The 57500-nt window shown below is 36.0% G+C and overlaps 5 protein-coding genes across 6 annotated transcripts; 2 read left to right on the top strand and 3 right to left on the bottom strand.

Moving 5' to 3' along the window:
- Positions 1 to 4484: 4484 nt before the first annotated feature.
- Positions 4485 to 7188, bottom strand: si:ch211-202f5.3 (uncharacterized). Its single transcript, XM_053485703.1, has 2 exons — positions 6969 to 7188; positions 4485 to 6533 (listed from the first exon to the last, which is right to left on the bottom strand). The coding sequence occupies exon 2, from the start codon at positions 6367 to 6369 to the stop codon at positions 6067 to 6069; it is 303 nt and encodes a 100-aa protein (XP_053341678.1). The 5' UTR covers positions 6370 to 6533; positions 6969 to 7188; the 3' UTR covers positions 4485 to 6066.
- Positions 7189 to 13844: 6656 nt separating this feature from the next.
- rnf224 (ring finger protein 224) lies at positions 13845 to 16976 on the top strand. The gene is made up of 3 exons (XM_053484815.1): positions 13845 to 13920; positions 16010 to 16220; positions 16695 to 16976. Exons 2-3 carry the CDS (start codon positions 16011 to 16013, stop codon positions 16974 to 16976), a joined length of 492 nt encoding a protein of 163 aa, XP_053340790.1. The 5' UTR covers positions 13845 to 13920; position 16010.
- A 460-nt stretch (positions 16977 to 17436) lies between these two features.
- Positions 17437 to 25021, bottom strand: prpf4 (PRP4 pre-mRNA processing factor 4 homolog (yeast)). Of its 2 annotated transcripts, none has more exons than XM_053485558.1 (14): positions 24858 to 25021; positions 24471 to 24678; positions 23411 to 23597; positions 23227 to 23314; positions 23048 to 23127; positions 22772 to 22865; positions 22542 to 22636; positions 22400 to 22458; positions 22156 to 22279; positions 21064 to 21153; positions 20855 to 20977; positions 20025 to 20132; positions 19816 to 19934; positions 17437 to 17920 (listed from the first exon to the last, which is right to left on the bottom strand). In XM_053485558.1, the coding sequence occupies exons 2-14, from the start codon at positions 24631 to 24633 to the stop codon at positions 17727 to 17729; spliced, it is 1524 nt and encodes a 507-aa protein (XP_053341533.1). In that variant the 5' UTR covers positions 24634 to 24678; positions 24858 to 25021; the 3' UTR covers positions 17437 to 17726. The 2 variants fall into 2 exon arrangements, with proteins under 2 accessions (XP_053341533.1, XP_053341532.1); XM_053485557.1 differs by having other exon boundaries at positions 24471 to 24657.
- A 13171-nt stretch (positions 25022 to 38192) lies between these two features.
- Positions 38193 to 39640, top strand: cdc26 (cell division cycle 26 homolog). Its single transcript, XM_053485780.1, has 3 exons — positions 38193 to 38266; positions 38585 to 38723; positions 39254 to 39640. Exons 2-3 carry the CDS (start codon positions 38643 to 38645, stop codon positions 39431 to 39433), a joined length of 261 nt encoding a protein of 86 aa, XP_053341755.1. The 5' UTR covers positions 38193 to 38266; positions 38585 to 38642; the 3' UTR covers positions 39434 to 39640.
- A 2096-nt stretch (positions 39641 to 41736) lies between these two features.
- On the bottom strand, positions 41737 to 57125 carry slc31a1 (solute carrier family 31 member 1). Its single transcript, XM_053485996.1, has 5 exons — positions 56990 to 57125; positions 46104 to 46227; positions 43587 to 43659; positions 43052 to 43220; positions 41737 to 42674 (listed from the first exon to the last, which is right to left on the bottom strand). Exons 2-5 carry the CDS (start codon positions 46221 to 46223, stop codon positions 42473 to 42475), a joined length of 564 nt encoding a protein of 187 aa, XP_053341971.1. The 5' UTR covers positions 46224 to 46227; positions 56990 to 57125; the 3' UTR covers positions 41737 to 42472.
- Positions 57126 to 57500: the final 375 nt, after the last annotated feature.

The following is a 57500-nucleotide window of genomic DNA, read 5'->3' as shown; positions in this document are numbered from 1 at the left end:
TTACATTTTATAATAGCGTAATATCTAAGACCATACCTTTTTCACAGAATCTCTCCAGATCATTCTAGACCTAGTTTTTTCACTATGATCGTTCTTTTTTTTACACCAAAACCGTCTCGAGATTTTATTGGGAAATAATAAGTGCTTCATTACACCATAGAACACAGTTGCAGTCAAAGTTGTGATAGCGTTTGCAGTTAACTGTCAGAACGGGTTTTTTTCTGTTATACAGTACTGTGCACAAGTCTTAGAGACCTCTCATTTCTTCATATTTTGCCTTCAAAGAGCTTCCTGAAGGACTTTATTTTTTGCGGACTCGTTCACAGTCTAGTTCCTGTACCTGACCAGTTTCAGAGAAATGTTTTTTGTTTGTTAAGCCACACAGTGAAGAATAAATCATCGAAGCATGAAAACAATCTAAACTTTCGCATGATTCTTGTTCAAGATAGAGCCACTTAGATGGAACAATATGTGAGATGGAGCTAATGGGTGATGGGGGCCAATAACTAATGATTACTCTATACATTTACTAGGAAACATGACGCGTTAAGCAATGTTTTTTATATAAATTGGCACAAAAGTGCAGAGTGTATATAAATGTCTATGTATACTTTTTTGTTTCTATCTGAATTGGAATCTCGTACATTTCTACAGAAAGCCTGAAATACTTGTACAGTTTCAGGGGAATGTTTTTCTTTGTTTATGCCACGCAGTGATGTATGAATCATTCAAGTATAACAAAAGCATTTCATTTAAGACATGAACCAATGAGAAATAGCTGCAGATGACGACAGATGATCATGCCAGTGATTAGTATCCAGGTGAACATGCAAACTCCATGCACACAGCTAACCATTAAGCCTCCGTGCTGCCTTGCACAGTATTGTATCTTCCAAATAATCTTTTTGGTATGGTGGTGGTTTATAATGGTGGTTTTGGAGACCTGGTAACAGCAGAATTTTCTTCGTGTTGTTGTAGTACAAACTTTTTGATGCATTTACTGTATATTGTATGAATTCATTATTAAGTCACTACATACTGTATAATAATATTTATAATAATATTTGAAGATATTATCTGTAGGCCGGAAAAGTAAGCAGTATATTAATAATAATAAAAAAAGACCACTTTTCAGACATAAAAACAAAAAGAAAGCGTCCGGGTGTGAAGCAGGTGTAATAAAGGTCTCAGAAGGATTGTAGAATGTTCTGCAGAATGTTCAGTAAAACTAAGCGGTTAATATCCTTATGCACAAAATGTAACCAAAACTATAACAATCATCACACCCACCATGACTATTATTGCGCTAATGGTAAAAATGAGCATTTTCAGATTTTTTTTATAACCTTTCCCTGAATTATGAAACATCTAAGTAGTTAAGTAGTACGTCATGGATAACAGTCTTAATGGTTCTTAGACACTCAACTAAAAAATGTACAATATACAGTAATGTGACGTGTGCTCCAGGTAAATCTAATCTCCTAATCGTCTTTAGGAGTATGATACAGTAAATATGGCATGCTTTTTTTGGGGGGGGATACATTATTTGTTTTTCTCTGAATAAATAATTTTATTTAATTTAAAAATTTTAGTTCGAGATTTAACAAAGCTTTATTTTTTAAACACAGTGACATACAAATCATTCAAGCATAAATATATCTAACTTAACACATGAACCTTGTATAAGATGGAGTCACCTTAACAAAAGGCGGATTTTCCCTAACTCTCAGTACTCATTTTTTCTCAGCGTTTTTCTTTTGTTTTGTTTCTGTCTGAACTGTAATCTGGTACATTTCTACAGAAAGTCTGAGTGATACCATCAAATACAATATGTCCTACAAACAGTAAAGCTGTGTCTGTGATGTCATCATCTACTGTTATCAGTAAACAAAGAAACTGGAATTTATGTGAAAAGTTGTAAAACACCTTTCAGATGCCTTTTAAACAAGCAAATGCTGGTAATGTACAAAGGATTGTTGCATATATATATATATACCTAAATAAAAAGTCAATCGAGATACATACTAGAACATTTAAGGAAGAACAGTTGTTCTCAACCCTGGTTGTGGAGGACACCCTGCCCTGCAGACTTTAGTGTTTTCAATACTCTATCACACCCACTTCAATTCAGGAACATGTGTTAATTAGATCAGTAGTTAAATCAGGTACGAGTGCTGGGAAAACACAAAATTTCTGGTGATCATTTGTTGGTCATTGTTGTATTTTTGTTAACCTTTTCAAAAGTTGTGTCACTTTCTGACACAATCACAGTGGTATTATAATAGAAGAAAAATCGTCAATGATCTTAATCACATTTTGCAGTTGGCTCTTAAAACAAAAGGGCACTGATGTCTTTACTCACATTCCATTTCCAAGAGATGATGTCATATCAGTGAGAAATCTGACCTAGAAACTAGAAAAGACATTGCAGAGATCCAGCAAATTCTTGGGTAGTTAACCTGAAAGTTGAAACTTTGTAAGCTGATCTGAAAGATGATGAGGCTAAAGAGCTGGACAGAATAAAGAACTAAAGCACTGCCACATCTCGAGGGAGATGTGTAAGAACTGAAATCTGCCTGGCTCCATGACATTTTGGGTAATCTAGGAAACTGTTAACTAGAGGTTAAACAGACTAACATGTTCATGAAAGAATTAGATTAAAAGTGAATATTGAATGATGTCTATGATATATGATATAAATGCAACATTAATCAATGGCTAATTAAAAAAAAGTCTCCTAAAAAAAAGTCTATTTTAGATTAATTGCATAAAGTGAAATATTTAAAGATTTTTTTTTTTGTTTAATTTTAATGATTATGGCTTACAGTTTGTGAAAATCAAAAATTCACTATCTCAAAATGTTAGAATATTTTATTTTGAGTTTAAGTAAATTACTATTCATACAGAATAAAAAACAGACCGCTGACTTAGCAGTTGTCTAGAGTAAAATCATCAGCACTGTACCCAAAAAGGGTAAGCTACAGAAGGTCATAGCTGAAAGGGCTGGCTGTTCTCAGATTGCTGTATTGAAGCATATTCTTCGAAAGTTGACTGTAAGGGAAATCTAAGGGAGTAAAAGATGCACAACAGGGATGACCGCAGCCTTAAGAAGATTGTCAACCAAAGCTGATTCAAGACCTTGGGAAAGCTCACAAGAAGTAGAGTGGGGCTGGAGTTAGTGTATCAAGAGCCAAGATTTTCAGGAAATTAACTTTAAGAAAAACAACTGTTGCATTCCTACTATCAAACCACTCCTAAACCAGACACAACATCTGAAGTGTCTTGCCTGGGCTAAGGAGGAAAAGAACTGAACCATTGCTCAGTGGTCTAAAGTCTTCTTTTTTTTAAGTCATTTTGGAATTTAATTTGAAAAGCAAGGTCCCAGAGTTTCGGACAAGGTTTTTGGAAAAGCTCATTTCCTTTTCTGGGAGGACTTAGCACCTGCCCACAGAGCCAAAACTACCAGAAACTGGTTTGCTGACCATGATACTAGGGTGGCCAACTCACCCCACCTGAACCCTATAGAGAATCTGTGAGCAACTGTCAAGAAGAAGAGGAGAAACACTTAACTCTACAATACAGACCAGCTGAAGGTTGCTATGAAAGCAATCTGGTCGTTACTAATGCCTCAGCAGGGCCACAGACTGATCGCTTCCATACCACATTAAGCAGTAACTAAAGAAGCTAAAGCTAAAGCTTGAGCTAAAGAAGCCCCAACCAAGTATTAAGTGCAGTCAACTTTAAGAAGTTGAAATTTTTTTTTTATTGATCTTGGAAAATATTTAACTTATTAAGAGATGCTGGATTTTTTTATGATCTGTAAGTCATAATCATTGCAAAATTTAGTTTATGTGTAATGAATCTATTGTAGAATTGACAAAAATTTGACTTTGAGTCAAATAAACTTTCAAATATACTTAACTTTTTGGAGATGCATTAGGAGTTAAAATGAAATAAATAATGAGTAATAAAATAAAATTTACATCATATAAGACAAATCATATATAACACTATATTGCACAATCCTGAAGCCAGTTTATATTTGTTAAAACATAGTAATGCAGAAAGAAAAAAAACACACAACATGCTAAAAATGCTTAAAATGCTCTGGGTTTTAAGGGTTTAAGATTGATATACAAGTCATTCAGAGTGGCTTTTTTCTTTAATGCTCATGCTTAGTTGAGGACAAAGCATGCATGGTTCACCAGTATAGAATCAAAACCAGTCAGTCTGGTATTCATGCACGATGATCAGCATTTCATTCCAGAAAACACAGCCACTCCCTCATCTGTTTCAAACCAGTTCCGTCACTGCCAGTTTGTTATTTTTCAGGTTTTATCTCTGTCAGCAATGCTAAAGCCGAGTTTCTTCATTTAAAATGATATACTGTATGTACTGTATACCGAAATGCTTACAGTAGTTGCGGTGTAAGCACCAGGTAGCCAGCAACCATGCTCATCAAAGAATGGAAATAAAAAACGGCCCAGGTTCATCAATCGTCCCTTTAATACATGTGGATCAGCAGGCTTTAAAAATATTTTTTTTATGTAACATGATATTTACAGCATGATATGAAGATATTTAGGAAGTTTGAAAAATTATATATTATTGTCAAATTATAAACTATATGAAATATGTATTATTTAAAAAAGCATTTTTAGAGAGAATTGGGTTAGCTAGCCCACCAATGTAATGGACTAACAATTAAATATAAGGACTTTACCCAAGATTATATGCACATTCACTCTGAAAATCCTTCATTCAAGCTACAGTATATTTAAAATAATAATGTTGTTGGTGTACAGTGCTAGTAACTTAATTAATAGCACTGTAATTAGGTGCTGACAATAAACATGGTTGGAACTAAGATATTATCAAATTAATAGGAATTTAAAAATTGTTTTGTTCCTTTTACATATTTATAGTTCTGGTGTACCTGTTATTGGTTATTTCCTCTTACTGCTGAGAAGTTGCCTTCCTTCTTCCGTGTCACAGTACCTTAATAATGTTTCACTTTAACATACAGGGTGGTCTAGAAGTTTGAGAGCACTAGTGCAAATGTTTTTCTTTCCTCATTTTAAAATTCCATTAAAATTTTAATAAGATCGTTGGTAAAAAAATTTGAACGGAAAGTAGAATCTTTTAGAATTTCACACTTTTACATTAAATCTGATGATTAAATCCATTGCAGCATTGACTGAAGGCATGCTTCGAAGGACGGGACTAAAAAATATATTTTTTACACAAAGTATTTATCATGTTCAATTTCATGAATTTGCTTAAATTTTTAACTTAGTTATCTAAAACAGAATCTTCAGTCCTGAATATTTATCAGGATTCCAGACACTGACTTACTCTATATGAACATTTTCAAAAAAGGAAAAAAACTGGATGCTCACAGTTTTGGTACACAACTTTAAACGCTTATGTGTGAGGAAGTGTCTATTCCCAATCTTTATCCTTAACCAGAAATGCATTGTTGGATCTCCACTTGTCTGTAATCCATCATGTGGGTGAGACTCTGTGGAAAAAATGCGCTCTCTACCAAGGTGTGGTTCACCTGAAACTTGGGCTTCCTCGTTTGCCAGTATACAAAGAAGCTTAAAGATCAAGACAAGTGGTCTCAGTGTCGAGCCCTGAGGGATCCCTAAGCACTGTCATGAATAGTGTAGCAAAGCCTATGAATTTAAATACTGCTTGTCATCAAGCACTTTGGAATTGATCCAAGAGGCAGAATGACTTTACTAATTGGGGATGAAAATAACTTATTCTAGAGATGACATCATACTTGTTCGTTACACAGCAAAAGCATCAGATCCAGCAAAAACTTCAATGCTAAGACCGCTGGAATATACATAATATAGTGTTAACACTGCTCTGTTTCCAACCCTAAACCATCTTTTAATAATGCAGTCTTTATCAAATATCCACTTTTCCACAGGCTCTTGGGAAAATACACGTTCCTGGTTGTCAGTAGTTCAACTAGCAGCTCCAGTTTAGAAGGCAATTTGTACTCTGTTATACTTTCAAATGCAAATCAAAGTCTTTGGCTTCCTCCACATGTTCTCACTTCTTCCTGCGACAGCGGCAGCAGCAAGCGTAGCAGCGGCTCACTTGCTCCTCATCCTCCTTTACGGTGTAGGTGCCGTTCCGGTTGGTGTCTTTAGACTGTCCATAAACAGGCACACCGGACACGCCGTCTCCTCCCGGGACTTTGAAACTGCCATACGGGTTATGGGAAACGCTCCCATTGTACGAGCTCTCCAGCGCCATGGGGTTAATGATGATCGTGCTAGAGTCGTCATATGAGCGCAGCTTGGCTCTGGGAATGCTGACATCGCCATAAGGGTTGTTCAACGAGAGATTCATGGTTTTCAGAATAAGGGTTACAATGTACGAAAAAAGTCACGTGACAGAAGACACGCTCGAATTCTGCGATCACTAGTCAGAATGAAGATCTTTCCGTTAGTTAGCCATGGAGATGTGCAATTGTTGGATGCTGAACTTTATGATGATCCTGAGTGATTCAAGACCTTGTGGAGGGAAAAAATAGTAAACGCACAATAGTTACCGGTCCTTACTATTGTGTGTCATTGAATTTAAAGTTGAGTGCAAATGTTAGTACAAAATGGTTGAATTTCATGCCATTCTAACTTTTTTATTTGTCGAATGTTTTTTTTACATAAAACTTTATTTCCTCTTTAAAAACAATGCTGTGTGCAAACATTTGCACTGTACTGTAGCAGTTACAAGCTTATCTACTGCTAGGTGTCCCAGTGTTCCATATCAGAATAAATATTTACCTTTTCTTCTCAGTACATTTTTTCCTGGTAAATACAAGTACTTCTTTAACTAAAACTATAAAATTAACCTTTACGCACATTTGTACTTGACATTGATTTACAGACATGCTGGTAAAATAAACTGACCTCTAAAGCAGCACACAAATCAGAACAAAAAGTTCGTACCTGTTAAGACCTGCTGATGTGCCGATGTGTGTAGAGAGGAACGACTAACGGGGTTAAAGGGGTTATCCGATCCCCCGAGCAGATTTCCTCTCGATCCAGTGAGCAGAATATGAGCTGTTCTTGTTCCTTAAGCTTAATGTAACATACCTGAAGAGCCAGTTGTGTAGAGGTCGGTGTTTAAGTGAATATCGCCTTCTGCCTTGGAGGCGTGTGTCTGTAACCCCACCCCTGGGTGTCCAAGCAGAGCCGCAGAACTATGTGTGTGTGTGTGTGTGTGTGTGTGAGAGTGAGACTGACAAAGGGTGGGGTCGGCTCAGGAATGTCCCTTCCGCCTTTCCCAGATACAGGTGCATTTCTCATGACATGAATGCAACGTCTATTGTCTGAGTATCAGCAGGTGCCTCTGGAAACAATCAGCATTACTCAAACATGATATAAATACATTGGATTTGGATATTTGTAACACTACAGTTAGAGTTATGCAACGTATGTACACGTTAGAAGAGATTTGCTGTGGGATCTGACTCTCATCTCTGATTCGACAAGCTGGAGAACTTATCTCAAATTTCTGTTTAAACAGCGTGTATGTTTAACTACCTGCCTTGCAGCATTAAATGGAAAATAATTCCATATGAAAGGCTGTTGAGAAAGAGAGAGAGAGAGAGAGATAGAGAGTGCCCATGTTGTCATGTTGTCACTGAAACTACTCCACCTACTAAACTTGACTTTTCCACGCCACACCATTGGAATGTTTATTTGCAGTTGAAACAAACGTCGTAATCCTCTCTCAGACACATACAGTATGTATCAAGCTGAAAGTGCAGTTGCGGTACCATTAGGAGTAGGTTTTTGAAATCTTCCTGCCTAATTTGCCAGCAAAAGTTCACGTGGTGTACATTCTCAAACTTTAAATGTACCTATACATCAGTGACTCTTTAACTTCAATCTTCTCCTTTAAATCACTCATAAGCTACAAAATGTGCACCTTTAATTACACCGCTCCGGCAAGAACTACAGCTGCAGTTTGCTACCTTTATTTTAACCTATAATTGTATAAATCTTACCTGCATAGTATCCATACTTATAAATTCAGTTTTTATCAATTTAAAGATTAAAAAAATATATATACTGTATAAGCATATTTATAAGAATTACAGTAATATAATTATATTAATGGATAATAATAACTTGGAGTTCTGTTGCTTTCTTAAGTGTGTGATTGTGATTTTAAAACAATGCAGTATATGTACAGTATATGAGACGTCAAAATTTTAATAAAGTAGGAAAAATATTTGTTATTCTTGACCCTTTTTTTTTTATTTCTGCATCATTTAACAATCCATAAGATTATAAGTCATTTTTGTTTATGAACACATTGAAATAATATATTTTATTATTATTATTATTATTATTTATAATAATAATAATAATAATAATAATAATAATACATTTATTTATTTATTTATTTATTATTTTTATTATTATTTTATTATTATTATTATTATTGTTGTTGTTGTTGTTGTTGTTGTTTTGATTTTAAAATTATCATTTCAGGTATAGTATTTTATCCTTTCTCAACTTCTGGCATTCCCATACATACAGTATGCAAACCTTTTTTTTTCTTAAATGTAAGTGATATTTAAAGACATTGTCAATTTACATTGATGTATTTTAAAGAAAAAAATGTAAAAATATATTTCCAACCTGTTTTAAATCATGTATGCATAAAATACATAATAACAGTTATATCCTCTTTGTCTTACGTATTCACTGTTCAATGTTTTCTCAACAGTCTGACATAATTATGGTTTGACATAAAAAATCTTGTAAGGGTATGATGAAATGCAATCTCATATCCAAAACACTCATCTATTTTGACAGATGTTTTAATTAACAATTCGGTTAAACATCCAGCATGTTGAATTGGGAAGTGAGGAATGGCTTTGATGCAACAGCATCATCTTAAAGCATGCCACTGGCGAAGCATGCCATCAATGCACACATACTGGTTCTAACACATTCCTGTAAAAAAATCCCCAGGGCTGTAAACAAAGATAACAATAGTGGGAAATCAAAGCGTGCTAGTAACTCTGTTTTATCTATTTGTGGCCTATCATGATCAGTTGTAGTCGTAGACATACTGTAAGCATTACAATTTAAAATAAAAGACATTTTCAAAATGTATTTACTTAAATGCTCTGTGTAATAATCGACAATGAGATACTGGGATACAGGCCACTACCTTGCAGTCTTTCTATTAACATTCATATTTTCATAACAAAGTTCACCTTACAAGTGTTCCTCCAGAAAATAAAGATACACTAATTTGCAAAGGTACCTAAACCTACTTTCTGGGAGTGATCAAATTTGTCTGTATAACAATTTTTTTAAAAACAGGCTCATTGTTAGTTATTTAAAGCAGATCAAAAGGTGAAAAATGTTGCTTGATTAAGATGCCTAATTTAGTCAAATTCAGACCAATTCCAATGGGCATGCGTTCATCAAGGTGACAATTACCAAGCAGAGAGGGTAACATCTCATATGTTTTACTGTAAATCCCTTCTTGCAGTTTTAAGGGAAAAAAGGAGCAACATAGATAATATTTGGGCATGGTTTATTTGTGCAAAAAGGGTTTAAAAATCTCAATTGTCAAAATATTACGTCATAATTGTGTGATCATATCAGTGTGATTTTTTGTATTATTTACCAAAAAGCTATAAATCCACCTACAACAATTTTGTCAAAATTGATAAATCAGCCTGTAATTGGGTTTCTGGCTGGTGGTGTGATACTGGCAGCAAATTGGAACAAAGATGATTTGTTGTACAACACATTACTACATTAGGTGTGATCAGCACACTGTTCTAGATGTGCATGTCCATGACTGCTGGGGGAAACTGCAATGGCAGAAACAGACTATAAATGTCCTTTTTAGTGCCATCAACTTTCTCCAAAAGGCCACAGGATGCTGATCACTACAGATGAAAGAAGTGATATGGTTGCTTCATTATGGGGTCATTGTCTTTTGTTATGAAATACAGTCATTCACTGTAAAAAGACCTGTCATTTCAAAGCTTATAAAATGTGGACATACAGTGATTTGCAAAAAAATAAACAAAAAAAACAACATAAAAAAATAGTTTGTTGGAAGAAATTTTTTTTGTGAAAGTCTGAAAATGTGTTTATCTTGTTTCACAGCCAAACAATCATATTAGTGCTGGAGGAAGTATAAAAGAGAAGTTGAATACATGACGTAGGGGCAATAATACTCATGTGCCTGATTCACTCTCAGCATTGCAAATCATCCTTTATTATTTTTTCAGTCAATTATTAGAAATATTTATTTCCTGGTTTGATCACGAAAGACAAATTCTTTAATTAGCAATGGCATTATTATATTCCACACTATTTATTTCACATTTCGAAAATGATACCTCTATTAATGGATGTTATGATTACTATTAATATATTTAACAATAGTCCTATAAACTATAAGAATTCTCCCAGGGAGGCAACCAAATAAGAGTTTAAACGTTTCCGATCAATTGTCCTAAGGTTGTGTGAACCTTGGAAACAGCATGTGTCTTATTGCGTACTCTCATGTTATATTAATTAGAATGATTAAATTGAGACATTTTGGCAAATATGCATTCCATGACATTTCACAGTTGGATTGATTTTCTGTTGAGGTAAGCTGGGGTTACAAACCTTTGATGAAAGAAGTACTGGCTTTACCTCGGCTCTTGTTGATTATTACAGTATTGCACAGGGACAGATGCAGGGTTCCGGGTGCACGCTGTGTGTTTTTGATAGAAAGACTTGAAAGAGCTGGAGGTGCTCTTTAAAGCAAAAAGGTAGTCATGGCGATGACCAAACCAACAAACAGGCAAAGGACAATGAAAGGTTAAGTGCAACAGCTCAGTGGTTACTGTGTGTGTGTGTGTGAGAGAGAGAGAGACTGTAAGTATGTGCATGTGCTTAAATGCAGATTTCCATTCACAGATGTGTTTCCCATGAGAACAAAAAAACAGTAGCATCTGGAAAATGAAGGCAAATGTAATGAGCAGTGAAAATCTATTATTGTGTGGATGCATGGAAACACTCAGGTGTCACTGTGAGTCATGTCCTGCTTGCTGAGGGAGGGATCATAATCACAAATTGTGTGGTGGTGCTTTGACTGCGGTGGGCATTTGCACTCCTCTACCAAGCTTCTAAGAAATATTTGAGCTGCTTTTACCTACATGAAACTGATATACTGTACATTCCCGGAAGTGCTGTCTTGTTTTCTTGTCAATAAAAATGAGGAACAGGTTTATTCGATTGTTGTCTTAATGGGAAAGCTATTTAAAACCAAAGCATGTTACTAATCAGAGCATGTTACATATTAATAATGCGTTTATACACCTTAAGAATACAATACATGAATAGATGAGGGAAGGAACTAAAATGTATTGTGCATGATGCATCATATCAACTAAGCAATTAACATTTACCTGCTCTACCTGTGCTGTGTATAAAGACTTTATACAGATCCAGCTGACCTCCATTCCAGTTCCAGTTCATATAAATAGATATTTGTATTTTTTGTCTTGTTATCATAAGCAGGTTCAAGGATTAAAAAGAAAAGGGTATGTTATTCTGTCATTACATCATTTTCCACCAAACAATTGGTCATTAGTGACTATTAGTGACTGGAAACCGAGGTCAAACATACACACTCCGGACCAGTGATGTTTGTGGATTTGTATGATTATATTTAAAGAAAAAAAAGGACAAGAATGATGAAAGATTGTGTGGTGAGAGGACCTGCTTTTTTTCTTTTTTTTTCTTTTTTAATAATGGAGATATTTTCAACAAAATGATTCAAAACATGTATTTGAGAAATCTAAACAAATTGATAACAGTTTTTCAAATTTTGGCCAAATTACACTTTAATTTTTGAGGTTTTACAAACAATAATGTTACAAAACAAACTTTTTGTTGTAATTTCTAATCATAAACACAGGCCCATACAGCGCCTCTCTGCTTCCATCTAGTGGTTGGAAATAATATTGCGCCACAAGAACAGATCATTACAAACGCTACACTTGTGGCTCGCTTTTCCTACCATTAGAGTAAACCTTTATGGCACGTTGTATAAATTTACTGTAATCAACTGCTAATTTTTTTTTCAGCATATCTATATTTTCATATGGAACTACGACGGATAACCAGCTTTACGGCTTGCTCGCGCACCACATTCCCGCCCCTTAAATACGTCACCATTTCGGCCGCCATTTTGGACAGGGATGTTCAATCCAACATGGCGGAACGTTTGGTTTCAGCACAGAATTACACTTACAATATGTAAATAGAGTACAGGTAAAGGTACAGTGCTGTGAAAAAAAGTATTTGCCCCCTTCCTTGGATTATCTTTTGCATATTTGTCACACCTGAACGAACGAGATCATCAAGCAAATTTGAATATTACACAAAGATAACCTGAGTAAACACAAAATGTAGGTTTTAAATGGTTAATTTATTAAGGGTGAAGGAACTGTTCAAACCTACCTGGCCCTATGTAAAAACCCCCTCTGCTAAATCATGAATGAACTATTTGGCCACACCCAGGCCTGATTACTGCCAGACCTGTTGAATCAAGAAATCACTTATAAATAAAATGATTCTGACAAAGTAAAGCACGCTAAAAGATCTAAAAAATATATATATAAGAATTGAAGAACACATGAGAAACAAAGTCACTAACATATATTAGTCTGGAGGGTCACAAGGCCATTTTGACATCTTTGGAACTTCTGCGAAACACGTGAGATCCATTATTCACAAACCGAGAAAACTTGGAACAATAGTGAACCTTTCCTACCAAAATTACTCCAAGAGCACACCAACGTCTCATCCAGGAGCTCATAAAAGAACCCAGAGCAACATCTAAAGAACTGCCTTATTCTACAGTAATGTGACGCTTAATTCCAGTAACAAGAACACAACCTAGAGCAGAAGTCAAACCGTGTTATGGCATAAAAATTTGCATACTGCTCCCACTGGAAAAGATGTAGACTTTGTAGGGAGTAGGGTATATTCACAGGTTCTTCACAATGTAGCACAGCCCAGCTGTCCATATCAAATAAAGCTCACATTTCTGGGCCTCTATTGAGGTAGATGTAAAGTGATAGACCTTCAGCCTTCCATTTTATTTCCAACAAAACTGATCTCCAGTCAGATATCCACACCTGTGCTTTATTTCTAAAGAGGATTAAGTGAGCATTAAACCTGATCTTAGAGCAGAGCGACTAACAGAGAGAACAGTACTTGCAGGCTTGGCGTTGCTGTAACATGAGCTGGCTTTTTACCTACTTTAGAAAGCTGATACATAAGACAGCAGACATGTGTTACTCTCCTGCCAGCTGATATTGGATCAGGTTTTATGGGTCTCTTCGTAATCATAGTGATTACAAGCAGAATAGTGGGTCTGTTTCTGTTCTAGTTTAATACTAAATTTACATACCCATCCTGCAGCTAATGGAAATGTTAAAAAGAAGGAATAAAGCCTTACCCTGCTTTCCAACCAAACCGAACATTAAGACTCAAATCTGTGTTTGTGTGTACGTAAGTGTGTACGCGCTCATGTGTGTAAGGTGCACAATGACAGGTGGGCTTTAAATATTCAAGAGTGAGGAAGCACACAGTTTGTCCTCTGGGCTAAAGACACTAAAGTGGTTCGAACAGGCAACAAAGACACAGCCAGGCAAAATACTGACTTCAGTGAGGGTGTTTGCAAGCATTCGTATACATGCAGATTATTGTAATCCAGCTGTAAAAACAATGTGATGTGAACCCAAGTGGAACACAAGATAAGATGGTTAAAAGTGGAGACTAGACCCGCGTCCATGCTGAAATGCACGGCTCTGTGACACCGGCACTGGAACTGAAAACAGTCTTTACATCCTGACAGGTAGGACCAAACCTGTTATTTTTTTTAAGTAAGTTTAATAATGTCAGGAAGCACTGCATGATGAGCTTTGACAAAGAGTAACGCTATAATTCATAATGCAGATCCTGGCACCTACTGTATTATTATGCACCATAACTTATATATTAATATCCAGTGCTGAGTGAATTTTATAAAGATCATTTAATGCTTTTAATGCATCACTAGTAAAATAGGTGAATATAGGTAATGGTAAGTATTTTTGCCAAGGTTTATTAAAACTATGAGTGGATTTTTTTTATTATTATTATTTTTTTTTTTTTAAATCTAAAAAATTTGGTGGACAATCAATTTTAATTTTCAGTTATTTAATTACCAGTAATTAATGACCAAAACTGAATTTTATAAATCTTTATATAATTAAATAAAACACAGAGTTATAAGCATAAAAAATTAAGGCTTGTGATCAGTGTTATGATTGTAAAAAATAAAAAAAATAATTATTTCCATGCCCAATTAAGCCTTTTGTACCCCTTTGGATTTTATTCTGTTTTTTTTTTTGTGTTTTTTTTTTTTTTTGTTTTGTTTTTTTGATAGTATTTTGGACTAGGATTTAGAAAATGTTTTTTTCCATCTTCCAAGTAGAGTGAAATTTGCTATATTCTGAGTAGTGTAGAAATCCCACACTAGAAAATGTGTAGTATAGTGTAGAAATCCTAAAAACAAAAGTAGGGATATGTATAGTACAGCAACTGATGAATAGACAGGTGAAATTACAGTAGTGCAGGACATTAAATAAATAGTAATAGCAGCACAATGATATCTGAGTGTGGTCAGGTTCGAACATATCACCTGCCATACAGTAGCTTCAAAATCAAAAAGTGCTAAAAAATCATGAATGAAAACTATATACCGTACTGTGCAAAGGTCTTGAGCACCCCCCTCCCCTCCTCCCCATTTCTTCATGTTAAATGAAATTAAATTACGTAGATTAAATTAAAGAAATGGGAACAAACATTTTACTGCATTGGGCTGAAAAGTGCCCAAAGATACAATAAAAAAATTATTTATGTAACATCAGCCATCTATCCATCCATCTAGGAACCTGTGTAGTCCAAATATGGACCGTTGAGGCCAATGGCGTCCACTGTATTTGTTTTTATTTGTACGATTGTGATAGGACACGCTACGGGCAATATGGAGCCTAAACTGCATGTTTTTGGACTGTGGGAGGAAACTGGAGAAACCGGAGGAAACATTTACATTTAGGCATTTGGCAGACGCTCTTAGATTGCAAGAATAACATGCAAACAAGCCACCGTGCCGCCAACAACTTCAGCAGCAACCTCATTTCCCCTCTCCACTATTCCAACCACTCAGCATTCAGCATCACCAGTATTCTAATCACTGGCCTATTCATCTGTCATCATCTGCACCTGCTTCCCACTGGTTCATGCCTTAAGTTAGGTGGTTTCTTTATGCATGAATGTTTAATTGATCACTGTGAAACTGGAATCAAGTACGGGGACTGGACTGAAAATGAGAAACAAATACTTACCAAAATGAGAGCTAAAAACATCAGGACTACATAAAAAAAAAACATTATCTGTATCGCTTTGTCCTGTATACAGGATTGTAGGGAGCCTAAAGCCTCTCCCAGGAGACTTAGGGCACGAGGCGGGGTACATCCAGGACAGGGTGCCAATCCACTCACTTTGGCAAATTGGATTGTGGGAGAAAACCAGAGTACCCAGAGGAAACCCACCAAGCACAGGGAGAACATGCTAACTCCAACCACTAAGCCACCGTGCCATGAAAATTTGGATCTTTTGCACCGTACTGTATATATTATATAGAAAAGGGTCTAAGATTCAGTATTCTTCCAAGTTTCTTCAGTTTTTTTGGAGGGATTAGTATCTTCGCATTGGCCTCTGTAGGTATACTTATTATATCTACACTAACTGTAGTAATTACTGACTTTTGTTTATATCCTGCTATACGTGTGTGTGGAAAAGTGGTGGTCCTTAAATGCATGAAATAGAAAAGATCTTATTATCCTTAGTAAGAGCTCATAAATGGAAGACTCAGGTTTTAGTTACTTTTTCTTCGGCAGGATGATGGAGGATGTAGTCGCCGTGTCCGACGCTCCAGCTGAGGAGAATGAGGTCTCAGCTGCCCAGTCCTCTAGAGACAGTCGGAAGCTTGACTGCATCATCTGTTACAGCGCCTATAACCTGGTCGAAAGGCTTCCACGCAAGCTCTACTGCGGCCACACATTCTGTCAGGACTGCCTGAGACGACTGGATACGGTCATTAACGAGCAGGTGGGCATCAGACCGTTCATTTGCAAGGGCAGGACACATTTTTCTGCTTGGAGAAGAAACAGGCGGGAGATGGAAAGGTGATGGGTTCAGAAGCGTTATCATTCAGTGGAGGAAAACACAAACTGAAATTTAACCAGGAATTAATTGAACAGTGTATGAAAGTTTTAACAAATATAAATTTGGGAATTATAGTGAAAATAGGAATAATGCCACTGGAAAAATATAAAAGCAGCTCTGAGAGCTTGTATTGTATTTAATTATTTGCAATATTTATTATATTTAATAAGAAAATGGGGTATTAACCTATTAACACTTCAATACCTAAATGTGCAGTAAAATGATGTCTAACAGAAATCCGTCCTTGATTTAAATAGGAGCCAGAACGCTAAAATACTACCACCACCACAAGCTTAATGTAATAATCGGTGATCTATTCATCACATGTTTAATTCACTTTGTCTTCCCCCTACATAGTTGTGGATCCCTTGTCCTCAATGTCGTCAAAACACTCCTGTACCTCGAGGAGGTGCCGTCGGTCTGGACCTGGACCTGGCTGCGTTCTTGGGTGTAAAAGCTGAGGTGGAGAACCAGCGAAGCAGCCCACAGAAAACCCCCCTGGAGACCAAGCTGTCATTTATTAAGCAGCCGATCACAGATCAGCCTCCATCCGCTTGGCCCAACATGGCGCTGACTGAGCCACGCTTCCACACCAGCCCCTGCTGTAGACATTGCCGGTTCTGCTGCTGGTGGTGTTAGAACCATGAGAACATACTGTATGTGAATTTATGACAAGGCATCCCAAAAGGAACCTGGGTTCCTCATGACTGAAATGTCTTAAAAAATGACATTTATGTGTATCCTTAGTAATGTCAAGAGAGGGCAAAGAAGAAGTCAGATCAGACTGGATTTTATGTTACAATTGTTTTTCAAGGTGTTTGAGGAAAGAAAAATGTACAAAGAAGCAAAAGAGAAAGGTAATGTATTTAAATGATTATTTTTAAAATATTAATTTTGAATACTGGGCCAGAAAATATTAGTTTTTTTGTTTGTGCTTATGGTTTACTGTAGAAACCTTTCAGGGAGCTAAGAACTCTTAATTATCCACATAACTGCTTTGGGAAATGTTTTACTCAGAGTCTAATTAGCAGTTCATTGCGTGGCATCAAATAGCTCTAAAACTTAACACCTCCACAAGCATGAGGCAAAGACACGACACTGTATTAATGTTTTTATTAAAAACGGATGGTCAATGGAAGAACATAAAAGCCTGAATATATCTTGCAAAGTAAAAATTCCTCAGGCTGTGTTATAAGGACCAAAAAGAAATGAAAAAAAAAAAAACAAGAAAAATAATCTAAACCTCAGACTTAAAAACAAAAAAACCCCAATGATTTAAGGATTCAGAAACTTGAGCTGCAAGCAGAAGTTTGTCAGGTGAACGGTGATCAAGAACAGCCTAAACTACACTTCTGAGTCCTGAAACACACACAGATCATTTTGTCTCCTTCAGTCGGCCACCCAGAGTTTAAAGGTGCGATCAAACGAGCAGGTGGCAATGAGCTGGCCGTCCGGAGACAGGTCGAGTCCCATCACTTTGCCTTCATGTCCTGCCAGGGTCTTCAGAGGAGACCATCCAGGGTGGGTCCACACTTTAGCCAAGTTGTCGTAAGCACCCGTTAGCAAGTAATGACCGTCTGTAGCTGAAAAACAAAGAGGTAAAGATATAAATCCTCCTTGATACTATAATTGATAGACTTCAAACATATAAGAAGCTAAAGTTGTTTAAAGAATGAGGTCTTCATGAAATCTAAATAAAGAATGAAGACATTAGACCCTCACCCTGCTTAAATCAGGATCCAAAATCTATTCAGGTCATCTGCAAGTTACATTTTCTACGTTTCTATGGACAATTTTTTTTTCACTTTTAATTAGGAATCTTTAATCAGAATTGAAAAAAACATTGTCCATGATAACGTACATACTGTAACCCATGGATGCTGAAATTATAAGATATGCTTTTACATGCTCAAAACATTTATTCAGAATTCAACTGTTTTTGACATTAGCAAAGTGGTTCTGTCCCTGTGAAGTGTCTAATCTGATGTTAGGAAGTGTGTTTTCTCCAACTTAAAGTTTAGATTAGACTTCACATTTTTTTCAATAAACCCCACCACATATGTTATGGTTGGTTAAACAAATTTGATCCTATCTATAATTGGTTAGATGCTTTACAATGTGTGTACCGCCATGCCAGTGACCAAGTGGAAGAAAGTAAACACAGATGGGAGAGAATTTTTTGGTCTGAGTTTACTGATCAGAAAAAGAAGGTGAAATCAAATCACGAAAACTTAAGCGAACTGGAGGTGATGGTGGCAATAAACAAACTCTGAGACATCAAAGGAAAGAAATGATAAGCGTAACCAGACCTAAAAGGGAATCCATTTTCATGTGCCACCGGATTAAAATCCCTTCCATAGTGTTATATTGTCGAAAGAGAAATTGTATAACATGAGATGTTTTGGTTTTAGTTATAAAATGGAGTTTACTTTGTTGAGGTTACCAACTGTTCACTGGTCTAGAACTGGGTACAAGACTGCTTGTAGCAATTAAATGTCTATAACACAGCAGCTCATGTATATGGAGAGTTTGTTTTTATGTAAAGACATTTATTAAGCAGTATTTTTAAAGAAAACTCCAGCATCAGTGCTTTGCCATAGTAAGGCACGAGACACAGGAAATTCTTTAGAACAAAGATTTTTGTGGTTTCTTGTAGCACAGACAAGCAGCATTCTAACATCCTACGAAAACAAATGAATAACACTCTCCAGGAAGCTGACTTTACAGCTTGTACACTTTGTAATAAATAGGGACAGTACACTTTGTAATAAATAGGGACAGAGAAACACATTTTGAACACAGACACCGTCTTAAAATTCGAACCGTCAGCACGATTCTAAAAAACAGGATCGTGCACCATGATGGTTTTATAATGTGTATAGCCAATTGTGTTAGTATCCTTGTATCTAGACAATGTTTGTTTGACTTACGAACAAATTGGACTTACGAACGAGCTTACAGAATAGAACTTGTTTGTATGTTGGGTAGGGATACACCGAAATTTCGGCCGCCGAAAATTTTCGGCCGAAATAGCATTATCGGTTTCGGCCGAAACGTAAGAAGGCGCCGAAAATAAAAGCCGAAATCGTCGCCACGCCTCTCCCATCCTCCCGTCTCGTTCGCGCTGTCATTACGCATCAAACACGGAGTATGTCGGCGGTTTGAAAGCACTTCAAAGTTTCAGATGAGGACAGCAAAGTTGCAATATGCAACATTTTTTTAATACAGACAAAAAGAAAATATTTTAAACATGTTTTTTAATGAAGCCATTTTCGGTTTCGGTATCGGTTTTCGGCCAAGTTCATCCAAAAATTTTGGTTTCGTTTTCGGCCCAGAATTTTCATTTCGGTGCATCCCTAATGTTGGGAACATACTGTACTTAAAATTAATAACACTTTTACTCTTTAGTAGATATAAATACACGAAATAACTATATAGAAGATACTAATATTCTACTATCTACTTTACAAACACTTACGCTGGAACTTGACGGAGGACAGCAGGTTCTGATGAGCAGGGATGGTGTAGATACACCTCCTCCTCCGCAGGTCCCACACTTTACATGTGTGGTCACCGCTCCCAGTAGCCACGTGAAAACTGCATCATACACATTAACATTATTCTTTCTCAAATGTTTCAAGATCAGAATTTTTGGACAAGACTGAAATCTGTTTTTGTTTTTCTTACCCATTTGGGGAGAAATTGATGGCGTAAACTTCTTTAAGATGACCCTCCAGGAACATGACACAGCGACCGGTCCTCAGGTCCCACACGCGGCCGAATGAATCCAGACCACTAAAAGAGCCGTGTTTAAAGGAATAAAATGAAGAATCAAAGTTACAGCTGTTCTACTTTTAAGCCTGACACGATATTTACACAAACAGAACTGAAGTAGCTCTGTACATGTGGCAGGAAAATATAGAGAAATATGGCGTATACATAATATTACGTCACAATCATATTCGAGGGTGAATCAAAAATTATCCTCTTTCTGGTTATATTAAAACTCCTGTTTTCCCGCACTGTCTTGTCAGCGCTTTCCATTCAAGACTACGGTCTCCCCAGTCAGTCACTGCTGTGCTGGTGTGATTGTGTTACATGTGTTACATTGTAATTGCGGGTGTGAGCAAAAAATAGATGCCCCACTTGTGATTTGCAGAAAAGAAGCACAGCGTGCTGTGATTGGTTTTTATGTGGTTTGAGCGTGTAAGATTTTGTGCGTAGCATGAAAAAGAATTTTAGATATGCGCAAATAGAATTTGGATTGATACTCTAAGAAAGGTAAAAGTTTCTTAAAGAGAATCATTACTAGAGAAGAGACACGGATTCATCACTACGAGCCTGAGAGTAAACGGCTCTTTAATGTAGAAGAAATGTATTTAATAACATTTTACTCTGTTTTCCACATTCATAATTATTAATTTGCTATAATATCCTTTTTTTCAGTAGAAACTGACACCTGAATGTTTTTTCCAATAAAGAAGTACATCTGTGATCAGCACCATTAAAAATCTCACCCAGTTCCTGCTAAGGATCCATCGGGATGGAAATCCAAGTCATGTACGCCTTTACTGTGGCCTTCCTGGTGAAGAATCTCCTCCTGGGCCTCCAGATCCCACAGACGCCATGAGTTATCATAGCTGGAGTTGGAAGAGAGATACAGGTTTAACAATAACTATAGGACTTTATTCATCTAAAACTGGCATAGAAAGTAGGATTTTCTCACCAGGTTGTGCCCAGAAAGCGACCGGAAGGATGCCATGATACGCGAGCCACCCTCATGAAATGACCCTCGATGTCTGCAACAGGCTCATCACTGTACAGGAAAACGTTTGGGGAGATCTTTAGAATCTTTAGATCTTTATTTGAAGAATACAATAAATTTGTGGTTGGCAGCAGGCAAAAGTGGCCCTAATCCAATTTACTAACTAACTCAGAATGATTCATTCTACGACCTGTCTTCCTGTAAGTAAGATAAGACGATGACGAGACGTCATGGATATCAATGAACAGTGACAGTGATAAAATCAGCATGCAACATTGTTGATGGAAAAAGGTGAGACTAAAATGTGGTTTTAAAAAATAAAAACTAATAAAACATCTGGCTTTATTTTCGTCAACATATAATTTTCTTCACAATCCGCTGCGATGCGGTGTTCATTCATTATGGCACGAGCAGCTGTGTTTCCCGGGTCACAGTATGACAGGCAGTGACGAAGCTTAATTAATAAGTGTTAATTAATAATAATCTGATTGCTAAAACGTTACATTTTCATTGACTAAAATACTTAAAGGTTCCTTTGACTAAAACTAGACTAAAATGTCCAGACTTGTAGTCGACAAAAACTTGACTAAACAAAAAGATGATAAGATTGACTAAATATAATAAAAAATAACAACAGGGACATTTATCACGGGACTAAGACTCAAATTTAAAATAGCTGACAAAATTACCCCAGTTACAGCATCATCCCGCTATTTGAATCAGTCGCTTTTTATATCATAAAATAACAATGAATGTGTAGTCGGCTTGCAGTAAAAGTTGCATGATTTCTAATTTGACATTGCAAAAAATAAATTAATTAATTAATTAATAATAACTAGACCTGGATCTGATTTAGGACCATATAAGGGAGGAGGACAAATGAGAATTAAAAAATTATTAGATTCCAAGGCATTTGCTCGGTTTCAAAAAATGTGTGGAGAAAAATAAAAAATATTAATAAAAAAAGGCCCCTTTTGCCTTCGAAATTTATTATAGATGTTTGTCATAATTCAGCTACATTGTGATTCGGTTTTCCCACAAAGTCTCACACACCTGTCGAGACTCCACAGCTTAACAGATCCGTCTGCAGCACAGGAGGCCAGATTGACGTCTGACTCGTCTAGAGTGAGTGTGGCTTGTGGATGGAAGCTGACTGCTCCAACGTTGGTGTTGTGACCTACGAGCAAATATTCAGGAAATGTCTCAACTCAATCATTATAAATAAATAAATGAATGACTAAATAAATCGGCATGCTGATGCAATAAAAAAAAAGAAAAAAAAGGACCACTTACTTACCTCTTAATGTGCGAACGAGACTACAGTCTGGAACGTTCCAGAGTTTGCACAGACCGCTCCTAATCCAGACACAGGACAATTAATGAAATTGAAACTGATATCAATTACAGTGTTAAAACAATTACAACAAAGGAAAGCTTACCATGATGCAGTGACTAACAGTTTGGAGTTCGGGCTGAACTGGCAGTAGGAGATCGGACGATCGTCTCCGATCTGACTACAGAAGTTATTCAGGTTCTGATTGGAAATGTGGAGAATTTAATGACAATGTAATTTAATGACAATGTAATTTAATAGAGAAAAAAAAAAGAAGAAAAAAAAGAGATCCAAGATGATGTGCTCCTTTTCTTGAGAACAGTACTATCAGCTCACCCTGAGTGACTTGTGAAGCTCTTGTTGTCGTACGGTGCGTGTAGATTCAGGAATCTCTCTCTGAGCATGAGCAGCATCCAGTCTATTCACAGCTCTGGGAGGGGAAAAACAAACAAACATAGATATAGATCCTATTACGTATTATAATGGTGTGTATATCAATGATTAGCTGCAATTTCCTAAGTAAATGTACAAAAAAATAATAATAAATCACTGGTAACAAGAAAATATATTACTTGCATTCTAGCCCTTTTTAATAGAAAGAGCTGTTCTTACCTGGGCAGTGAATATTTAGCCAACCAAATACGTGCCTCCTTCAGCGTCTCAGGACCCTCGTGGTACCACGTCTGCTGAGACTGAATAAGAAACAGCACTGCACTTTAATTCCATGATTTCCTTAATATCAGCGACAAAAAACGTTTTTTTTACCGGTTTTTAAACTGTAGGGTACATACGTCCTCTTGGGAGCGCTTCGCTTTCTCTTCATCCTTTTTTGATTTCTTTAAAGCATCCGGACCCACTACTGACAAAATATTCCTCAACCTATGAAACATAATAAGTGCGTTAGTTGGTTAAAGAATACGAGCTCAGTCAAAGTTGAATGGCAAAAAAAAAAAGAAGATGTAAAAGCCACATCACCTCTCTCGTCTTTCAGCAGGGCCCTCGCCGAACAGTGTGATTGGTTCTCCAAGGGCACGGAGACATGCTTTGACTTCGGTGTCATCGGTAGACACTGTGATTTGTCTGGCTCGTTTCCTGCGCTCAAATTCAGCCAGGACCTCAGCCTGCCGCTCACTTACGCGCTCCTCCAGCTCCAGGGACTCACCTGGAAATGTTCATGGATAGCCATTAGATAAGAAACAATTTACAAAAACAACTGGCATGATAAAAGAAAAATCTTATCTAGATGTGATTCGGTAGGTAGAATGATATTATTGGATTACCTCTATCATTTCAGTTTGTCTGATTCTGTCATTGTAGTTTAAACACACTTTACCCAACTAACAATAATTCAAACTATTTCAGACAATGTACAAAGGGGGAAGTGAATAATAAAAGCCTGCCCATGTGAAAAGGAATCAACAGTACTTAGTCACATGCAGTTTACTGAATATTAAGCCCAACTTTTGAGGATACATTCATCAACAAGCAATAAAAGTCAAAGCAATTTTTTTGCTTTGAGGATGTGATATACGGCATAGTTTTTAAGCTATGGAAGTCGACTAGACATAATTTTTTTTTATATATTTTTTTTATTTAATCTAGTGAAAGCACATCATATTAGTAGTAAAATTTACCTGCTTTTCACTGGTCTAAGCAGTTTTTAGCATTGAAATGGTTTGGTAAAGTCATGAACTTATCGTTTAGTATGGCAGACAACAAAATCAATGAAACTTTAGTGGAAGAGATCATGAGGTGAGGGATTATCTTACGGCTGACGTGAGAGAAATCAGATTGAACTGAAGGACTGACCAATTCCAGTTGAATTAAAAAAATTTAAACCAGTCTTTTTAGTAAGACCAGCTTGGACAAGTCATAGGCATTATGACTCATACATATCTACAGCTCCATAATCCCAATAATACAAGAACCTGATATCTGGTGCATACTCCGTAAAACTAATTACATCCCAATAAAGAAATCAGCGGTTCAAAATGAGACTGTTTTCACTGCTATGACATTCAGGTAGGATACTGACCACTGGAGATGTTAATATTTCCAGCTTCAATTCCAGCCTTGATCGCATCTTTGGCAGATGAAATTCCTCCATCACGGGAAAGACGCTCCTTTTCTTTCTCTTCAAGACTTCCATAGAAGATTCGAGTTTTTTTCACCAAAGGGGCTTCGTCCTCATCCGACATGATTCAAATGCCAAAGCTGCGTTACTAAAGTCAAGATAAGAAAAACTATAATAACTTTTTTAATGAAATGTCAAGTAAAAGGTTTTAGGAAAAGGATTAAAAGGATTTATAAATACAATAATAATAATAAACATATTTTTTTAGATGCTCGTGATCCAAAACAAACTCTCCGTAGACACAATGTGTTTATTTAGAAAAAGAAGGTGCATATAGTTTAAACTTACCACTAAAATAAAGAAGGGACGATTCTGGAATATGGACTAAATTCTCAACAAAACTCTCTTTATATCCGCTTAAAAATATCTTTTTAAAAAGTGAAAATTTTTATTCTATTTTAGAATCACTCATTGACTGAGCTAACTGTAAACGCACGACGAAACCGCCGCCATTTTTGTGTCGCACAGGAAATACGTCACGAACATTTTCCTGTGCGACGTAAAAATGGCGGCGGGTTCGTCGCGAACTTACAATATAATAATAATAATAATAATAATAATAATAATAATAATAATGTAGAGTCTCAATTATTAAAATATTTAATTAAATAAAATATTGTAATATTTATCAAATATTTTAAATTATTAAAATAAACCCCATTGATTGAACCAATTAACGTTATGTAATCAAGGATTAAATTATAAATATTTTAGATTTCCACTCATATACACACTTATTCACACATTATATTAAAATTTTTTTATATATATATATATATATATATATATATTCTTTTTAAAATATATGTATTTTTTTTCTACCAAAGATATTTTATCCGTATCCTAGGATACTTTTTAATTATATCTATAATTTTAAAAAAAGGTACTTAGGATACTTAATCACTAACATTATATTCAGGAAAGTAGATATAAAGTACGTATAGAATTCTTTTACCAATGTAACTTCCACTACAGTTATCAAATCTCCAGCTCTTTTGTGTTTGCTTCTAGTACACACGAATAAAATTTCCTCACCACAATTGATATCGAAAAACAACCATATCAAATATAATCACGAACCTTTTTTAGTTATTATTAAGGAAGGGAGGTATCTGGGAGAAAAATATTTTTTTTCGGTGGTTTAAGAAAAAAAAAGAAAAGAAAAAGTCATATATTGGCTTTGAGGTCAACACTGTTGCCAGGGTTCAGGTTCGATTTCTGCCTCGGGTCTGGAGTTTGCATCTTATCCCTATGCTTGATGGGTTTCCTCCTGGTACTATGTTTTTTTCCCATAGTCCAAAGACATTACCAAATTGCCTGTAGTGTGTAAATTATGTGTGTGCCCTGCATTAGATTTGCACCCAGTCCAGCGTGTACCCTGCCTTGTGCCCTAAGTCTCCTGGGATAGGCTCCAGGGCTGACCTTGTACAGAGAAAAAAAGCAGTATAGAGTGTGTTAAACTCATATATTCTAGATTAATTAGTAGGAAAAGTTGCACAAGCAACAGGGCAAAGGTGGAAAGTATCGAATCACATTTACTTATGTTCCATGTTACTGTAATTGAGTAGTTTTTTGTGTACATTTACTTAAGTATGTTTTGTTTGATGTACTTCAAAAGCTTTTGTGTAGTCAGGCCTGCTTTGGTGTTTGGCCTTTATACAAATTTAGTTACTTATAAGCTGTGTGGTGTTTAAACCCTTTTAACTTTTTCATGATGTGTACTGTAGTTACAGTATCAAGGCTAGTCGTACAGATTAAAGGCTTTATGAAACAAAGACGTCATACAAGAGTTCACACTAAGGTGATGTGTCTTCTGCTCCAGCTCCATGTAGTCTAAGGCTGAGGCTCTAAGGCTAGAATTTTGTTGCGTCATCGAGCCTTAAAAGAAAAAGAAATTAAAAGCAAAACCAAACCACTTGTGTAAAAAGAGAGAAGAAAATACTACTGAGCACACTTTAAGAAAAGCAATATAAATGTATACAGTTCAGTGAATTGAATGTTTCAGAGCTATACACAGGCTAGCCAAAACCTTTCCATTGGAGGGTGTACCAGCACAATAGGAGCAACATTTCAGGACAAGAATCAACAGTGTGATGGACGAAGGGGCACATGTTTGAGCATCTCGAGAGAGCAAAACTCAGCATTTGGTCATGTCATTGACTGTAAAGGGTTTTCATCCAAGTTTTAAAGACTATGTTTGTAATTATGTTAGTTCTTTCCATTTAGCCAATAAAAAAGGTGGTGCGTGTATGAAAATGGCTTTAATTGTTGAATGGTTAATGCCAAACTTTGCTGGTTTTGTGTACATATACACACATTTAGACATTTTTAAAAACTGAATGATCAATAATGTTATGTGGTGCAGATGTTTTACGGCGGAAGAGGCCACGCAGGGCTTTAAAGGGGGTCAGTGAAATAGGAGCTTGTGAAAGTGCTTATGATACGCACTTTCACAAGACCTTTCCGTTTGGAGATGGCGTGGGATTATTAATTAGGAAACTCAAAAGGAAACAAAAAAAACTGAAAACACAAAAACAAACTGGAAACTAAAATAAAAACGATGTCCTCTCGGAGTCTAAGCCCTTAACAAGGATTTACTGTAGAGAGAGAGTTTCTTAATTTGTGCTTTGCACTATGGGGGGGGAATTCTCTCTCTCACACACACACACACACACCAATTTCACAAGAGCAGTCACAGTGTCAACACAAAGAAAGTTTTAGATTCAGTAAACCTCATTGTGCATAAATCGATTTCCATCTGGAGGATGCAGCAAGCCTCTTGCATTCGCATGGACATAATGGGGCAAAAGATGTTCAGATCTGAGTTCACAAAAAGAGTCAGGTTCATAAAAACAAAGGTTACCTTTAATAACTCCTCCTTCTGCTACAGAATTTTTTTTTTCAACACTTTGATTTCTGCCTCTTGTTCTCGCTCACACTCCTAAAAGGCACACACATGCAACAAAAAATGTTTCATCTGATGTACTTAATGCTTACCTGTACAGTGGACAAAAAATATTAACAACTTCATTATATAATTTTGAGTTTGTATAAGTACATATAGCCTCATGCAGCATAAGCATCCAAAGAACCTTATTTTCAAAGGACATGCATAATGCATGACATAAATAAGCATTCTGTTTTCACTTACATTGTTTAGATGGCCACGCTCCATTTGAGTCTCACAGAGCAGTGTCCCCACATCCTGCAATGTGTCTCGCAGTGTCTTCACTTGATCTGTCAGGTCAGAATTCTCAGCCTTCAGCTGACCAACAGGCTCCAAAATTATCTGGTGTTCCTAATGATCTTCTGTCAGGGAGCCCTGGAAGTACAACAGTTAATGTGTATTGGGTTTATTTGGTTCTACACACATTGAAAAAATTTGCTAATATTTCATGAAAATTGACTAAAATGTATTAGTGTTGGAGACAAATGACAGCATGTCAGCAACTTGTGATTAAATAAGTACAGACACATACAGTCCATGCATTTTCAACAAATATATGTTTTGTTTTGTTTTTTTACATTTGGCCTCCGTACACCACCACATTGAATTTTAAACACTAGTAAAGACCATTAGGCCATTAAAGACCTTTCTAATGATTTGGAGTGATGAAATCAAAATGAACTTGTATCAAAATGACAGGAAAACAAAAAATGTATGAAGAAGGAAAGGAACAGCTTATGATCTAAAGCATACCATATCATCTGTACATAGTGGGGGGAGTATTATTTTATTATTATTAATTCTATGTATTAATTTTGAATTAATTTATCATATTGTGTAATATTAATTGCAGTAGAATACTTTTTTTAGTAAAACACTATCACAAATAATAATAATAATAATAATAATAATAATAATATGTTGCCTGGCCTAAAAAAGTCACTATTTCAGGAAAGTCAGATTATTGCATTGCATTAAGCAAAGAAAATTACTAAGGTGATTTAAAATTACTGGAATTGGGTTAAGAACCCCTCAGCACAAAGATAGGGTTAGGATTAAATAGTACTGAATTCTCAACATTGCTCAAGAAATGTGTTTAGAAAAAAAAGAGGAATGTAGATCACTTAAACACTTGGTGAAGTTGCAGAAAATCCACAATAAAAACCATAGCTGTTTAATTTACAAGCATAATGTGATGAAAACGTACAGGATTGGGACTAAACAGCTGTGTGGCCACAGGAAAACCACTTGTAAGTGAGACTAATAAAGAAAGAAAAAGATTTGACATTGAAGCAATAGAAAAAGATCATGTGCTTTGATGAGTCCAGATTGACCCTAAAGCGATGGGCCCGTCAGGGTGAGAAATGAAGCACATGAATAATGCACACATCATACACTGTGCCTACTGTACAAGCTTCTGGAGACAGTGTTATGATCTGGGGTTGCTTCGGTTGCTCAGGTCTAGGCTCAGCAACGTTATGTGGCAATGAAGTGAAGCCAGCTGACGACCTGAATGTACTAAATGACCAGGTTATCACTGTGTATTTTTTTCCCCTGATGTCACGGCCATATTCAAATTCAAATTTTATTTGTCACATACACAGCCATAAACAGTATGATATGCAGTGAAATGCTTATATGACCACACGTGACCCAAAAGAAGAAAGGTTCCTCTGCGAGAAATAAATTGCACTAGAGTACAATTAAATTAGAAAAATAGAATATTCAAATAGAGAAAGAAGAATATGAAATAAAAAATACATACGAATACAAAGAACTTTAAGCTGAAAAAAACATAAATATGTACAGTACAAGGTTGTTACAGAATATAATTAAAATAGAAGTGTACGAGGTGTTAAGTGTATTATACATAAAGTTAAATTACAGCTGAATGCAGTTAGTCCTCATTTATGTGGAAAATGAGCAAACACGAGCAGAACAATGTGCAAAGTTAAAGGAAGTGTGCAACATGTAGCACTGTGCAAATCTGCAGCGTGTTGAGTAAGGTGCTACATCCTGACTTTGATGTGTTAGCAGGATTTTAGGGAGAGTGTTTATTGTGTGAGTGAACAAAGAAGACAGATCAGATTGTTTAGTTCTTTGTGGTGTTCTGGTTGAGGGCCTGAATAACATGCAGGAAGAAGCTTCTTCACAGTCCCTCTGTGTCGGCCTTCAGGGAGCGAAAGCAATTTCCTGACCGCAACAGACAGAACAGTCCATTGTTGGGGTGGTATTCCAGAACTCATATTGTAAAAGTGCTTCTGGGAGTTTGAGGAATAATTTCCACACTTTGGACAGGGTTACAATCAATCACAGGGCGCACACACACACACATACACACACTATGGGTAATTTGGGAACTACCAAAATTAAAGACAAAGAGATGGGAATCGAATCTGGCCAGATCTGAACGCAGACCCTGGAGGGGTCGTGTTGATCGTGCCGTCTACACACATTCAGAGACTTTAAAAAAACTAACTAATAACTTTTGAAAATAAATAACCAACTTTTTCAAAAACTAACTAGTCACTAACAGGCTAAAATGTATTGGTGTTTGGGGTAAAAATGGAATGTCAACTAATAGTGATAATAAACACACTGGTTGTATTCCAGCAATTTTAGTTTCATGAAACGCAGTGGCAACACCTTGAGTAACTCCTCCATCTGCATTAGACTTATCTTCAACTTATTGTTCCGTGAATCTCTTGCTCTCGCTTACACTCCTAAAACACACCCATGGGGCAAAAGAAACTTAAGCTCATGCAGTTCATATTCAAATCTGCAAGTGGAAAAATAAATATGATGTATAAATAATATCTCTTCACAAATGTTTTAATCTCTCCTCCATCTCAGTGCTCTCGGCCAGGAGGATCCTGTGAGCCTCCCGTTCTTGCTCACACATGGGGTAAATGTTTAAATGTGATCCCTAATGTTTACATCTGCAATGGCCCATTTCTACTTAGTCTACACTAAGTTCTACTAAGTTACACAGACTAATTGGTTTGCATTCAGCTTTGTTTTCGTGCTTTTATTGCGGCATGGTTTCAACTACCTCATGCAACGTCACAGACACACTCCACAAGGAAGGTAAGGCACAGAAAGTCCTCGCTGATAACAGATTGTTGTACTGAAGTTGAATGAAAGGGAAAAGTGTCATAGGAAAAGGTACACGAGCAACAGGAATAACTGTATGTCTAAGAAGATTGTCGAGCAAAGCTGATTTAAAATTTTGGGAGAGCTTCACAAGGAGTGGATTGAGGCTGGAGTCAGGGCATCAGGAGCCATCATGCACACAGATGTCTTCAGAAAACGGGCTACAACTGTGGGATTCCTAGTATCAAGCCACTTCTGAACCAGAGACAACATCAAAAGTGTTTTACCTGGGCTAAGGAGAAAAAGAAGTGGGGTATTGCTCAGTCATCCTCTTTTCAGATGAAAGTAAATTTTTTATTTCATTTGGAAATCAAGGTCCAGTTCATGCCTCTGTCTGCTGCCAAGCTTTATGTAGATGATGCTTTTGTTTTCCAGCAGGACTTAGCACCTGCCCACAATGCCGAAACTGCCACTAACTGTTTTTTTGACCATGTTCTTGATTGACTAGCCAACTCACTCAGATGAGAAACACCCAACCGAACAATACAGATAAGCTGAAGGCTGCTAACAAAGCAATCTCCATCCATCCATCTAGGAACCTCTGTAGTCTAACTAGGATTACCATTGTATTTATTCCCATTTGTCCGATTGTGGTATGACCTCCCATCAATATTCACACACTACAGGCAATTTGAAAACAACAATTAGCCTAATCTGCATGTTTTGGGACTGTAGAAGGAAACCAGAGAACCCAGAGGAAAGCTCCCAAGCACAGAGAGCATGCAAACTCTACAGACCTGACATGAGAATCGAACTGAGGACCTAAAGGCGACAGTGCTAACCACTAAGCCCCCATGCCTCAACAAAACAATCCGGTCTTCAATAATGCCTCAGCAGACCACAGGCTGATCATCCATGCCTTGCCACATTGATGCAGTAATTTATTCTAAAGGGGCCCTTTAACATCATTTGTCAGAATTTCTGTTTTGTAAAAAAAATTTTTTGATTGACCTTAGGAAAGATTCAGATATTTTAAGCAACTGGATTTTTAATTTTTTACGATGTGTAAGCCATAATCATTATAATTAAACAACAAAAAGTAATAACAAAATGCTTGATATCTATAATACAAGTTTTACTTCTTAAATTAAGTTATGAAATCATGATATATTTCACAAGAGATGCAGTGTGTGTGTGTGTGTGTGTGTGTGTGTATAAAATTGTTGCTCCCTCCTCATACTCATTATGCCATTAATGACACATCATGATAATATAATGTTACATACCTGTTATCTCAAATACTTTAATGGCAGAACTGGTAATAGAAATTCCTGAAATTTGTTTAGCCTATCTAATACCATGACCAGCCATCTGTGCTCAAACTCACTGCTTTAAACCCGAGGTTGCAGGTACACCCTATTTTTAATAATTCCCATCATGTTGTGTTCTTGTCATTTTGAAACTTATTAGAGGTCTATTTCACATACCTTGTTTTTTATGTCACAATTTCTGTGCCCCTTGTGAGTAATTATGTTTATATTATGTTTTTGTTAAATTATGTTTAAAGTTAAATACAATCCACTGCTATAAACAATAAATGTTCATTAAAAGTTGAATAGATGATTAATGTTTTCAATGTCAAGGAAACATTGATTTAGTTTTAAATAATTGTTAATCGTTAAATTGTTAATAATGATCTCAAAATTGACTATGTATATATATATATGTACATACTACCGTTCAAAAGTTTGGGGTATCACTCCATGATGGTTCCTGATTTTTATTTCTTTCTACATTGTAAAGGATGGATGGATGGATGGATGGATAGATAGATTCTTTATTTGTCACATGCATATTTATAAAGCCTTAACGCAGTGAAATGTATATAGATATATGTAGATAGATAATGTAGATAGATAGATAGATAGATAGATAGATAGATAGATAGATAGATAGATAGATTTATTTCTTCATTTATTTATTTATTTTCCCCCCAAATAAAGCATCCCTAGTTTGTAGTACTCCTAGGTACTAGCATTCTCTCTAGTCTATCCAACGACCCATGTACAGTAGCTGACAATCCAATTTATTTCTCTATAACTGCCAAACATTTTAATCAAGATATTTAAAATATAACGGAAAGCTTACGTTTGGTATTTTTCCCATAACAGACTAACACATTTTCCTAAATATCCAATAATGTATTTGTTCATCTCAAAAATAGCTGCAACGATTTTAAAGGACATACGGACGAATGTTAAGAAAATTATTTGTTTACAGAACTGGTATCAATGAATCCAAATATGATTAACTTGCAGTTTTGCTGTTAATAACAGACTGTAAATGTACACCATAGGGTTAAGGAGAAGGACAAACTTACCATGGCCTGGTCCTGAAGAGGGTGAACCATGGCCTTCTTACACACTGGGACTAAAAATATAAATAAATAAAAATCACAAATCATCCTATTTTATTCATGTTTTAAATTCCAGACATATAGGATTGCTACAGCTCATACAGTGTCACTGGCCTTCATGGCACAAATTAATTACATTAAACTAATGAATCATCAAATCTAATGAATAGAAAGGCCAACACTTCAAATAACAAATTACCACAACAAATAATGAATGTACACACCACAAAATAATACATAAATTATCAAATAATAAATATCTATGTATAATAATAAATATCAACATCTAATACATCAGGGACAATCATATCATTTTGATTCATACACATTCACATTTCATACAAACTTAGTTCTTTTGATTGTGTAAAGCTGCTTTGTGATGATGTAAATCGTTAAAAGCGCGATACAAATAAAATTGAATTGAATTGAATTGAATTAATAATAAAAAGCCGAAAATCTGTTAAAAAAATAGACAATTACTGTAAAACTGACTATTATAAATCGACGTGTCAAACACGAACTGCAACACAAAATTTATTTATGCATTTGGCAGACACCCTTATACAGAGCGACTCACAGTTTTATCTCATTATACATCTCAGCATTTGAAGGTTAGGGCCTTAGGACCATCAGATTCGCATACAACTTGGCACGGGTTTTACGCTTCCTGATGCAAATTTAGATGGGAAACAAACCAAGTCTTTCACATGGCAGGTGAAAAACCTACCACTGAGCCAACAAATTGATGAAAGCTATGCACAGTCCACTCACCTCATCTTCTATATCCTGTATTTAGGGTCTCGTGAACCTGGAGCATATCCCAGGAGGCTTAGAGCAGGGTTCACCCTGGACAGGGTGCCAATACATCACAGGGCACACACACTCACTACGGGCAATTTAGGAATGCCAATTAGCCTAACCTGCATATCTTTGGACTGTGGGAGGAAATCAGAGTACCCGGAGGAAACCCACCAAACACGGGGAGAACATGCAAACTCCATGCACACAGAGACAGGAATCGAGCCTGGCCGAGAAAACGAACCCGGACCCTGGAGGTGCAGGGCAACAGTGCTAACCACTACACCACTATACCTAGAGTGATACTAAATTAATCGAATTTAGTAAATGTTTGTCTTTTGTCTTTTCTTATTAATTTCCTGACATTTAATGATTCTACGTCTCGTTATTTGATGTGTAGACGTTCATTGTTCGACCTGTTGATTTATAGATTTTTTCTTTTGTTCTCAAGAGGTGTTTGCCGTTTTATTATCATGTGTAAACACTTATTATTTGGTGTTTTGATTTTCATTAACTGTGTATATTTACTGGAAATATATATTATTTTTAGATGTGTACATTCATCATTTGTTGTGGTAATTTGTTGTTTTTTAAGTGTTGTCATTTTATTATTTTATTCATTAGATATAATGATTCATTAATGTAATCTTACACAAAAAAAATCTTCCATAAGAACACACTGAGAGACTTCCTAACATATTAATGACCCTCCATGTGCAAGGACAGAAAGAGAGAGAGATATCAAATATTGATATCTACAATATACAGTCAAATGATTTTCAAGTGATTATCTTATGAAGAACTTAGCAATTAGCTTATAAAGAACTGAATAAATCGAAAAAAATAACATTTTTACATAGATTTGTTTTAAAGAGTACTTAACACTATAACTAGAACATGATGTACCAGTTGTGTCCACTGGGTGCGCTGTTGGATTCTCCTCATCGCCGCCTCAACAAAAGGGGAAAACGAAAGAGGCTGTGCTGTGGCTGCAACACCGGCTGCGAAAAGCAGGGGGCGCCGAGGACGAACAGAGCTCATTAACTCACACAGAGCTCATTAACTCACCCAGAATTGTATTAGCGACTTCAATCAGCGCGCGACTCAGTGTTTTAATGAATCTCTTTTTCACAGACCTATGACGCAATAGTCGCAGGTGAACAACACCTCAAAAGTCATGTGATATATTTAGGACCCATCAAATATTTTCTAAACACAGAGGCCAGGAAAGAAAGTACAAGTAATTGATAGTATTATATTGATAGTAGTATAGACGGGACAAGAAAAGAGTATGAGGCGCCGTATAGGGCTTAAATCAAACTTTACTCACGCACACACATATGAAACACTTGCATACACATATATGAAACACTCACACATACATATATACTACTAACTGCTCAAACAACTACATATGAAACACTTGCATACACATATATGAAACACTCACACATACATATATACTACTAACTGCTCAAACAACTACATATGAAATGCGCGCGCACATACATACATACATACTTTCCGCGCACACACATACATACTTTCCGCGCACATACATACATACTTTCCGCGCACATACATACATACTTTCCGCGCACACACATACATACTTTCCGCGCATATACATACATACTTTTCACGCACATACATACATACTTTCCGCGCACACACATACATACTTTCCGCGCACACACATACAAACTCTTCTCGCACATTCACCTATGAGATTCTCAGTGTAACCGGAAGGCATTTCAGTGTAAAAGGAAGGCATTTCAGTGTAAAAGGAAGGCATTTCAGTGTAGACGGACTTGTCGCTTCATTCTCCCTGAATGGTAGTACTGGTTTGTATCATCACTGCTCAATCACATGGCGTATTCAGAACTATCCACATAATGTCTGAATATTTCAGCGGCAGAAAACGCAGGTGATGATTTGCAAAAAGAAAATTAAAGCACGGAATCTGTGGCTAATATGTCGGATCCTACAACAGAAAGAAATACTGTTTTGTGAAATGTGTTTCCTCGCCTTCGCTAATATGAACAACTCATCGGAATCCCACGGGACAAACATTGTTCCGACCCCCCATATCACCCACTTTTGTGGTGATAAATAAATCACTCGTTGTCTTCTAAACTGTCCATTAACGGTCTATTTAAGAAACGCTACTACTAATCAGGGAGAATGAAGTTCATATACATTGAAATGACTACTCCCTACACCCTACACCCTACTCCCTGCGCAGGAAATGTCTGAAAAGGGAACTTCACTCTACAAAATTCCACCATTCAGAACACCATACAACGTCACTTCCTCCTTGCGTTACCATGGTAACACAAGCACCTCGGATACCTGTCGCTGCTGCTGTGGAAATTTCACGCTACGGACATTAAATATAGATTATTTATTGAAACAAAAACTGATACCATAAAAAAATATAAAACGTATTATTTATTTATTTATTTTTACAGATTACTAGCCTATATAATACGAATGGTTTCTTTATTAAATCAAAATGTAAATTATTGTGTCCTATTTATATGATGTCCTCGCCTCGATAATAATTATAATAAAAATATAAATTCTTTTTCGAGTAAAATTTTTTCACACTCCAGCGATATGTAATGACTTATAGGAAATTATCCATTCCCTTTTCCGCTAAACTAAAGATCCGTTGTTCACTCGTTCCCTACACCGCTACAGTTGGCTTTGTGCGCGTGCACAGAAAGTATGTATGTGTGTGTGTGCGTGCATGTGCGCGGAAAGTGTGTATGTATATGCGCGGAAAGTATGTATGTATGTATGTGCGCGGAAAGTATGTATGTATGTGCGCTGAAAGTATGTATGTATGTGCGCGAAAAGTATGTATGTATGTGCGCGGAAAGTATGTATGTATATGCGCGGAAAGTATGTATGTATGTGCGCGGAAAGTATGTATGTATGTGCGCGGAAAGTATGTATGTATATGCGCGGAAAGTATGTATGTATGTGCGCGGAAAGTATGTATGTATGTGCGCGGAAAGTATGTATGTATGCATGTGCGCGCGCATTTCATATGTAGTTGTTTGAGCAGTTAGTAGTATATATGTATGTGTGAGTGTTTCATATATGTGTATGCAAGTGTTTCATATGTGTGTGCGTGAGTAAAGTTTGATTTAAGTCCTATACGGCGCCTCATAAAAGAGCGTTTAAGCTGAAAGGAGGATGATGGAGATTATGATCAGAAGGTGGCGCGACATAGTGGATATAGACAATATTTATTTCCTTTTACATGCTCCTAAACTGTTTTTATATTATTATAAACAGTATTTTGTCATAAATTCATTATTGTTATAAGACTGAATAAAGTAAATTACTGAGCTCTTCAGGGCTGTGTTTGGTATTTACAGACAGGTTACGTGCCTATTTTACTTGGGTAGGAATATATTTTTTGTATATAAATAATAAGTCTTATGTGTATTGTACACAAATATCTTTCTAAGCTTTTGGGTTACGCTTTATTTTCACTACACACACACACACACACACACACACACACACACTAAAATCAGCCATAACATTATGACCACCCGCTTAATAACACCCTTGGGGCACCGAAAGAATGGTGAAATGTGTTCTGACACTTTTCTATGGAGACCAGCATTTACCTTTTCAGCAATTAACGCTACAGCACCTCTTATACTGGATCAGTTCACCTCTGACCCAGTCTTATAGCAATCAGAATTTGGCCCTTGTTAAAGTCACTCAAATCTTTACACTTATTGTTATTATTATGATTATTATAATTTTTTTTTTTTTTACATTTTTTTCCCAGCTTGAAACACAACAACATCAGGAAAGAAAGGTTCTCTAATATATATGCCTAATATAACCCACCCATTTCCAGCCTACAATGTAACGAGATATTGCAACTGTAGCTACTGCAACAAGGACCAGATTGTAACAGCTAGACAAATGTTGGATTTTAATTGTTTGAATTACCTTAATATTAATGAAACCTTGAATAATAAGTAAATATTGTTTCTTCTCACTAACAAAGTATGTAAAATTGGATTTCTCTCAACACATTTTTCTTTTGAGTCAGAATTATGAGAAATTAAGTCATGATTTTAAGTTAGTAAGTCATAATTATGAGAAATTAAGACATGATTATTAATCATAATGATTAGATAATTAATCTTATTGTTTTCTTTTCTGAATGCAATGTGCCCCAGTACCACTCATGGGCACATTTTCCCATAAAAGTGGATTTATTTTTCATGACAAATATTTAAATTAATGAATTTCTGCACTTTGTCCAGTTTTACCCAAAATAATATGTTGCTGTATACCTACAGTGCAGAGGAGAAGAAACGCAGTGCATGTGTGATATCATTTCCTAGAACTACATTTCCCATGAATCCAAAGTCGACTTCCGGTTGAGAGAACAACCGCCAACTTGGGGTGAGTGTGCGCATATGCAGAATGTTTTTTTAAATATACTGTATATATACAGATAGATATATTTATATTATGGTAAAGTCTCATAATCAACTCCAATATTTAATTTGTTTAATAATATTAATAATTCTGTTCGTTATGACCAACACAGATCTATATGTACGTGTAAAGCTATAGCGCTAAGCTAAATTGCTATCTCATGTCCATTTAACAAACTGCACGTTTGAGCTGTTGTCATGGAGACGATGTGCTTCATTTGTTATGGGAAAATTAACACGAATACGAATTAACACGTTAAGGTCTTGTTGCTTGCATTTACAGGAGTTATGGGCTGTCTTTCATCGTTTTAACAATTTTATTAATTTGCAAAAACAACACGATGCTTCGCCGAAAACCGACCCGTCTCGAGCTGAAGCTGGACGATACCGAGGAGTTTGAGAGTGTGAAGAAGGAACTGGAGGTTTGTGTTACTGTTTTCTTGCATAACACCACCAAACTATGTAGTTCCTGATCCTAAAGACATGTGATGCCTAATAAAGAGTTTCTGGAGCTGTTTTCCACTTGTCTGTGTCTAGCTTCTCTGGTTACTTCCGGGTTCTCTGGTTTCCTCTCACCTTTTATAGACATACACAATATGGACCAAAGTATTTGGCCAAACCGGTTATTGAATTCAGGTCTTTCAAGCAGGCTCCTTATCCCCAGTGAAGGGCCTCCGAGACATACCGAGACATCTTGGACAATGCTGTGCTTCCAACTTTGTTGCAACAGTTTGGTGAAGGCCCTTTTCTATTCCAACATGACTGTGCCAGGCCGTCTCATCCAACATCAGTGCCTGATCTCATAAATCTTGTACAGAAACACACCAGAATCCTGTGGACAGTCAGAGTGGAAGCTGTTATGGATTCCATATTGAATGACCCTAAGTTGACCTCAGTGTGTTTGTGTGTGTTGTGTTTGTCTTTAATAATAACCACTCTTCACTTCTTACAGAGCAGAAAGAAACAACGAGATGAAGTGGACGTGGTCGGAGTCACACCGACTGAGATGAGCAGCTCTGTCGGAGGATCAGACGGGAAAACCCGAGAGCAAACCATTCACGAGCGAATAGGATACAAGCCTCACCCGAAGTCGAACACACTTCCGTCGTTCTTTGGGAACCTCCAGTTTTGAGTAAACTGACTGGCATGTTTTGCACCAATGCCTTTTTTTTTTCTTTTTTGAAAAATTGCAAACTGTTTCTAGTTTCTGTTCTAATTGAGGAGGATGGAAGCCAGAGCCACTCCATACTCAAGAGTTCACATGGCAAACTGTTTTTAATGTGTGTTTTTGTAATAATTTCAAGTGATTATTAACAATAAAAAGAATGTATATACTGTACATGCTTGCTATACGTAACTTCTTATGAATGTGAATTAATAACAAAATGATTATAGAATTTTGTGATCATTCTCATACACTGTATATATGATCCACTATAATCATTAGTTTAATTTCCATCTGTTTAATTATCCAATCTGGTTAAAAGGTTGTTGTTGGTCTTACAGCTGCTCCTGTCAAGGGGTTGCCACAGCAGACCACCCAGTCCACAAACAACTTGGCACAGGTTTTATGCCAGATGCCCTTCTATAAGGAACCCTTTTATTCCACCCAATGCACAAACCAGCAGCTGCGGTTTGTGCATTGGGTGGGAATTGAACCCAGGCCTTCCGCATGGCATGCCCTTGATTGGTCAGATGTTGATTCATTGTCTGCAGAAATGCCAGTGGATTTTTAAATCACAGATTTATACACTGCTTGGACAAAACAAGTAACTCTCCAATATTTAATTCGACCACCTTTAGTTTTGATTGCCTTGCACACTGTGGTATCCATGTGTGCAAATGGTTCCTCGTGTTCTCAGAAACACTCACAATTTGTGTTCTGGAATATTTCCGGAAACTCCATACATGTGATAAGCTTGTCATTCAGGTCATCAGCTGACTCAATTTTATTGCCACGCTGAGTTGTTTTAAAAAATAAATAAAAAAAAAGGTCTAGTCAAAGTCCAGGCCTTAAACAGGCTGTTCATGCTTGAAAATCCTCAAATGTGACTGATTTAAAATAATTCTGAAAAGAAGAGTGGGCCAGAATTCCCCCACAGCGATGTCAAAGGCTTGATTGCAGTTGTGGCACAAGCAGTCATTAGGTTTAGACTAAGATTTGGACAGCTTTTTGTATTTACTCAGGTTATTGTTGTGTAATAGAAAAAAGTTTGTTTCGATGATCTGAATCATAAAGTGTGACAAAAATGCCCATTAGAAAGGGGGTAAAAATGTTTTCAACTGAAGCAGTCCCAGATCATAATGTTCTCTCCAGAGGCTTACACGGTGGGCACAATGCATGATGTGTTTATTGCTTTTTGTGCTTCCCTTCTCTCCCTGATGCTCCCATCACTCTGGAATAGGGTCAATCTGAACTCATCAGATCACATGACCTTTTTTGATTGGTTCAAAGTCCAATTTTTATGCTCCCTAGCAAATGTAAATGTTTTTTTTTTCCTGAGTAATCTCACTAACAAGTTTTTTTTGTTTTTATGGCCAGGCAGCTGTTTAGCCAACTCATCAAATTGTTTTGCAAAGTTGACAGTTCTATCAGCACTATCATTATAGTTTTTAATAATATGTTAAATTTAGAATACAACACATTATATATTTCTCATAGTATTTAGAAATGGATATTTTCCTTTTTGCACAAACAGTGCATTATTGGATACATCCCCATGCATGTCTTTTCTATAGTATAAACTATTCCTCAGGACTAAACAGGCTGGTAAACTACATAATCAAAGTCTAATACTAATACATATTTTTTTTAATACATACAAAATATATTATAAAGTTTATATTAGGTGTCTTTGGTGTCAGTCTAACAGTCAGGATGAGTTCCGTCATGAAATTGAAACGTTCCTGTGAGACAAAACAATTCTGTGTAACCTTTCCCAGGTCTTCCTCTCAGAAGCAGTTCTCGTAAAATATACTTTGACCTTTAGAAGTTTTACCCCTTGCCGGCATTTGACACGTGAGCTGTTCTGGATAAACGTGAAGACGTGCAGGATCGGCAGTTGAGAAACACTGTCCTGATAAACCCTGATTTCATGTCCAAGCATTTACTGCCTGTAAAGTGTGTTTTACAACCTGCCGGTCTACAAGGAAGATATTCCAGGGTACATGCACCATGATAGGTTCGTTACACATCAGCAAATGAAAAACAGACATTAATTTTAATTTAATTTCATTTATTTAGATTACACCTTATTACATCTAAATAACAGATAAACCTTACACAGAGGCTAATCATGTCAGTAACTAAAATAACAATATACTATGTCATTGACAGGAATAGAATACTTCAGATAAAAATTATAAAATGGAATCTTTACAGAGACGCTGGCATCAGATAGATAGTTATATCAATAGTTTTCAGTTTATTAAAAAAAAAAAAAAAAAAAAACACCACTCCAGATGGAGTAAATTACAGTTTCAGCTTTGTAAACAGAGTGCCAAAGCCAGGCAGATGACTTACTCTTTTCCTCTCCCTCTGTCTGAGCCGGTCACTGATTAGAGTGTTTTGATATTCTGACAATGATCAACATGTCTGCTAATGTGATTATGAGGGGAAAAAAAACATTGATTTAAAAGTAAACAATATTGTTTTTTTATTTTTGATAGTCAGCAATGCTATAGGATCCTCACCATGTACTATTCTGTCCTCTTAAATATTTCGGCATTAAGGCTTATAGGATATCCCTTTTAACACCTGGGAATATGATCATATTACAAATCAAGAGGTAGAAATTTAAGGCTGTGTGTGTTACAGCTCCTGCGAGGGATGAATGACGATGTGAAAATAAAGTAAAGTACATGATTGGGGGGGAGTGGATCATGTTGATCCTGAAATCGCCCACATTGATGGAAACTGAGTGATGTCTAAAACTGGATGAAATTCAGAGTGCTGAGAGGAAAAACTTCAAAATGCCACCAACTGGCGGAGTCTGATTTGACATCATGATCCTATAATTCCCAGGTAATTTGTATGGCATGTTTTTGTTTTTTGGGTTTCTTTATTTATTTTTTTTCATGTGTGATGGCTTGATGTGTGATAGTGTAGAGATACTTTAGAGAAGGACATCGAGGGGGTGGGGTGGGGGAATGGGCGTGGCTGATAAGAGGCTTAATGACAGTGTTCTGTAATGTCCACCACTACTGCCTTCTTCCAGCTGAACAGGAAGTAACCCACACCGGCTCCCAAAGCCACAGCTATGCACAGGTAGCCATTGTAGGTCATGAACACCAGCATGAGGAAATAACTGATCACCACCTGGATGATGTGAAGTATGGTCTGGAGAAGGTGTGCCAGACTTAGCATCCGCTGTCTGCCAAAAAAAACAAAACAAAACGTTTCTCTTTTTACAACAGCATGACATTTGACCCACATCAACAATGTCTGTGATTCTTTTAGTATAAAATAACCAAACTAACTTGTTTCAGAGATGTTTCAACATATTTTAACATACCTTCTCAATGGACAAAAATATAAAAAGATGTCATTGTTTAATAAAGACAGCAGTATAAAGCGCTGTGGTGTAAGAGAAATAAAATGCCCAACTTTAGGGTATAAACAGTAACTCTATAACATTAAGCCCTAAATATTTTCCTACAACAGTACAACCTACTATGATATACACTATGATCTGTAACGATTACTGATTTCTTCCATATCTAACCTTCTGCATTGTAAAAAGCAACTCACCCTACTGTTTTGTGCGTCTCCATGAGCACGGTCCCATCAGTGCCGGGAACTGGCATGGAGTTGTAGCGTACGCTTATTTGGTTCCTCCTCAACAGGACCTCGCGTCCGATCTTCAGTCCTTCATAGAAGGCGGCCAGTAGGAACACGCCTATACAGGCACCGACCATCTCTGAAAGGGGGATATGAGCATTTCAAAATTGAATACATTGTTGATTGCCATTGTGAGTTGATTGCCATTTTCTTCTTGTGAAGAAAAAAGCTGATTGAGCCTAGTAAAAGACGGACTACGGCCAGTATTTATACACCCATAAACTATAAATTATCAGCTCGTGTGTTGATAAATTTAGTATTTAGAACTACTTTAGAATAACAATTTTCCATAAAAGTTCTTTAGGTGGACTTCTACATACATTTTCTCATTTGAACAGTCAAGTTATTTAGATTTAGATTCAGGCAGTACAGTGGAGTAAGCCCCTTGTGACCCTGTACATGGTGAGCGGTATAGAAGATGAATGAATGAATATTTTAGACTCACCTCCAGGTGTGTTGATTATCAGTCCGGCAAACAGCAGCTCGACATTCTTGTAACCAAAGTAAAAGGTCATTTGCTGCACAGAGAGGGGAAAAAAAAAAACATAATTCATTGTGGAATTTTATTTATTTATATATATATATTAGGGATGCACCGAAATGAAAATTCTGGGCCGAAAACGAAAACGAAATTTTTGGATGCACTTGGCCGAAAACCGATACCGAAACCGAAAATGGCTTCATTAAAAAACATGTTTAAAATATTTTTTTTGTTTGTTTGTATTAAAAAAATGTTGCATATTGCAACTTTGCTGTCCTCATCTGAAACTTTGAAGTGCTTCCAAACCGCCGACATACTCCGTGTTTGATGCGTAATGACAGCGCGAACGAGACGGGAGGATGGGAGAGGCGTGGCGACAATTTCGGCTTTTATTTTCGGCGCTTTCTTACGTTTCGGCCGAAACCGATAATGCTATTTCGGCCGAAAATTTTCGGCGGCCGAAATTTTGGTGCATCCCTAATATATATATATATATATTCATTTGATCCAGCAGCGCATTATTGTTGCTATGGTAACATTAACAACATAGACGCATGGAGTTATAGCACATAAACAGACTTTAAAATGTACAAAACTGTTCATATGGTAAAGATTTCCATATGTTATGTAAAGTTAGAAGTAATCTCCGTTGTTTCAACAGTTTGAAAGGTAAATCGTATTAAACCTTAAGAGTATTAAAACTTCAGGGTAGAAACTGTAATTTGGTAACAAAATGATACAGAAGAAACGGTTAACGGACAGCAGTTGATCCGCGATCCCATCAGATCTTTTTTCATGGTTCAGCATGCATTTGCACAAGTTTTACTTTTATTGTGCAACATAAAATTTTACTGCCGCTGCACAGTGTTATATCTGGACACATTTCTATTTTTATTGCATGAACATAAATTATATTTCCTCTTACACTTATCTATTAGGTTTTCGCTCACTCCAACTCTATCAGATGTGCTCGCTTATATGCTCCCTGGTGTATGCAGTGCAGAAAACCAGCTCGCTTCCATAAAAGTCAGGGCGAATATAAACATCTGTACTAGAACTCATACTTTAGCCCAATAGTATATGCACATACTTTGTTTCAGTCCCAAGATAATTTAAAGATGAGTATTGTTCAAAGGAAGGTTGTAACTGTTTCCTTTGAACGGTTGTTAATGAAAAAAAAAATGTCCACATCATCAAGCAAAGTGATAAAAATTTAGTAATAAATAAAATAAATAATTAATAAAAAAATAAATAAATAAATGTCTATCATGCCTCATAATAAAATGTTATTGAACTATTCAGTATTTATTATTTTGTTTATTAGATTAAATTTTATTTAAAACATTTGACTTAAATGTTGTTTTCATTTTATACCATGGTCAGAAGTTCTTTGCTGCAGGTGCTTTATTTATACTGTTTGTTTGTGATCTGTTGTACCTCTAAAGAAAGTAAAATCTTTTTGAAATTTATTAATTATATGAAGACATGCTTGTAGATAAAAACATGCACTTCAAAATTGTTAGGTATAAAATAAAAATATATGATTAACCCCAAGTGTCTTATTATTAGAGATGAGGAAAAAATTAAGTCACGTACACATCGCGATTCTTTTATGAGGTGATTGAATGTATGTATCTCCACACTGACTCTTGCATTTGAAGTGATAACATGTTGCTGTTGCTCTATAATCCTACAGGTGGCACATTTAAAACCATTCACACATTGGCAAGGCAGCACAATGTACAAATTATTTGCTTTTTTTATTATTGTAAGATTTTTTATTTAATTTTTTTCGCAATACAAATAGGCACCTAGATATCGTGATAATAGCGTATCAGCTGTCCCCTCGTGATTCCAAGCCTTAGTAATAACAGCACTAATGATTTTGGCCTTCACACACACTTGACCTTCACTATTAGATTAGATAAAGACTGTTTCAATACACTTAACTAATATTTATTCATGTCATTTAAACATTGGGTTTTCAAATTGTAGTATGTAAAATAAGCAGATTTAATCAAAAATTACAAATCACAATGTACTTTAAAAAATAATTTAAACAAGCCTAAAGATTTGTTTGTTAGTTTATGTGTTTACAGTGTATGATTTGTTAATAGATTTAGTGGTTAATGCTCGAATTGTATTATAAGAGTTAAATGAGCGAATGCAATAATATTAGTTTTAAAAAATGCATTGTTTTTCGACATGATCTGCGTTTTGTTCAATGCGCTAAACTGCTTCTGTGTAAGAATCAATGAAGATCTGACACCGAAACCATGGCAAGATCAAAATCACTACAATCATATAATTCCCCTCTTCCCCTCTTTACCTGTATCTGCTTTATTTAACGCACATGATTGTACGACTGCATAGAAATACATCAATGAGTAGAGGTACAGGTGTACCTATTAAAGTGGTTGTAAACCGTAATTGTTTACATCCTTACAAACCGGCTAACTATGATGTAGGCAATTCACTGACCATCATCATCATGTGTCCGTCATGTCCGTTCGATCCCGATCCATGACCCGTGGTGTGATCTGCTGGAGAGTGAGTGACGGCTTGGGAAAGCACGTCATGGTTATGGTGACTGTGGTCCATCTCCCTGAATAAAGAATAAAAATAAATAAATAAAAAGATACTTATAAATAACTACTGACATTAATTTCCAATATAATATGAGTGTCTGATGGAAAAAAAAGTGCTGAGAGAGGGAGTTTCCCGTTTCCAGTTCGATCATACAGCAAAATCCGAACCTGTTTCACATACCTGGTTATCAGTTTTTATGGTTTAAGAGAGATATAGGAGATCACGGTGCTACGACCTGCCCTCGTGTCTGATATACAGGTGCGCCGTGACATGCTTTTCAACCTCTGATACCATTGGTAGAAATTCTACAAAGATCACCCATGCCAAGTGAAACGGAGAAATAACGAGCACTTAACCTTTACACCAGTCGCATCCTGTTCCCGACCTCAGGGTACACACTCAAACACGCTGCTCTCTCTAATCTAATAGGTGGCCATTTAAAAGCAAATAAAGCCCTAATGGAGGAGTAATACACTTTTGTATAGGCCAGAACTAGCCTAGGGGGAAAATAAGAGGAAAAAACAGCACTGAGAGAGAGAGGAGATGCAGATCCATTGTCAGTCTTATTTTCTGAGAAAACCACATTAACATGTCTTGAGTTTTCAAAAGAAACAGTATAAGGCTTGTACTTTTAACCCAATATCTGACGTACTGGTTTGCAGCATGTACTGTATAAGTTCTGCATTACAAAGTTTACTAAATAGTTCAATACAGGGCTGTTAAAGTTTATATAAAGTACAGCTTATGTCACATGGGGTGTAAGAAATATTTTATTCCCATCAAGGCCATATGCTGTCCTCTGATAAAGTACATTCTTCACGAAAGCATGTTAATACAGTACAACACGGCGGAGATGAAAACACTATTAACACACACACTTGTCTCTCTCTTGGTTTATGAAAGCTGATTCAGTCTGGGTTAAAGAAATCAGCATGATGATTAAGAAAAGTTCCTGAATGCAGATATAAGAATATAGTCAGTATTTGTAATGTTCAATAACAAAATATTTTTAAAAAATTCAGGTTGCCAGATTTTGTGGCAGATGTTTTTTCAAACCAAATTGTGATGGATTATAAATTAAGTTGGTTAAAGTACAAAACAAAAAGAAAAAAGTAAAAGCATGTCTCTTTTCTAAAATGCAAATGTCTTGAGAAAGCCATTTTAAGGTTTTCTTTTTTCATGTTTAATTCTGTTTCTAATGCACAGCTTCTGTTTTTTTATATGCTGCTTAAAGTCTGATTGGTTCATGTAAACGTTAATTTTCAGTTATGGCACTTTTCTAATGTTGAATGTTTACACCAAATCAAAATGGTAACCTAAAGCACAATGCTGCTTTTTTTTCTGTAAAAATTTTTTGTTATGGTACCAGGGATTTGTGTGTATTGGTTTATTAAATGAGACTCCAGTTTTAGAAATCTGCAGAAATCAAGCATTTTAGTCGACTTTGGAGTGCTATTTCTAGTGAAAAATGACATTTTTTTGTATTTTGTGTATTATAACCCTAGTGAATATGTTCTCTGTGATGGCAGTTTTGCTCTTCAATTCTTTGTTTAACAGGTTTAAAAGTCGTTTCTCTCTTCCATCTATTCTTTAAAATTAAATATAATTACTCTGGCACAACTGGGCTTTGTAGAATTCTGCATAACTCTTAAGATATCCAATAACACTTCTCTAAAACTTGAACTTATAACATTTATATCCTGACTAACTTCACAGAATTCTTCCAAACTACTCTTTGTAAAGATAATTAAATTAGTCTTTATTAACATACTGCATCAGTCAAATGTTTGGACACACCTTCTGAGTCAATGGTTTTTGTTTAATTTTCTTATTTTCAAAATTGTCAAATAAAACAACAAACCATCATTTCTTTTTTTTCTCTTTTAAAATTCCTGCTCGATCACACCCACTTAAATTTAGATGAGGCTGCTCATTGGCTGATTAGTTCAGGTGTTCTAGAAGCTGAGAGTAAACTCTAAATTTGCAAAGAAAGTGGGTCCTCCAGGACCAGGATTGGGAATTTATTCTTGCACAGTATATTCAAGTGCAGTCACAAAAAAGATGAAACTGGCTCTCATGAAGACCGGTGCCAGGAATGTAAGACCAAGACCGAGTTCATTTAGAGGTCCAGAGTCTCAGAGACTGACAGCAATTAGAATATTGGAATTAGAGCCTGCGTGAATGATTCACATACAGTAGCTTAAATCGCATCTCATCTTGGACTGTTCGGGGAAAGGATTAACATTTCAGATTGCCTTCGGCACAGCATAGAAAATATTAAAAATTAAGAAAGACCTTTGAATTAGGAGGAAATGTCCAAACAGTAGTTGACCTAATCTATTAAAACTCAATAAATTTCCCAGATATACTAGATAATTATTTGTACTATTTTTATCTTCTATACATTTGTATTTGACACTTATATTAATATTTATAATTTTAACACCCCTCTTCTTTTTGGAAATTAATTTTCCTTCCCTACAAGTATATGACATCACAATTATGGACATTTTAAAACAAATAAAAAAATAAGGAACTGAATCACTCCCACTTTCACATGTCATGCAGGCATTATGTAACAGTCTGCTGATTGCTCACTAAAAACAAACATTATATTCATATTTTACACTATGGTACATCATATAGATCTTTTTGCAGTAAGCACTAAGCCTAGACAAACTGGAGACACTCGCTCCAAAACCCCTGCTATTGCCTCAGCGCCAGATTCTGAGATTCGACTCACCCTGACGCTGCAGTCTCTCCTGTACAACTTTCACTAGAAGACGTGACGAGGTCGGCTATCAGTGATCAGTGATACTTTAGATCGAGAGATGGAACTTGTCACTTGGGTGTGTGCAGAAGTGGAGTGGATGGCTTGTGGGTGACCTTTTGAAAATAATCCCTCGTGACTAACCTGGTCATGTGATCTCCTGCCTCCAGCTGCTAATGGCTGATATTAAGCCAATCAGCAGTTCACTTTCACTATACAGCCAGGACTAAAACGCTCCTCCTCGTAAAACGGATACATTAAACAGCAGTTGGATGCCAAGAGAATTTTATAATCCTAAACTCATGTACTTAGTTTGCATTGGGCTAGATTATAAGATTACATCAGTGGTTCTCAAACATTTTCTGTCATTCCCCACTTAAGGGGGTGGGCGAATTTTCAAGCCCCACTTGTCCAAGTGTATTTTTTATTGAAATATCAATTTCTAAACCAATAAGATCAAATAACGGCAAGTTCAAAACAGATAAAATACACGTGCAATTGCTATAACAGGCTTACTTCGTCACTTATCTAGAGCTTTCTTTCAAAGAAGTCGAGTGGCTTATTAACGTGACTGGGGTGTGTTGTCTCTAAGTGTCTTCCTACTTCGTTGGGTCTCATGCTATCTGCTGCCAGCGGTTTAAGACACAAAACACACACAGGTCTCTCCTCTGCCCCCCACCATCCCCACCATGAATCCAAGCGCAACATAGGCTTCATCATAGGCTTTTTGGTTGATTAGGCTGATAGTGCTGAATCACCTGCTTTTTTGTGGTCCATGTAACAAATGTATCCATTGATGTTATTATGCTCACTAAATACAGTACGCTACTGACCCGGTGTTATGCTTTAAAATGCCCCCCTCGCCACGAATTGCCTCCCCTACATAATCTCTTTCAAATAATATATTAGAACATAAATTCATAGGTTTATGGTTTACAAATTACAAATTATAACAAATGAATTTAATTATAAAATAAGCAATATAAAAAATGTTGTATAGGGGAAAAATATATAAATTATATATATTTTTTTAATATACAACATGTATATTTTTATATTGCTTATTTTATAATAAAAATCGTTTCCTATAATTTTTCACCACAAACAATATTTATTTAGTGCAATTTGTGATAAACAATTTGTTATTTGTACATTGACAAACCCCTACAAAATAAATGTGCCATAAAATAATCATTTTTGGGGATTTGTATTAATCGTCTCGACGGCTGTCACGTGCCTAGGGTTAATTATAATAGTAATAATATATTTGGTAATAATAAACCTTTGAATGTATGTCCTAATATAATATTTGATAGAGATTACGTGGGTATGTTTTGGGGGGGTGAGTTTGGGCAATCCGTGGCAGGGGGGCACTTTAGCTTATAACACCTGTTTGTGTCCGCGGTAAAGTTAGTTTGATATTCGCATCTCCGAATTCAATAGCTGCGTAAATAAACCCGTGAATAAGATACCCAGATATATTTCCTCTCTACATTGTCTTTCAGCTACATCCGCCTTAAATTATACAAGTTTAAAAGCATAAACACCATTATTATCTACGGCGCAACGAGTGATTTAGGGATCATCACAAAATGCCGCACACCAACAAAAAGCGTAGAACGATATTAATCTTCCCTTCTGTTCAGCGCCTGAAGGATCAAAAAGCAACTTTGTTGCCACACTGGAAACTAGAAATGCCAGACTAGTACTGCCTGATAAAATATTAATGTTTAACAAAAATACAGAAACATCAGCATACACATAGGAATAAATAAAATTACATACATAATACCGAATGTTTCCTTATATATATTGTTCCTCTGCAATTAACATGCCGACGTTAAACCGTTATTGTTGAACTATGGTTCCACTTTTTCTCTAAAGTTATTTTAATTTACTTCTATGAATGATCCATTTCTTTGCACATGATTGTTTAGTTTCAAATGTCCGATGTTTATTGTCAATAAAGAAAAGCATGAATTATAATAAGTACTTTCCTATTATTTTCCACTAATTCCCTCCCGTTCATTGCGCCCCACCTGTCATGCCTGTATTCCCCACTAGTGGGGCGCGCCCCACACTTTGAGAACCACTGGATTACATTAATATGTTGTACATATTCAGACCCACCAAGCCTAAACAGCTGCATGCAACGTTTTTTTGATGCTGTATAAACACGCAGCCGGACAAACGCACGTCACCAAAGCCCTCCTCCTACTCCTACGTGTAGAAAACACTCTGCGCTTGATCTGCGCTCACCGGACGCTACGAACGGCAGAAAACGCTCAATTTTAACACCCGTGTGAACAAGGCCTTACACAGTAATTTCCTCAGATATGCTTGATTGTTCAATTAAAATTTTAAAAGTGTTTTAAAAGTTTATTTTTAAGATATATTGAACTTGTAGTATATATAGTTAGAATTTATTAATTATGTATTCGCAGCGATGTCTTTTCAGTCTTGATTTTTTTATGATCAAAATCTCAAAAAATAAAAAAATATTCTGAAAATTAAACTGAATCAAGCCAGGATTATGAACAGAATCGCATTGTGACCAGAATGAATGGTTACACCACTCGTGGAAAACAATGGAAAAACATATCCATGTAATTAACGATTTTATATACAGCTCTGGAAAAGAAAAAAAACAACAACTGCAAAATAAGTTTCCTTTTTGTTTTGTACAGGTGCATGTATTAGTGGGAAGAACAGTTTTGTTTTCTTTTTTGGTGAACGGCTGATAATTCCTAAATTCAAAATATAACTATTGTTATTTAGAGTGTATATGTTAAGGAAATGACATCACAACACTTCAAAATAACTAAAACTCATGCAGTATTTGCAGAGCTTTAATAACTCAAATAAAACAAAATGCAAATAACTTGTAAACAAATTGTGTTAATGCTTTAACACAAATCAGTAAACACAATATTTGGTGGAATAACCCTGATTTTGCAGTTACAGCTTTCATGCGTTTTGGCTCTCCACCAGTTTTTCACATTGCTTTTAGCAAAAAAAAAAAAAAAAAGCAAACAGCTGAGCTTTGATTGATGGTTTGTGACCCTCCATCTTTCTCTTGATGACAGTCCAGAGGTTTTCTGCAGTATGTGCAGTGGTCTCTTATTTTTTTTCAGAGCTGTATATGACTAATAAATAAGCATGTTGGAATAATACTCTGGGCTTTGCAGTTATAGGAAAATAATTAACTCTAGCCTTGCAAGTTTTTAGAGGGTTCTTTAAAGGGTTTAACCTTATAAATGAACGGTTCTTAGTCTCCTCTACTTGGAATCCATTCTGACATGGAAACACTACCATAGAAGAACGTTCCCGAAGGATTCCAGCAGAAGGAAAACCAACAAAAACATGACTTCACATATCATAAAGCTCCTATTGTTATATATTACCGAGCAATTTTTGACTACAGAATGTCACACTTCTCTTGACATCCTGTTAGAGAATACTGCTGACCTTTGCACATTTCTAAGCTCCACTTCTGAGAAGAAATGTGCAGAACATTTTTAAGACGGGGTAATTATTTTGATAACACGACCAAGTTGAGCTGCTCTTAGGGTCTATTGTTCAACATTACAGACAGGAGACGTGTAACCTGGAATACACCTGCTCTACCTCCTCATAGTTTTCTTATAAACTGGAGTTATTATGATTACTCCACTGCATTTCACGACTAGTTCCTGTTATGTTGCCAAGCCACGCTGCATTCTTCTCCTGTGCTTGACAATATTTAACATACCAACCTGTCACTTGTAGTGTCAATGCCAGTGTAAGAGTTGGACTCAACTTCCCAGACGGCCTACAAACATGGCTGACATGAACTCCCTACATTCACACCCACTGTCACGTTCACAGCCTTTAGATCACAACGAGGCTTTGTTTATCGCGCATGCTTTCCTGCTTTTTGATCCTGCTCTAGTTTCCTGGTTTTGTGATTTTGTGCCCCCCCTCCGGATTGATTTATTTATGTTTGCTCATGTTTGCTGATCGCCTTTTTTGTGCCTGTTTTGGGCTACATTTATGCCTCACAGTTAGAATTTTTCTGCCTGTCTTTTAAATGAAGAATTCACAAGCAACTGCAGCCGTCTCTGCCGCGCGAGACATATGATTATTTTTTCTATAAAACCACGACCAGTCCAGTTTTTACTCCTTGCTTTTTTCAGATTTTCATTAATCTGACATTTATCCACCATTTATGTTCAGAAAAGCGCCATCTAATCTCTTCTTCATAAACGAGCTCACAGATACTCATGACTGGTTCGTGCTTACAGTGCTGTGAAAAAGTTTCCCCCCCCCCCTTCTCCTGATATTTTATCTTGGGTATTTTCTTTTTTTTTGGAAAGTTGAGTTAAATTTAATTTGCCACACACGCAGACCTGACTACTGCCAGACCTGTTGAATCAAAAAATCATTTGAACAGAACCTGTCTGATAAAGTGAAGCACACTAAAAGCTCTCAAAAAGCAACACCTTATGCCACGATTAAAAAAAAAAATCAAAATTCAAGAAAACTAAAATCTTTACAATTCCTAAAAAAAAAAAAAAAAAATTCTAACTCCATGGTCGTTCCAGATTTTTATTTATTTCTACACTGTAAAACAATACGCAAGGCGTCCAAAATACACAATAATATGATGTTGTTGATTGTGAATGTGATGATTCAGTGTGTTTTCACATTAGGCACAATTTCTTCATACCCTTCTAGTCTAAGATTGCCTCATCCCCTGCTTATTTACTCTTTCAGACACAGTAGGTGGCAGTGTGCACCTGTTTGGTTTTCGATCTGCCAATACACACAAAGAATGTTCATATTATTGATATTTTGGAGAAATTATCAAGGGCGACCATAATACACAACACCATAGTATACATCGTTTCTTTAAGTGATCTCATGCACTATTTTTTTTTTTATCAATTCGTACCCGGGCACAGTGTGGAATGTTCAAATTTGGAAAAATAAAAAATAAAAAAAGGAAAAGTTTTTGAAGGGTTTGAAGGGTACTCGGATGCGTGGCCGGGTCCCTAATGTGAAGGATCCTTCCGACATACAGTTTAGGAAACGCCAAACTCGTATCAAGAACTTTCTTCAGAAAGTAAATGTTATTCAATCTGAGGTTAGGAGAAACTGCAAACGTGTCATAATCAGCCGAAACAATCCTAAAACTATAGGTTCTAGACAGTGAAACTAATCTGCCTTTGTCTTTGGTTCTCTTCCGGGTTCCGCTCTTTGTGTGGGGGAAATGAATCTGTTTAAAGGTTCACAATGGGGTACAAAGAGCGGCTGTTTTGGAATATGAGCAGGAACTCAAACAAACCACTCTGTCTACTGTTAAAATCCTAAATTTCACAACATCATGCAAATGATGTTTCACAACTCTCAATCAAGTATGAGAAACACTCATTATTTAAAATGTACAACCAGCTTTTTAAACTAGCTAAAGTCTTTTAATAGTAAAAAGTCTGTGAACATTTGTTCATTTTCTTTACAAACTAAGAATGGAGAACATAAAGGGAAAGATTTTTCCTTAGCTTAAGAGTAATCCTCAGGAGTGGTCAGGGTTTATAGGAATATACAAGGTAGGGGATTAAACAACACGATAGTTTTTTAGATTATGTGTTAAAATCTGGATGACTTTTCACATGCAAGTGTGATAGCAGATATATGAAGTAAAGGCAGCATTGTGAACATCATATACAGTACTGTTATCTTCAGAACAAAGTTTGTTATACTGTACATGCTTATCATGTTTGCATTATTAAGTACAAATGTTTGTAAACAGTTTAAGATGAAAAGGAAAAAAAAACTATTGTAGAATCCTGGGTTTTTAAGGCAAATATTCCTTTGTAATGATAATTATTTTGAAGGTATGTTTGGAAATATTAAATGGTTTTGTAAGTAATAATGCAGATGTGATAAACATACTGTGTACAACATAATATGTACTAAAGATAATGTGGTGCCTAAGACTTCTGCACGATTTCTGTATATGAACAAAAGTGAGTACACCTCTTTATTTCAGCAAACATTTTAGTATATTTTGTCTAAGGACAGCACTATAAAATATATCTAAGTTTCATTTCTAGAGTCGTCAATGTGCAGCTTGTATAACAGTATAGATTTACTTCCTCTGAAAATAACTTAACATACAGCCAGTATTGTCCCTTGAGAACATATAATAAATTTGTTGCTGAAATGTCAGGGGTGAACTCACGTTTGTGAGATACTGTATATTAACCAGATACAAATGGCTGTAATTCCTGAATGGTTGATGCCAACCTTGTGAATTAAAGCTGAAAGTCTTGGGTGTTTCATTTCAAATCCACAGAAGGCAAAAAGCCAAAAACAATATCTTTGTTCCAAAATCTATGGGCCTGACTAAAGAAACGATGACTAGTTGCTCTCACAGTAAATCACAGGTTGTATAATAAACAGATTTTAAAACCACACTGTTTAACGAAGAAAACACGTTTACAGTCAGTGCTTTGTAAAAGTCTAAATGGAGTTTTTTTCTCCACAGGAAATACTTTGTACATTCATTCTCGTTTCGCAGTCATATGACAAGCTGCATTGCTTTTTGTGTGTGTGTGTGTGTGTGTGTGTGTGTGAGGGAAGATCTGTTCAGTGCTGATGTAACATAAGCAATTAACTTGTCTCACTGATTTTCCACAAGCATTAAATTTAACTTTAAAGTCTGTGATTTAAAAAAAAGGGTGGTGATGTGTTCATTAATAAATGTAAAATTCATAATCGTTGGCTAATCGCCATTTATTGGATAAATGGAATAAAGACTTTAACAGTAAAAAAAAAAAAATCTAGAACATGGTATTTAGGAGGAACAGAAGAGTGTGATGGTCAGATGGTCCACATACTTTTGCTTACATAGCGTTTAAATATGCAAAATGGAAATGCCTCTTTTTGCCTGCATGTACTTGTAAATATACTTGTCTGTTTGCGTTGTTATAGCGCCGCAATTATGAGGCTACATTTTTTAAAATCTTCACTACTTAAAAAAAAAAAAAAAAAATGGACAAGTGTGTTTTAAAAACATCTTGTACACCTGATTATTATGTAGAAACCAACACCACTGTCTAGTCACAGCTTCATAACTGCTTGTGAGTGCAAATACATTACATGTTGGATGTTTTTACAGTAATTACAGTGCTCCTGACATGTTTTGACAGAAACACACCAGAATTAAAAACAAAAAAAGCTTAACTTACTTTTAACTATGTTTAACTTGATCACTACCTATCACAGTTGTGCAAATTATAATTTGTTGACAATAAATGGTGTTTGTGGAACTTTTGTATAAAAGCAATATCACACTCAAGATCAGACTGATATTCATCATAACGGCACTCGTTAATTAAACAGCACTGATACACGAGGTCACTTCCATAAAATTTAGTTCTTATAAAAAAAACAAAAAAAAAAACATTATAGCCGTATCTATGATTACATATACATACAGTATATGACATGTCTTTAACATATTATTAGATTTTATTCTGTCTGTATTATGTTTATGTAGAGAATCTACCCATATCAATGCAGTGTTGCTAAGAAACACAGATAAGCATATTAACATTAACCTGTCAATTGCAACTGGATCTACTTGTACAGGTCAAAGTTTAAATGTTAAAAGTAGATGAACAGTTAATATGTGCAAGACTTTATCCCAGTGAGAAATTAGTGGATAATTTACTATACAGAAGAACAACAACATTTAAAAGAGAAGTCTGGACAGAAGTTGGAATAATAATAATAATAATAATAATAATAATAATAATTAAATATACTCATGAATAACCTCATTTAAATGATAAGTGTGTGTCCTTTTCACTCCTTAAATTAACCTAAGAAGAAGAGGAATAAATTCCAGAAAAACTCTCTCCCACTAGGGGGCGTTTACCGTATTCAAAGGTCAAATCATTGAGCTCTCCAAATAAAGAAATAAATAACTAAAACAGCATTAGTCACATTAACTGATACTTACCCTGCACCAGTGTTCGGGCAATGCCCCTGAGTATGTCTCGATAAAAAAATAAATTATATCACACAACCAGGTCTGTACATGGATTCTTCCCCCGGTCTCAGGACTACCGATCAGTAAAATACCAGGAAGCCATCTACACTCATATTCTTCATTTCCGTCTACAACAAAAGTCCTCACCATACGCCCATCTTGTAATGCGATTTATTAAATATGTACCTGTTATTTTGAATAGCATCCCCGCTCTACCCCTGGATTTTTTTTTAAAGAATATAAAATAGTTTCAGTGGTAGAGCGGGAATGCTATTCTAAACTTATTTTATATAATTTTGAAATAATACCACACAGGATCATCATATAAATATAACTTAAGAATAAATAAAGCCATTATTGTCAAACATGTATATCAAGAATTTGATATGAAATAAAATAGATGAAAGCTGTCTTAATAAATTGAATAAATAAAAAGCAAACATACATATGTGGAGTTGTTTAAAGTTGCTTAAAACATGCA

The sequence above is a fragment of the Clarias gariepinus genome, chromosome 24 (genome assembly GCF_024256425.1).
Source record: "Clarias gariepinus isolate MV-2021 ecotype Netherlands chromosome 24, CGAR_prim_01v2, whole genome shotgun sequence".
Taxonomy (NCBI): Eukaryota; Metazoa; Chordata; class Actinopteri; order Siluriformes; family Clariidae; genus Clarias; species Clarias gariepinus.
The sequence above is the reverse complement of the archived record's forward strand: the minus strand, read 5'-3'. Positions and strand labels throughout refer to the sequence as shown.

What these genes read in the sequence shown, in the direction of transcription:
- prpf4 (XM_053485558.1), bottom strand. Translation starts at nt 24,633, where the DNA reads ATGTCGGATGAGGACGAAGCCCCTTTGGTGAAAAAAACTCGAATCTTC. An exon ending in AAATATTAACATCTCCAGTG is followed by an intron (nt 23,598 to 24,470) that starts GTCAGTATCCTA and finishes GAACATTTCCAG; the next exon opens with GTGAGTCCCTGGAGCTGGAG. An exon ending in CTGTTAGTCACTGCATCATG is followed by an intron (nt 22,459 to 22,541) that starts GTAAGCTTTCCT and finishes TGTCTGGATTAG; the next exon opens with GAGCGGTCTGTGCAAACTCT.
- si:ch211-202f5.3 (XM_053485703.1), bottom strand. Translation starts at nt 6,369, where the DNA reads ATGAATCTCTCGTTGAACAACCCTTATGGCGATGTCAGCATTCCCAGA.
- slc31a1 (XM_053485996.1), bottom strand. Translation starts at nt 46,223, where the DNA reads ATGGACCACAGTCACCATAACCATGACGTGCTTTCCCAAGCCGTCACT. An exon ending in ACGGACACATGATGATGATG is followed by an intron (nt 43,660 to 46,103) that starts GTCAGTGAATTG and finishes CTCTCTGTGCAG; the next exon opens with CAAATGACCTTTTACTTTGG. An exon ending in GATAATCAACACACCTGGAG is followed by an intron (nt 43,221 to 43,586) that starts GTGAGTCTAAAA and finishes TCCCCCTTTCAG; the next exon opens with AGATGGTCGGTGCCTGTATA.
- rnf224 (XM_053484815.1), top strand. Translation starts at nt 16,011, where the DNA reads ATGATGGAGGATGTAGTCGCCGTGTCCGACGCTCCAGCTGAGGAGAAT. An exon ending in ATACGGTCATTAACGAGCAG is followed by an intron (nt 16,221 to 16,694) that starts GTGGGCATCAGA and finishes CCCCCTACATAG; the next exon opens with TTGTGGATCCCTTGTCCTCA.
- cdc26 (XM_053485780.1), top strand. Translation starts at nt 38,643, where the DNA reads ATGCTTCGCCGAAAACCGACCCGTCTCGAGCTGAAGCTGGACGATACC. An exon ending in GTGTGAAGAAGGAACTGGAG is followed by an intron (nt 38,724 to 39,253) that starts GTTTGTGTTACT and finishes CACTTCTTACAG; the next exon opens with AGCAGAAAGAAACAACGAGA.